Source organism: Mytilus trossulus, chromosome 14, assembly GCF_036588685.1.
Source record: "Mytilus trossulus isolate FHL-02 chromosome 14, PNRI_Mtr1.1.1.hap1, whole genome shotgun sequence".
In the NCBI taxonomy this organism is placed as follows: Eukaryota; Metazoa; Mollusca; class Bivalvia; order Mytilida; family Mytilidae; genus Mytilus; species Mytilus trossulus.
Genome location: NC_086386.1, coordinates 71,560,930 through 71,633,018, shown reverse-complemented (window position 1 = coordinate 71,633,018; position 72,089 = coordinate 71,560,930). Strand labels below are relative to the sequence as shown.

The 72,089-nt window shown below is 31.8% G+C and overlaps 3 protein-coding genes across 4 annotated transcripts; 1 reads left to right on the top strand and 2 right to left on the bottom strand.

Annotated features, from left to right (window-relative positions):
- Window positions 1-17,169: 17,169 nt before the first annotated feature.
- LOC134696601 (protein mono-ADP-ribosyltransferase PARP15-like) lies at window positions 17,170-29,415 on the top strand. The gene is made up of 10 exons (XM_063558463.1): window positions 17,170-17,269; window positions 18,144-18,217; window positions 19,094-19,321; window positions 20,284-20,505; window positions 20,972-21,017; window positions 21,245-21,327; window positions 25,788-26,024; window positions 26,467-26,691; window positions 27,144-27,804; window positions 28,412-29,415. Exons 1-10 carry the CDS (start codon window positions 17,173-17,175, stop codon window positions 28,672-28,674), a joined length of 2,136 nt encoding a protein of 711 aa, XP_063414533.1. The 5' UTR covers window positions 17,170-17,172; the 3' UTR covers window positions 28,675-29,415.
- A 14,979-nt stretch (window positions 29,416-44,394) lies between these two features.
- LOC134696598 (uncharacterized) lies at window positions 44,395-54,609 on the bottom strand. The gene is made up of 5 exons (XM_063558460.1): window positions 54,496-54,609; window positions 52,471-52,633; window positions 51,501-51,593; window positions 47,919-48,145; window positions 44,395-45,084 (listed from the first exon to the last, which is right to left on the bottom strand). Exons 1-5 carry the CDS (start codon window positions 54,551-54,553, stop codon window positions 44,567-44,569), a joined length of 1,059 nt encoding a protein of 352 aa, XP_063414530.1. The 5' UTR covers window positions 54,554-54,609; the 3' UTR covers window positions 44,395-44,566.
- A 3,190-nt stretch (window positions 54,610-57,799) lies between these two features.
- On the bottom strand, window positions 57,800-67,519 carry LOC134696773 (uncharacterized). Of its 2 annotated transcripts, none has more exons than XM_063558722.1 (5): window positions 67,375-67,519; window positions 63,294-63,450; window positions 62,094-62,189; window positions 61,110-61,300; window positions 57,800-58,243 (listed from the first exon to the last, which is right to left on the bottom strand). In XM_063558722.1, the coding sequence occupies exons 1-5, from the start codon at window positions 67,439-67,441 to the stop codon at window positions 58,059-58,061; spliced, it is 696 nt and encodes a 231-aa protein (XP_063414792.1). In that variant the 5' UTR covers window positions 67,442-67,519; the 3' UTR covers window positions 57,800-58,058. The 2 variants fall into 2 exon arrangements, with proteins under 2 accessions (XP_063414792.1, XP_063414791.1); XM_063558721.1 differs by having other exon boundaries at window positions 57,802-58,246.
- Window positions 67,520-72,089: the final 4,570 nt, after the last annotated feature.

Below are 72,089 nucleotides of genomic sequence, written 5' to 3'. Positions count from 1 at the left end.
GGTGCTTTTTAGGAGGACCGGTTTTGTGTTACCCTTTATATCTTCCGCACTTTTTGTTCTCATGTCATCGACAAGCAGGTGCTGATTTGTACGATGGCAGAATGCGGCCATGAAAAAAATATATGATGTTACCTCAAGATACATGTTGTTCCTCATATTAATATAATTTTATTGCTATGTTGAGGGAACGATATAACTATCTTGAGGGAACGACATGATTTCTTGAGGGAACGACATATCATCTTGAGGGAATGCTATTGGTTTAAAATATTTAACATATTTAAAACATATATTTTGAAGGCACATTATGTTGGATTTTACTTTTAAGTAGAAAGAAATAGAATTGTTTGAAGAATATTTGCAGATAATTGAGTCATCTAATGTTTTTACTTTTCTCCAGAAACATGTACCCTGTAAACGTTATAAAAACATGTGCACGTGGGTGCTTCGAAATTTTGTGTGCTCTTTTATAAGTTTGTTTTGTTTAGCTGATGACACTTTTTATAAAATTCAAATTCATTCAGTGATTATATAGTACATGCATGGAAACAGAAACACCGACAACCACTACAGAAGATAATTTGAATAGTTGATCCAGGGCAATTTAAAGTTTCTGACTGATGTTTTTTTTATAGTTAGTATAAACAAAAAATACAACTTCCCTAAACAAAACAACAATGCGACATCATTTTATTTTCCGAATATAAAGAATTTCAAACAAGTATATACCAAGCTATCAGATGCCCTCGCTTGCTCACGTTGAATAAACTGAGAAATTCTTTTTAAATTTTTTTTTTATGACTTCAAAGAAGGAACATCTTCTTTTTTCGTTAGATTATTTCTTATAGTGCGGATAAAATAGTTTTGATGATGAACATAATTAACATTTGTAAAAATCCAGTTGTATCTGGCTTTCTAATTGTTCCCCGTTGGGTAACGTTAAACTCTGGTTCTTCATCTTCTTCTGACAGGCAAAACCCGAATCCACGGCGTTGACGCCGTCCATTTTCCAAATCGAGCACTCTGGCACTATGACGTAATGCTTATTATTACGTAACATCAAAATTCCGTTGGCCTTTGGGCCTCAGCGTGGCACTCAACGGTAGTGTTTTTGAATAGGCCGGATAGGCCCTATGGCAGAGAAAAGGTTAAGCTGCTTAACTATTAAACTTGATCACTGTTGCTTATTCCTTTACAAAAAATTATCTCGATATGACAGAACTGAGAAAGGTCATGCCTGCCTATAATAGGTACAACTTGTATACACACATGAATATACAAATATATATTGTTTTCTATTGATGAGTGTAATTGTTTACTAAACAAATATAAGTCTTGTAAGTAATCAAAGACATCATAATATGCATACATATGTTAAATTGACAATGGCAACTAGAAGATGTGTCGTATATTATGTTTACTTGTATTTGACTCGTAAAGAACGAAGACCTCCGGAGTCCACTCGCTGAAGTGCCATCATGAGTCTATGAATTGTTGGTCTTATACGTGTTTGCTGCTTCCATTTCTTCAGTATGTCATAAATCTGACCATACATATCTTTTGGAAATCTGAACATGCTCTCTTCAATACTAAAGTTAATTCCTAATTCAGTACCAAGCTTAATCACACAGTTACCAAGGCGACGAGATAATTCGTTTTAAACTTCGTCTGTCGTTGATTTTTCTGCAATACCGTAAATTGTACAATTTTTTTTGATTGTATTATTGTATTGTTATCGTATCAAATACACCACAATTCATTTTTTCAAAACCATAATTGTAAAATGAGATTTGAGACCAAAATGATATCTTGTACTTTCGCCTGAAAATATACTAGTTAATATCTCAAATAATCATGTTATCCTTGATTTGGTTAATTACTTACATCAAACCATGCAAAAGATTGGATATGTTATAAATATTTATAGAATAGTGTTAGTACAACAGTATAAATATTCTTTTTCTGAACTTCCGATTTCGTCATACTAAATAAAAGGCGTTAGAATAAAACGAAAACTTCGGATATTGAACAGTATAGTGTTGACATAATTTCATAGAAATTTCATAGAAATGTATGATATATACCATTACACTTGGATATACCAACTAGTCTGACATTGACTTTTTTTTTACTTTTAAAAAACTAATTAGGTCTTTCCACTTTTCTGTGGAAAGACCTATTGTTTTTCTTCTGAATATTTTTTTTTCTGCCGCCTAATTTTGTTCTTGCGATAAATATTTGTTTTGCAATATGTCGGTTAGATATTTGGAATATAATATCTAACAGTTTGTGTGCTTTTGAAATTTATCCTGCGTAACCGAATACTTTCCTTTGTAGGAGTTATCACCCCGAACAGTGTTTTTCTTGTGTTCACGACTCCTTAGCAACCATACAAGATTACGACAAATTCATTTTACAAAATTGCTTGTTACATACTACGCACAATTTGTCCTTTTTTGACCGATGCGATATGAACACTCCATATGGGAGTTATTTCCCCTTATGAATTTCATATAAGTTATATTCATTTTTATCTTGTAAACCATAAGTGATAGAGACCAAAGATCATTTGATTTGAGGTCATTGGTCCAAAAAAATTAACATAAGGTCAAGGTCAAAGGTCAAGGTCATATTTTAATTTTTGAATTTGGCTTATTATCACTGATTTCCAGAAACCGTATAAGATATCGACAAATTATTTTTTCTAAATTGTTAGTTGCGACATGTCGTAACACGTAAATTTTGATTGCAAGGATGCGTTGAACGTAAATGTGAGTTTTCTCCCCTCTTGTATTTTAAAATACGTGTATGGTGATATAACTGATAAACCAAATACAATTAAGATGGTCTTTTGATTTGAGATCCTTGGTTTATGACTTTGAAATTCATCTCAAGGTCATAGCTTAATTTGACGTTCTAGATTTTGACCTTTTCTTTTATCTCACATGTAAATGTGATAATGCCATGAGACTTTTTGTTAAAGGTATCAAACCATTTAACCTTGAAAAAAAACAACTAGAAGTGACCTTGTGTAAACTGGAAGTAGCTATTGTTGGTACTTTATTAATATAAAAGTATACAGAACCAGATATTTTTGGAATCTGTGTCAACTAAATATTTAAATAATATCGGAAGTAACATTTTTCAAACCGGAAGTAACAAATCATCTCCCTATTTAAATAAAAGAAGTAAAGAAACCATATTTATTTCGAATCAGCGTACAATAAGCTATCATTAAATGATTGAAATGACATTTTAAATAAAATTGAGAATGAAAATGGGGAATGTGTCAAAGAGACAACAACCCGACCAAATAAAAAAATACAACAGCAGAAGGTCACCAACAGGTCTTCAATGTAGCGAGAAATTCCCGCACCCGGAGGCGTCCTTCAGCTGTCCCCTAAAAAAATATATACTAGTTCAGTGATAATGAACGCCATACTAATTTCTAAATTGTACACAAGAAACTAAAATTAAAATAAAACAAGACTAACAAAGGCCAGAGGCTCCTGACTTGGGACAGGCGCAAAAATGCGGCAGGGTTAAACATGTTTGTGAGATCTCAACCCTCCCCCTATACCTCTAACCAATGTAGAAAAGTATACGCATAACAATAAGCACATTAAAATTCAGTTCAAGAGAAGTCCGAGTCTGATGTCAGAAGATGTAACCAAAGAAAATAAACAAAATGACAATAATACATAAATAACAACAGACTACTAGCAGTTAACTGACATGCCAGCTCCAGACTTCAATTTAACTGTCTGAAAGATTATGATTTCATCATATGAACATCAGGCACAATCCTTCCCGTTAGGGATTTAGTATCATACCATCATAAAATATATGAGAAGAACATAAGCCGTGTCATGCCAACAACTGTTTTTAGAATACATGTGTTTAGTTCCGACGCAAAGACCTTATCAGTGACTCAATATTTACGCCAAAATATGCAATCTTTAATGACTTGACAACAGTTTCTTAATTATATCCCTTCTCAATAAGTCTATTCAAAGGTTTTGTAAGTTTCTGAGGTGAATACTGACACCTTTGTGCTTTATAAAGAATATTTCCATAAAAAAATGGATGTGAAATACCTGAACGTATAAGAAGTCTGCATGTTGAGCTATATTTACGAATGATGTCTTTATACCGATGATAAAATTTAGTAAACTTAATTTTACAACTCTCATATCAAAACACATTTTTTTTTGGTGGAAAGAACTTCAATTGTTCTCTTAACAATTGGTTTTTAATTGTAATCGTATTCTTTTTACGATATCGATTATATAATTCGTATTGATATTGCTACGTATTCCTGTATTTCTGTATTTCTGGATTTTCATCATGCATATTGTCTGAATATTATTCATTCGGAACTCATATCTATATACTGCACGGTTATAAAGTATATGATTCCAGTGATTCAGGTAATCGGACAATGACACCCGAAGGCGGTATATTTGATAGTTGTATTCGATGGGTATGCTATACATATCTAAAACACCACGTTTTTATTTGATTGGAAAAAAGTATTGTCTTAAAGCAATGTTTTTAACACCAGTTTGTTTCTATAATATTTGGATTTTATTGTCAGGAATTGCATTTGATTAACTCATTATATAAATTCATATCCTCTCTCACTATCTTAAAACATATCAATGTTAAATTTGAAAGATGTTTCCATTATATAGATGATGCTCTCTCACTAAATAATTCAAAATTTAGTGACTATGTGGAACGCAGCTATCCCATCGAATTAGAGGTAAAGGATACTTTGGCCTCATATCTTGACTTACATCTAGAAATTGACAATGAGGGTCGGTTTAAAACAAAACTTTACGACGAAAGAATTGATTTCAGCTTTCCAATTGTGAACGTTCAATTTCTAAGTAGCAACATTCCAGTAGCACCTGCATTCGGGGTATATATCTCCAAATTGATACGATATTCCCGTACATGATTTTCTTGTTAGGGTTGCTGCTCATTAGGAAGCTATTAAACTAAGAATTCCAAATGGTGATGTTGAAATCATCCTTTTGTAAATTTAACGGACGCCATCATGAGTTGATTGACCGTTATGGAATATCTGTTTCACAAGAAATATCGGATATGTTCCTTATGTCGTAACTACAATTCCCTTCCCTTTCATGAATTTGACCAACCGAATTAGACTATTTACCGGATTTTTTTAATGGCATAAGCAACACAACGGGTGCCACATGTGGAGCAGGATCTGATTACCCTTCCGAAGCACCTGAGATCAACCCTAGTTTTTTGTGAGTTTCGTGTTATTTAATTTCTATGTTGTGTCATGTGTACTATTGTTTGTCTGTTTGTCTTTTTCATTTTAGCCATGGCGTTGTCAGTTTATTTTAGATTTATGAGTTTGACTGTCCCTTTGGTATCTTTTGTCCCATTTATAAAGAATATGTACGCGTAATGAGGAAAGAATGATTTATTGTTTGACAATTGAAAGTTTAAAAATAACTATATAGTTTTAATGGATGAAAAGTTATTATTAATTATGAGACGACTGTGTAATTAACCCCAGTTACTGTTTCTTATGATTCAACAGGTCACAACGCTTGGTGGCACATGTGAGGCAGTATCTTCTTACTTTCCAGAGTAACTGAGATCACCTCAAAGTTTTAGCGGGGTTAGTACAAAAATGATAGAATTTGTTCATATTTTGCCAAAATGTAGTATCTGTTGATATATGTTGAAAAATATAATAAAAATGATAGGTCACCGCGCATTTTCTCAAGCTACAGGGCGTGACAAAATGTCACATTTTGTATTGATTATACAGGAAAAAAAACATTTTGTAATTAGAAAGTAAACAAAATGATAGAGTTGTTAAATACTTAAGGAAAAGATAGCTTTCAGACAATGATTTGAGAATATCAAAAGAAAAGATAGGGTCACCGTACGTTTTTTCTTGCTAAAATACAAAATGGGAAAATTCCATGTATATTCCTTCAGAAAATGCACTGATTTAGAGTTACCTCTCCTTAAAATTTATTTATTTTTTAAAAACAGCCAAAAATAATCAACATTTGCAAATATACTAACATTGATAAGTTATATTCTTAAAATTGGTTCTTTTAAATGAAAATTCACATTAAATTTCTCATTCCTGTTTTAAATTTTGTTAACTCGATAGAAAATCTATCTGGACCATTGATTCTCTGTTTTTACAATCCAAGATGGAGGAAGACACCCATACCACCTTAAGAATACAACTAATGTAGCCTAAATTTTCGTATTCGTGAATGACGCAGGACTGGCGAACATGTTTGAAATTTCTATAACGCGGATTCATTATTTTTCGTTGAATACTCATTTTCTATAGACTTGTATGCAGACTTAAGCAAACCCATGGAATTAGATATTCAAAAAAGTGAAAGTTTTCGGCAATCATCATTAATTGGTTCCCAAGAAAATAAATGAGTCCACCTTAAATTTTCATGATGCTTTGAAAATATAAAGATCTTTCTTAAAAAATCATATCAGTTGAATATTTTTAATCATTTTAAACAAATAAACATATTATCATATCAAAATGATCATGGCATTTTCTTACAGACCAAAATCAGAAGGCAACCTTGATTTTTAAAATTAGACAAGGGGACGTTTCCTCATCCGACAAAGATAATGGAGTCTCTCTATTCCATTAAGAGCATTCAATAGTTCTTGTGGTTTAACTGCTTCATTCTTCTTCTTCCACTCAAACAAGGCCAGCAACTGCATGCCAATCAATCAATTCAGTCTATACTGATTCTCTATTTCTTCCCATTCGTAACGTGCCATACCAAAATAAATGAGGAATTGACCAAACATGCTGATTTCAATTTGTTTTGCTAGACGCACTAGATGCTGATCATTTGGACAAAGCTTCTCTTTCAAGACCTATGCAAAATGACAAAATAGTGTTTTATTTGTATGTTTGCATATCATTTTTACGACTTTAACAAATGTTTAAAGCAACTAAAATGGTTAAAACAAAATGCAAATTGCAATTAAATATTAAAAATGACAATGCTTCAATGTTGTTTTATAAAGATACCCACATTGAAAGGCACTACAGACATGACAGACGGTTTCGCTTTTATATCAAACGCAAGATAAATAGAAAAAAAAGTCTTCGTATATTATAAACTTTATACTATACCAATAGACACTAGTAAATAAATATAGTCTTAAAGGGCCATTTTGATCTTAACATCACATAGAAAATCTACACCTTAATACATTTTGTCTTTTTAAGAGTTTGAGATGAATATGTAATATTCGTGTTGTGCAGGTCGGCACTGTGTAATCAATTCAATACTTCTCAGCACCTTTATCCAATAATTAAATATGCTGTTGTTTTCAAAACAACAACTTCTGCAAAAACTTATCAGAAGCTAGTCAGATATATTTGTACAACTGGACAGATGGCTTAACAATACTTAAGTACAGCTCTTTATAGGAAACAGACAGAGTGCGATATATGAAGGTTTCTATATTTTATCTATAATTGGCCTAGTAAAAGCAGTAAATAAATACAGCTCCAAAAATAATTTTGAGAGGGAAAATATGAGTAGTTGCCATGGTAACGGACACTCTATTGTTTGGTTGTTTAGCGTATAAAATCTTAAAAAATCAGCTATATCACTACAATTCAGAGCCTGATTATGAATAGAATCATGCATTTTTCATTTATGTTCCTACGTAACATTGATACAAATTGGTTTACACAGCTACTTTTGCATAGGTACTATACATGCTTTATCTGCACTAAAAATGTGAAGTACTGGAAATTTACTTTTAATATTTAGTACTATTTCTTTACTTTAAATTTATGATAATATTTAGGTACTTGTACGTAACTGTATTTGGTTTGTACTAACTATTTTGGTACAGAAATAATACAATATTCCATTTTTGAAAATCATAATTTTAAGAGATTTGAAAAAGAAAAACTTCAAAATGCTGAAAAAGTAACGATAGTAACCAAAAAGTAAATAAATTATTATGAGTTACAATTTATGACAATAATAAGCAAAGACCCATCAAAACAACATCTGATAAACAAATTTAATAATACTTTTAGATATTTGGATAATATATTGGCTCTCAATAATGACGACTTCAGTATGTATATTAATGAAATTTATCCTGCTGAACTTACTTTAAATAAAGCTAATACTAACAATGACCACTGCCCTTTCCTCGATCTTGATATCTATATCACTAACGGAAAGCTGAATACTAAAATTTATGATAAAAGGGATGATTTTTCGTTTCCTATCGTTAATTATCCGTTTTTAGATGGTGACGTTCCCTTGACACCATCTTATGGTGTTTATATATCTCAACTTGTACGTTTCGCTCGTGTATGTAACGATGTTTTAGATTTTAACGAGAGAAATTTATGTATTACTGAAAAATTCTAACACCAGGATTTTTGATATCACAAACTAGTCAAAACATTTACTAAATGTTATCATCGGTATAAAGACATCATTCGTAAATATAGCTCAACATGCAGACTTCTTATACGTTCAGGTATTTCACATCCAATTTTTTATGGAAATATTCTTTATAAAGCACAAAGGTGTCCACCTCAGAAACTTACATAACCTTTGAATAGACTTATTAAGAAGGGATATAATTACGATGCTGTTGTCAAGTCATTAAAGATTGCATATTTTGGCGTTAATATTGAGTCACTGATAAGGTCTTGCGTCGGAACTAAACACATTTATTCTAAAAGCAGTTGTTGGCATGACACGGATTATGTTCTTCTCATATATGTTATGATGATATGATAATAAACCCCTAACGGGAAGGATTGTGCCTGCTGTTCATATGATGAAATCATAATCTTTCAGTCAGTTTAATTGAAGTCTGGAGCTGGCATGTCAGTTAACTGCTAGTACTCTGTTGTTATTTATGTATTATTGTCATTTTGTTTATTTTCTTTGGTTACATCTTCTGACATCAGACTCGGACCTTTCTTGAACTGAATTGTAATGTGCGTACTGTTATGCGTTTACTTTTCTACATTGGTTAGAGGTATAGGGGGAGGGTTGAGATCTCACAAAAATGATTAACCCCACCGCATTTTTGCGCTTGTCCCAAGTCAGGAGCCTCTGGCCTTTGTAAGTCTTGTATTATTTTAATTTTAGTTTCTTGTGTACAATTTGGAAATTAGTATGGCGATCATTATCACTGAACTAGTATATATTTGTTTAGGGGCCAGCTGAAGGACGCCTACGGGTGCGGGAATTTCTCGCTACATTGAAGACCTGTTGGTGACCTTCTTCTGTTGTTTTTTTATTTGGTCGGGTTGTTGTCTCTTTGACACATTCCCCATTTCCATTCTCAATTTTGTTATTCAAGTTCAAATAAAGTACTGTAAAATACAGGTACATAAATATTACATTACACAGATTTTTAGTACAAAAATAGTACTTTTGCAAAAGTAGCTGTGTAAGATTCATTGTAGTGAAGATTGCATGTTAGCAAATTTTTGAAATTTTTGAAAAATTTGGCCAAAAAATGCATATTTTCAACTTTTCTGAAATTGTTTTTATTGCGAAATCATCAAATATTCTCTGGTGTTTTTCAGAAAAGTCCAAATGTGTACGGAATAGTTAGCACTTTAGTTATGAAGTTTGAATAATTTGTTACGTATTAAGTGTTATAAAACCTAAATTGCCGGATTATGGGTTAATCGACAACCAGTTTAAAGCTAGTGTTAAAGAATACTCAATTAAACAATGTCTTTTACAAGCACTTGTGAAAATGTAGGTACTTGTGTGTGTTGAGGAGTCCTATTTCATATAAGAATTAGTTTGAAACTGATTTAGTGAAATATTGGGTGGGAGAGTGTTTTATGAATTTTTATTTAAGGAAGCATCATCTAGACATTGTAAATATCTCTATCAGAGTCATTTCAATGATTTATATCAAAAGTGAACATGTATAGGATAAAAGTATAAAAATGTGACGTCACTTTGGGCATTGCATTGACTATGGCTAACAGGGCTGAGTTTTTGTACTGTATTCGTTTTTATTTTATAGCTAGTCACCACTTCAGTTTAATCATGTATATCTATTATATAGTCATTTTATAAAATTTACTGTTTGCAAAACTATATATTATACTTGATAATAATGATGTTTTTGTCCCAGGCGAATAACCCTGGCCTAACAACTTTTTGACAACAATAAAGTTGTCACAAAGTAATGACTACACGATAGTTAGTTTATATAAAATTTTCATTTGAATTTTGCAATTAATCTCATTATCATCTAATTATCAATTTGGATGATGGAGTAAAAAATTAGAGACACACAATCTAACCATAAATTTCACAACTCAATATAAATAAATGAATAAAAGCGAACATTGAGTGCTTGAATTTTCTAAACTAAAACACAGTAAATAAATGGTCCCACAATAAAGCTGGTTCAATCAAAAACCTGATAATATTAATTAATTGGTCAAAATAAGGCCTTTTAAAATAGTGGAATTTAATACTTTTGGAGTGTCAAAAACTCGTTGGAGTTCTTGATGAATTGCATGCTTATATTGGCTTTTTTTAATCTGTTCAAAGTTCTGATTTTTCTACCCTATATACCACATTGCCTCACATTCTCATTAAAGCCTCGGTCACACCTTACCGGATAGCTCGAACGGACGCCTAACGGATAACTTTTTTGCAATCCGTTGATGTCCGTTAGACGTCCGTTCTTATCCGTTAGACGTCCGTCCATATCCGTTGCGTGTCCGTTAAGCGTCCGTTCTGTCCGGTGGAAAATTTTGAGCATGTTCAAAACTTTGAACAGACGTCCAACGGATAAAATGTCCGTTGAACGTCCGTTTGGCGTCCGTTAGGCGTCCGTTTTGTACGGTACTCGTCCGTTTTGTATCCGTTACGTGTCCGTTATGCATCCGTTGGAGATCCGGTAGACCAATTCACCAACGAACGTCTACCGGACGCCTAACGGACGCCTAACGGACGCCTAACGGATAAAACGGATGTGAAACGGACATTAACGGAAGGATAACGGATAAAACGGATGCCTACTGATAGTTTATTCTCATAAAACCATGCAAGTACAAAGGTTACAGAAAAGTTGAAAAATAATAAACATGAAAAACAAAATATGCATTAGAAATGCATAAAATTCAAAAATACTAGATGTAAAACGGACAAATGCCAATTGAAATTTCGCGTCAGAAATGCCAATATATGGTATGTTAGATTTTTTTGAGTGTCATGACTATTTATTATTCGTGATGGATCTTGGAGTAAGAGCACGTCTTCGCTACCAAGCTGCTCTTATTCAGGCCAGATTCAACTTAAATGTAGCAAATATAAACCTTATAGCTGTCGAAAGGAGAAGAAGGAGAAGACAAAGGAGATGGTGGACACGGCCATGGCTACGTCCTGAAAGACGACGCAGTTTTGGTCTATATGACCAACTCATGACCGAACTTAGGCGGGAGGATCGGCATTCCTTTGTACACTTCCTTCGAATGCCCACAGATATGTTCGACGAGATATTGCAGCGGGTTGGGCCTCGCAAAGCCAAGCAGAATACCTTTTACAGAATTCCGCTGGAACCAGGACTCAAGTTAGCAATTACACTTAGACATCTTGCTTCTGGAGCAAAATATCGTAGCATGCAGTACGGATGGAGAGTTCCGCATAACACCACATCCGTTTTCATACCAGAGGTACATAATATAAACAAATTCAGAAAATCAACTTAAACTCTATAAGACTGAATTACCACACTGCTTCTACCTTGATTTTTTTTAATCAGAGGAGCTCTATATTTAGATATAGGAAGATGTGGTGTGAGTGCCAATGAGACAACTCTCCATCCAAATAACAATTTAAAAATTAAACCATTATAGGTTAAAGTACGGCCTTCAACACGGAGCCTTGGCCTTGCACACATATCATGCTAAACAAGACAATACAAAATAAAATCAACTAAACCAGTTAACTCCAAAAGTGACCCTCGTGTGAAGAAACGTAAAAAGAAATCGGATAAATTGTTCAATTTGTTTGGTACGTGTGACCTTGATATCTGTCCTACTGACCAGACTTTCCCAGAAGCAAATATTATAACATATATACTAGATACCATGTCCATCTGACGCGCCTTTAATTTTCAGATGGTTTATTTCTTTTTAATTTTCAGATGGTTTATTGCCTTTAATTTTTAGATGGTTTATTGCCTTTAATTTTCAGATTATTTTGTTCATCCGTTTTATCCGTTACGCTTCCGTTAGGTGTCCGTTTTATCCGGTACTCGTCCGTTGGATGTACGTTCGACGTCCGTTCTGTCCGGTATGTATCCGTTTCACGTACGTTCAATGTCCGTTGTGTGTCCGTTAGGCATTCGTTACATGTCCGTTAGTACACCAACGGACTCCCAACGGATAAACATTTTGTCAACGGATAACTTTTTTTTATCCGTTATGCGTCCGTTCGAGCTATCCGGTAAGGTATGACCGAGGCTTAAGGAAAAATTCACACACCTAATTAAATTGGCATTTGAAATGTTAGAAAAAGTTAGAATGTGAATACTGTGGATTCATTTATTTTCGTGGGTACCAATTTGGTGGTTTTGCCAAAATATGCATTTATTCCTTTAGAAAATTTGTTAAACGTTGAAAATTTTAATTCGTGGTTCTCCTGTACCCACGAAATCCACAAAAAATGGTATCCAACGAATATTAATGATTCCACAGTATGTTCAGACTCTATTCGGTTATTTTGTAGTAACAATAAATAAAAGAACTATGTCAATTGGACATGCTTTGATACTATATCTGCCCTTGAATTTTTACTAGATAACATTTTTGTTCGCTTTGGAGATTCCATTTATAGTCGGAATTCCAATGGGGACTTACTGTGCACCACTTATTGTGGACCTGTTTTTGTATTGCTATGAGTATCAATTTATGACAAAAATCAGCAAAGACCCATCGAAACAACATCTAATACACATATTTAATAATACTTTTAGATATGTGGATGATATATTGGCTCTCAATAATGACGACTTCAGTATGTATACTAAAGAAATTTATCCTGTTGAACTTACTTTCAATAAAACTAATACTAACAATGACCACTGCCCTTTCATCGATCTTGATATCTATATCAGTAACGGAAAGCTTAATACTAAAACTTATGATAAAAGAGATGATTTTTCATTTCCTATCATTAATAATCCATTTTTAGATGGTGACGTTCCCTTTTCATCATCTAACGGTGTTTATATATCTCAACTTGTACGATTCGATCATGAATGTAACAACGTTTTTGATTTTAACGAGAGAAATTTATGTATTACTGAAAAATTATTGCACCAGGGGTTTCGATATCACAAACTAGCCAAAACATTAATGTTATCATCAGTACAAAGACATCATTCGTAAATATAGCTCAACATGTAGACTTTTTATATGTTCAGGTATTTCACATCCAATCTTTTATAAAAATATTCTTTATAAAGCACAAAAAATGTCAGTACTCATCTCAGAAGTCAAGCTGACAAAACCTTTAAATAGACTTATTAAGAAGGGATATAGTAACGATATGTTGTCAGGTCATTAAAGATTGCATATTTCGGCTTTAATAGTGATTCCCTTATATGGTCTTTGCATCGGAACTTAGCACATTTATTAAAAAAAACAGTTGTTGGCATGATACGGGTTATGTTCTTCTCATATATGTTATGATGGTATGATACTTAACCCATAACGGGAGGGGTTGTGTCTGATATTCATATGATGAAGACATAATCTTTCAATCAGTTTAATTGAAGTCTGGAGCTGGCATGTTAGATAACTGCTAGTAGTCTGTTGTTATTTATGTATTATTGTCATTTTGTTTATTTTCGTTGGTTACATCTTCTGACATCACACTTCTTTTGAACTGAATTTGAATGCGCGAATTGTTATACGTTTACTTTTCTACATTGGCGAGAGGTATAGGGGGAGGGTTGAGATCTCATAAACATGTTTAACCCTGTCGCATGTTTGCGCCTGTCCCAAGTCAGGAGCCTCTGGCCTTTGTTATTCTTGTGTTATTTTAGTTTCTTGTGTATAATTTGGAGTTTAGTATGGCGTTCATTATCACTGAACTAATTTACATTTTGTTTAGGGGACAGCTGAATGACGTCTCCGAGTGAGGAGTTTCTCGCTGCATTGAAGACCTATTGGTGACCTTCTGCTATTGTCTGTTCTATGGTCGGATTGTTGTCTCTTTGTCTCATTCCCCATTTCCATTCTCGATTTCCCACTGGAAAGTTGCTGCCTATAAATGAGCCAAACAATCATTTTTTTAACATTTATTTTAAATTTTATTTTGCAAAATTAATTTGATTTAAAAAAAATCTGTTAAAGTATGTTTAATTTGTAAATGTTTCCTGTTCTTGTATTCTTCATATAGAATACAAAAAAAAACTGAACAAAAAAAAAACATTTGCACAAATGAAACAAAAGTATATGGTTTCAAACAAACAAAAGGGTGTCCCCCTCCCCTCGAACCGCCACTGTAATGCTTATATCACTATAATGGTTAAGATTGTATGTTGCCTTCAAGAATTCTTTTAACTGTTTTTGTAGTATTGTCATGAACCCTTTAATTAATGACACATGAGGAGTGAAACAAATGTCCGTATCATCGTATTACTGGAAGGATTGTTTTGGTTAGCATGATCGAAGGCAAGTTACTTCTTTATATGCGGAAAGGTCACACTAAACGCTAAGAGCTTCTCCCCTAGTCAGATAGACTATAAAAAATCTTTGAAAGTCAAAATTGTCTTTATTTTGTGCAAGGATTATTCACTTCAATTTTTATCCCATTCAAATAAGATGGATCTGTAAATATAATTATAATAGTCCCAAAAATAAGTCAACCATATGAGACATACAAAAAAAAAACCCTATAAAGATTAAAACCGAAATAAGTAAAACGAAAATGTCTGCTTTCAACATGATTCATACCCTCTTTAAAATTTGGATTTACATATATTTGTTTGAAAAGAAAATATATAAACATCCTCGGATCTGAGCTTTCTTAACCAAAATATCATTATCATAGAAGGTGGTCACTAGCTGTCAAATCCCTGTTCACCGATATTTGATTTTATGTATAATTATGTAAAACATTTATCAAAATTGTGAAAAAGTATTAACTAAACCATTAACAGGGCATGGGCTCGATAATATGTAAATTCGTTTCATGTGTATGGGGGAATTGTAATTGTAATCGTTAATCAGCTGTAATTGATTACATTTTTTTAAAGTATACATTGTAATCATTAATCAGCCAAAAATCTGATTACATGTAATTTATTTTAATCAAAATGCCCTGTTATCCTGATTTCTTTTTGATTACATTCTGATTACAATGAAAACATTTTGAGCTGTGTTTATGGTCATTTAATGTTTTTTTTTGTTAATCTTATTTAATAAATATCTAACAAGTTAAGATAGTTTGGTTTACTTTATAAAGCATGTAAATTGATCTGTATACTTTAACTGTTACAGTATTGAAAAGTCATCATTTATAGCATAAGAAGTGACATATATACGAGCTTTACAATTTTATGTCTCTGGCCTTAGTAAAATATATTGTACATATAAAAATTATTCACAATTTTAAATTGTACATTTACATATTTGACAAAAAAAATATGTTGTAATTAAGTAATATTATTATTTTCTTTTACCCTGAATTATAATCTTTTGTTAACATTGTGATTTTTATCAAATTTATATTGAGGTAGGAAACCAATTAAGATTTGTTGTTATTGCAACCTCCCATCCAGTATAGCTGTAGGACAATATATTATGATAAAAGATTAATCAGACATGTGAACATTTATCTAGTAAGCACAAACTAAATTAAAAGTTTGCCAAAATATCTTGCTCAAAATAAGCAAATTTTTGTATGTACTTGGACTTGACATGTAAAATGCATTGAATTATAGCACTAGTATTTTGTTAGCAATTTGTTTAAACAGTTCTATTTAAATTTTACATAGTTTTATCTTGTAATTTTACATTTTATTTTTTTAATGAGGCACGAGAGCGGTGCTGAATACTATTTTTCTCACAATCATTTTCCCGCTAAATTTCAATTTATTTATAGCACAGAAAGGGAAGTTTTAAATGACGATCATTACATGGATCCAAATTTATGCTTATCAAGATTGAATAAGTTGGTAAGCAAACAAAATCAAACATACAAAAAAAGTCATTTACATTTGGTAACATGTGATAAAGGTAACACCGGTTCACTAAAGATCCACAAATTTAAATAAAAGGATTTCTGTTTCAACTTTCACTTTCAAGTTGGAACAAAACATACATTTGTACATAACACATTTTTTGTGGGTTTTAATTTCATATACAGGTGAATAACTCTGACCAGTGATTTTAAAATACCTTCAAAATATAATATAAACTCTACGACAGACTTAACACAAAGTGGTATGACTTACACCACATTATGAATCTGTGTGCACCCATAAAACAAATATGATAAAAATGAGTTAATTGCCGAGTCACAAAGTTATGGAGGTTTGAAAGAGTTCAGCTGGAGTTTGGGCCCCATTACTGGAAAAAAATTGAAAAAAGTAGGGGTATATTGTTTTACCTCGATCTGTTTGTCCGTCCATTCATCATTTGCCATCAGTCATCAGTCCAATATGCAATTTCAGAAATAAAAATATATTTCGTCGCATCTTTCTCAGGAACTACATCAGCAGAATTTCTGAAATTCGGTTCGTGATTTATTCAAATCAGCTATAGCGAGTCTCAGATGCGTTTTTAGATTCATCGCTTAATAACTTCCTGTTTACCGAACACTTACATTTTGGGGGGTGTACAAACAGTGAGCAGAAGTTAGCAGTTTCATTTGTTTAACAAATGATTGAGATACACATAGACCAAGGTTAGGGACACAAGCTTTTTAGAGCCTCTAGTTATAAATTGTGACTTGAATGAAGAGGTGACTAACTGGAACTCATACATACCACATATCTTCTTATTTTATTTTAATTGTTATAATAATTTTGATTTTGATCTTCACATGATTTCTTTTCATTTTTGTTTACAATTGGCTGTATTTTTTCAGAGGTAAAATGTCTGACAGTGATGATAGTTCACTGGACATTTCCTTCACTTTGGATTCCAGTGAAGATGAAGATCCAGAAAGGGATACCAGTACATTCTTTTCAGGTAACCAGTTTTTAATAAATAGAAAGAAATAGAAAATGTGGCAACATTGATATTGCCAATGGAACACTTATCAACTTTAGATTCTATAAGAGAATAAGTGTTTAAACTAAACAGCCATATATTTTATATAGATTAGACCGTTGGTTTTCCCGTTTGAATGGTTTTACCACTTGGTTTTACACTAGTAATTTTGGGGTTCTTTATAGTTTGTTGTTCGGTGTGAGCCAAGGCTCTGTGTTGAAGACCCTGCATTGACCTATAATGATTTACTTTTTTAAAATTGTTATTTGGATGGAGAGTTGTCTCATTGGCACTCACACCACATCTTCCTATATCTAAAAACAATAAAACATTCAGATTTACTCAGCTACTTTTGCATCTAGGTACTATTTCTGTACTAAAAATATGCAGTACTGAAAATTTACTTTTAATATTTAGTACTATTTCTTTACTTTAAAATTATGGTAAAATTTGGGTACTTGTTTACAGTACTTGATTTGCACTAAATATTTTTGTACAGAAAAAATACAATAATCCATGTTTGAAAATCCTAACTTTGAGAGATTTGAAATAGAAAAATCTAACAAAATGCTGAAAAATGTGACGATAGTAACCAAAAATCTGTAGTACCTAAATTTTAAGTACAAATACAGTACTGTAAAATACAGGTACCTAAATATTACCATAATTATGTAGTAACAAAATAGTACTTCATGAATATTAAAAGTAAATTTCCAGGACTGCAAAATTTTAGTACAGAAAAAATATCTATGCTAAAGTAGCTGAAGTGTGTAGTACCTGGAATGAGTAATTTAAATTAACATTGAAATGTTAATTGTTACAATATTTAACAAGGATTTTATTCTTTTTAAAGGTACAGTCAAAGTATCAATAACAGTTGGCAGAACTACAATATCAGTTGTAGAGGGTGACATCTCTAACCAACAGGTGAGAATAAGTTCAAAACACATTATAGATGTTCCCTCCTCAGTTTATAAATAGCAATGTAATAGTTTAAAACTAGTACTGTAAATTCACAAATTATTGTCATTTTAGACTAAACTGCGATTTTAATTTTTGCAATATTGAGAAAAATCCTGTTTAATTCATATAACAAAATTCAAAATGCAAGTTTCAATTGTTGTGAATGTAACCCTGTCACTTTTTTCGCATTAATAAAAACATCGAAATAATTTCTGAATTTGCAGTACTTATGGGCCGGTACTTATTAGGTAATAAGTTTTATGACTTGTTACAATTTTGACACAGATAACAGGGTTTCCTAGTGGTGCAGGAACTAATTACCCTTCACAAAAAATGAATTCACCTTCCCAGTCACAGCTAGGTATAAATATCTAGACTTTGTGCAATTTATAATGAGCCTTTGGCATATATTGTAAGAAACTAAAGGTCTCTATTGTTGAATACTCTATGTCATGTATGTTGGACACTAGATGACATTTCATACTATTTGTGTCAATGGATGGAGCGTGTTTTATATATATATATATATATATATAGTTGTATACCCAACAACTGTTTTAATTCGTGTTTACTAAATCAGTTCAAGATTTATAGATGCAATGCAAGTACATTCATACTGTAAATTTAGAAATAATCGCATGCATTTCTTATCGTGATTTTTAAAGAATGAAAAAATTGATTAATTATTTCAATTTCAGGAAAATAGTCATATAGATTATTGTATCAAATATCAGTGTGCAAGTTTTAATTTTTGTGAGACTTGACCAGTTGCATTATTAGCATTAATTATAATAATTTCTGAAAATACAGTATAGTAACCTTGACCATGTTGAATTTCAGGTTGATGTCATTCTAAACAGCACATCAAAGAAGTTAGACCTAAATGCTGGTAAAGCATCTAAAGCTCTACTAACAGTTGCTGGTAACAGTTTACAGACAGAGTGTAAAGAGAAATATCCAACTGGGATACAGGCTGGTGAAGTAGCAATAACAGGGGGAGGTAACCTAAAATGTCAGCATGTCTTCCATACATCTTTATTGAAATGGAGTGAAACAAATTCCAAACAGGTATGTGCATGGATAAGGGAAAATGGAGAGTATACTCCAATGAGACAGCAAACAAACAATAGAAAAAATACAGACAAACTTCATGCTGAAGTCTAAACAGACAGTTAATTTTAAGCTACAGGTTTTTCTGCAGATTTTTTACAATTTTTCTAGTTTTAAAATGTCCAAACTCTCTAAAAAAAGTTCTAAGAAAATTTTACAGAACAAAAAATGTAATAAAAGATAAAAACTTCTTTGAAATTTGCACTCTTTTAAAGAAAAATTCTTCCATCCAAATTCAAATGTTTTCATTAACATTTTTTTGAGAAATGGCAATACATTGATCTAAACAGCATGAACAGAAATATGGAAAGACTCCTATCATATTCAAGCATCAAGATTTTTTGCCAATCAGAAAAATAATTTTTCAGCTCACCAAACTGATAATGAAAGGGTATCCACAGTGATATATCTTAATAAGCAGTGCTATTACAATTGGATAAGTCTAAATGGCTGTTTTGTTATATTTTGTATTCAAAATATATATAATTTTATTGTTCTTTTTTGACAAAATACACATACAGTTGAATTCCTTTTGGACAGGTCAGTTATAATAACTACGCAATAACTTAATGGGACAAGCACAATAAGAAATGATTGACAAGGCCTGTAAAGGGAGATAATTTTATAAAGCAACTTTCTTTATAATCATTTATATTCAATTTGGTGATCAGAGATTTTGAAGAGGAAAACTAAATTGTATTTATATTTTCTTCTGCAAGGAGATGGACATAATAGCAAATGGGACAATTTTGTGTTAAAGACAAAAAGTGACGATTTGCAGTATATCTTTAAAATACTATGAGCAGTAAAAGTCTTATGATTTTTCTCACATATCTATTTGATGCAAAAATAGAAGTTTCAGTTATTCCCCTTGCATTGTTACATGTAACATATATATCACACATATTTAACATTTTCAGGTCCACAAATCATTCATAGAGAAAAGCCTAACAGAAATGGACAAAAGAGGTTTGGCATCAATGGCTATTCCTGGACTGACCACTGGATACCTCAGGTTCCCTAAGAGAGCAGCTGCTAAATCTAAATGTATCTACATCCAAGAATACTTGCAGCACCACACTGATACTTCTATAACTGACATCAGATTTGTCATACACTCTTCTGACCAAAGGACATTAAATGTAAGTTTGATTTTAACTTTAAGCTCACAGGTCCACATAAGCAAATCTTTATCAATGCTTGATTACTTTTACTTTTAAAAAGCATTCTTAGTATATTAAGTTTTGGGTATTTTCTTCGAAACAATAGTTATAATTGTATAAATCATTTTATTAGTCTTTAATGGTTTTTGTATTGAAAAAGATGATGTGGATCAATGAGACAACTCTCCACATAAGACCAAATGACATAGAAATTAACAGCTATTGGTCACTATACACTGCTATATGGCCTAAACACAGCAATAATTATAGGTCCTGACATGAATGCTTAATAGAGACCTCATACCAATATATTGACCATGTTGACTTATGGATATTATTTCAAATTCAAGATATTCAAATATTCTATACAAGTCTGTTAATACAAATGCACCTTGTGGGGTAACATATTATTGTACTGGTTTACAGATATTTTGGTACATTTCAGGCTTTTGTTGCTGAAGTAAAGAGATGGAGATCTTTTAATAATCAATGTAAGTCAATTATACAATTACAATAAAATTATAAGGAAACTTATCAAATATTGGTATTCTACAACACTCTACCTCAGATTTAATAACACATTTCAAATTATGCTTGAAAATGACATTTATCTTCAACTATAAATAGTTTTTTTCATTTGAGTATTCCCCATATCTCTTTTATTTATATTGAAAATTAAAATTTCCTGTAAACAGTTTTTCTTTTTTTCTGATTTTAGCTGTCCATTGCAGAGATGTATTAAGTACTCAGATAGGAAACACTAAAGTTCAGGTCAAAATAGACAAAATACAAGACCAAGATGTGAGTATAAATGAGGAAAATATGACCAGCCAAAAAGAAAAATGAGTCAACTTGTGATTAGTCTGACAAATAAAATTTATCAACAAGCTAAAGATAAGTAGTCAAAAAGAATTTAAAAAAACTGAGTCATCACAAATAAAATAAATGAACATTATAATGAGGGCTGTTCCAGTAAATACTATGTCCTCTCAGAGACTGCACCTTTTGTTTAATGTAATCCATCATCCAAAGAAATAAACATAAATAAAAATAACACTCCCTTTGCATACACTTGCAACAACCCATATAAATTGACAAAAAAATTGTCTTCCCTGTGGGGTGGGGACATAGTATTTCCCAGAAAAAACTTGAGGACCATTTATTTCTTTTGTGACTATTTTATCATTTCTCTTTTATTTAAAACAGAAGACTTTTTAAGATTTAGAATCCATTTTCTTATAGCTTTGATATGCATTAATGCTCTGATTAAGACAGAAAGATTCACATCTCATAACCACAAAATTTTTAAACTACAATAGACATTAAAGGGAAACTTCGCAAAAAAATCAAAAATTCATATTATGTCCATTCTGTATAAAAATGCTCAAATTTATAAATATTAAAGTTTTATTCCGCTAGATAAGAGATCACCATCGATTTTAAATTTTGAGTATCAGTTCTTTGCGTTCCGCCATTTTGTTATCTTGTCCAAATAAAAATCACGATATGTCTATAAACCATAAAGAAACAAAACTACAGTAACCGATGTTGTCGTAATTACGTGTCGATATCTTGTCAATCGTACGGTTGTTTTATCTGACTAACTAACTTGATTCGGAAAATGTTCTTATATTTTTAATAACCATATAGTCTGTTATTTTTAAACTGTTAATATTGGAATTAGTTAAAAAGTCAAAGTTCAAATCATAAATAAGAGTTCCGTGAAAATTGTTTTCGAAAATCTAATTCGTTCATAATTCTTTAAAGTAATATACTTTATTCAAATAAATTAGGATCTTCGCTCCACTGATCACCCGCATGGCTTAAGGTATTACTCCCAAAGGTATTGTGAGGGGTGTAAGGTGACACGACCAGGTAATCAAGCGATTTCCTGTCGGGCCTGCAAGTTCATAAATAAAAAAAAAATATGATACCAAAAAAAAAATTAAAAAAAATTGAAGATATACAAATATACGTATTTTTCCAAGGGTTAATTTGGGGAAAATCAGAGACATATAATTGTATTATATGTCTCTAATCAGAGACATATAATTGTATTATATGTCTCTGGGACAATGTAATATTTACTCGTTGTCAATAGTAAAGGACATAGTTGGATCATTCCAGAAATGTTGATTAAAAAAATGTGCACACTTGTCGACGATTCGTTTATACGCCCGGATAGAAAGTTACGGTACTACAGCGCAATTTAAAATATATACATGTATACATTGAACATAAGAAAGAAACATACATTTTGTGCAAATTGGGGTAAAAGTTTTGTAAATAGACTAGTCCACGTATACCAACAGTATGTAATCATCCAATTCGATAGACTATTGTATACCAAAAGAAGAAGAAGAAGAAGAGGACCAATTTGATTTAAATACAGGTCGATCTATAACTTGCTTTGGTTCATCGAAGTTATGAACATAGTAAAATCATAGATTTATATATCAATTAGATTGTTCTCGAATAAAGAAAGAAATTCGTCATCACCACAACTGTTCCGACATATGCAACTGGACGTACACTAATAATCCCCGAGGGATGTGAATATTTTCTAGGAAAGCTATTGAGTATTAAAGTTTCAAATCATTTTCGGGATTTTTTTTCTTTCTTGATATTCAATGACAGCAAATTTAAAGAATAAACTGCTTGTCAGATATTTGTCCGCTTTAGGGGTATTCTTGCCAGTTGAACAGACTTATAATTACATTCAAAAATAGGGAAAGATGACATTAAATTTGTTGTCTTTTGTTTTTAAACATCTTTGGTCAAATAGTTATTAAGTATTATACGTTGTGAGACGAAGACTACTTTAATAAGGATGTCCCAGATTATGATTAAATTTGGTTGATGTTTTTCACACTTGATAAAGAATATATATTCGTAATTTTTCGATTCCATTCCAAGAAGACCTTAAATTTGCTGTCAATGTTTTAAGACTTCTCAAGTACAAAAGTATTTTTTTCTTTATTCGTTCATATTATATTCCGCTTCGGTAGAGTTATCTTCAGTGAGTTCCAGTTATTAATTTGTACGTGGCTTTTAAAAAGTCTAAATCTAAGTGTTCTCATTCATTTATTTGCCTAATAAAGACAAATAAAAATACTTTGGTAAAGCTATTTATAATTTCTAAGTTCTCCTTTTTATTAGACATCAATCAAGGACAAAAGGTGTAAATCATTTCAATCGGACATATGAATTAAGTTTCCCGTCTTTAACCAAAAATTGTGTATTTCTTAGTAAATTAACTTATTTGAATTCAAATAAATAATAGCACCAAACATAATTAAATAATTCCACGGCGATCAATTTTTATTTGTCACCAACTTGAATATATATTTTAAATATGTGTATTGGATGCTCCCCTTGTCTTATAATTCACTGATCCGAATAGACAGTCACACCTGGCAAGGTGTGCCAGAGAGGCGTGGTTAAATACCGAAGTGCAAATAACAATTTACAAGCCATCTACGAGTATTGCTACAGAACCGTGAATACACACATCGTATCAACCAAGTCATAGCAGAGATAGTAAAAGGTCAATAAGAGTACACCAACATATTGTCTTTACAGATTATTGTACTTTACTTTGTTCACCTTATCAGTCTGAAAATACATTAATTAAAAATCAATTTATAACTTTTTCAGTTGTCTACAAAAATAATTCGAATATATACGTTTAACATAGAAAATTTATCTCATGAATATGTACAATTGAACGTATGTGCGTTTTATCTTCTTATTATCGGATGGTTATTAGATAAAGCATAAGTCATCGGCGCGCTTACGATTACGTTAAAATATGATTAAAAACCAAGACTTTTAATGATTGTTTTTTAAATCCCGGCATGCAAAAACCAGGAGAAAACGTCACGACCTACAGGAAGTAGTTAATATTTTTTCATTAAATATTGAATTTCTCCTTTATTACTGCACATATAGCGATAAAACTTTGTGAATATATATATTATGTAATAATGAACATATTTAAACCATAAGTAAAAAATCGTGAATTTTCCCTTTAATAAGACATGATAAATTAAGCTGATATTGAAATAAAGAAATAATTTATAGATTGAGTGTTGTTGTTTTAAATCCATGCAGTTTCATACTTTTGAAATATGTATTTTAACAATAAAAACCTAATGCAAATACACATCAATTCATCTGTTCATCTTTTTATACACCCATCTTTTAGACGGGACGTATTATGGTATACCGTGTGTTCGTCCGTCTGTCCGTCCGTCCGTCTTCCACACTCCAGACAATAACTCAAAAACACTTTCACCAATTTCTATGAAACTTAGGTGAATTGTTTATATCTATTGACGTAAGCTCCCCTTTTTTTTTTAATTTCAGATTTTAAGTTTTGGATTTATGGGGCTTTATTCATAAAAAAGGGGGGATTTCAACACTTTGGACAATAACTCAAAAAGGCTTTCACCAATGTCCATGAAACTTTGGTGAATTGTTTATATCTACTGATGTAAGCTCCCTTTTAATTTTTATAAATTTCAGATTTTAAGTTTTGGATTTATGGGGCTTTATTCATAAAAAAGAGGGATTTTTAACACTTCGAACAATAACTCGAAAAGGCTTTCACCAATGTCCATGCAACTTTGGTGAATTATTTATATCTATTGATGTAAGCTCCCTTTCAATTTTTATAAAATTTTTATATAAATTTCAGATTTTTCATTTCTGAGTTATGAATTTTTATGCTTAAAAAAGGGGGGATTTTCTAATTTTGGGACAATAACTTACACACCAGTCTTTTAGAGCAACAGGTGTATCATGCGCTAAAGTGCAGCCCTTTATTTGAGGTTGAACTGATCTTTATCCAAAGTCTGTAACTGTTTGAAAATTGAGTTGTAACAAAATTTGTCTTTTGTTGCAAATATTAATATTCAAAAATCAATATAAGTCTTTTACATACACATTGAAACCTGACTTAATCGAATCCTGCATTAACCGAAAACCTGTCTTAACCAAACATGTCCTTAAGCACTGTCATATCAAATTATATGCACTGTGAACCTGATAATGCCGAACATTGGCCAAAACCGAACACAATCTTAAGTCCTGAAGAGGTTCGGTTTATACGGGTTTCACTGTACATGTTAATGTGCACTTGCATATGGCCAATTTCTAGCTGATTTAAAGATGTGAATTGATATATTAATATATTAAATTGCATGATCAAAGGGGAATAACTCTAAATATTTTCCCAAATATTTATATTTGTTTTACAGGTTGATGTTATTGTCAACAGTGTTAATTCTCAGCTAAAGTTAGATAAAGGTTCCCTGTCTCACACACTAGTATCTGTTGGTGGCAACTCCTTACAGACAGAATGCACAAACAAATATCCCAATGGTTTACAAGTTGGACAAGTTGCAGTGACATCTGGTGGCAATTTAAAGTGTAAACAAGTCTACCATAGCTGTATAGGGGACTTTAAAAATCAGGACAAGTCTGAATCGAAAAAGGTAAAAACATTGAAATTTTCGGAAGATGTAAAATGTTTTTTTAAATCCAGGATTTTGTAAAGTGGATGGGTAGGCATGAGATGTCCTTAATCTTCCTCAATATGCTTCTGATATGAGGAACAGATATAAAACAAAACAAAAATAACTTGTCAATATAAAATATTTTATACAATAATCAGGATAATCAATCAGGATAAATTATAAGCAATCCATCCAGATATATTTTACTCTCCCTGTCTGACAATCTATCCCTCTGTATTTATCTGTTTGTCTGCCTGTCTAACCTACCATCCATCTGTCTGTCATCACTTCCATCATGGAAAACATATAATATATAGTAAATGTGGGGTATTCATCTAACACAAAATCAGAACATTCACAGCATGAAAAAAATTTGTAAATTTTTTTGGTTTTGTTTTAATAAAAGTTAATTTATTTTTAGTCTATTCAAGAAATGGTGAAGACCTGTTTAGACACAGCACATACTAGCAACATGACTTCCATTGCGTTTCCATGCCTAGGTACACGATACAGACATTACCCAGCCAAGCTGTCTGCCCAGGCAATGTTTGATGGTATACGTGACTTCACAGCTGACAATGTATCATCATCCGTGTCATCTGTTATCATTGTAGTGTATGGTTCTAACTGTGAAAAAATTGCAAAGGTATTCTTCCTTCATTTCAACTTTATTAGGGAATGTTTATATACCAGCCGGTTTTAATTGCTTAAACAAATATAGAAAAACATCCACCAGTAACTGAACAACACATGTATTGATGAAAATGCATGTAGTTTTAAAATTATCAGTTTTGTTGATTTTTCAGTCAAGTTGAAGTACTTTGTGATATTTAAATTCTTTGATTAGTTATTCTTTTTATTACATTGACAATGAGCTTTTTAATTGAAAAACATGTAGAATAAAAACATACATGTCACTTCCTCTTTGGTATTTATAATTTGTTTTGATGTAGCTTCATTGACAACGTCTTACCAACAACTATTGTTGTATGACATCAGAGGAGTGAAATTATAGAGTTTGTTGCGCATGTGAAATTATTTGTTTTTTTACTGGGAAATTGCATTGCATGAAATGTAACAGAATTGTAACTTTTGTAGGCTTTTGAAGCAGAAGGAAGTAGTTCCGATGCTACAGGAGGCCAATCAACTGTTAGGGGAACAAAGGAGTTCTGTTCTATGATGTATCAAACAGAATTATCTCCCCCTAAATCTTGGACCCATTACAGTTCAATAAAATCGGTCAAACAGTGGAAAAGTAGTAAACCTGAAGATGGAAAATATTTTAAACTTATTGAAATCCAATCAACTGACAATGTTTACCAAGCCATTGAAAGTTTAGTTCAGGACACATGGGAGAGTGGTAAAGTAGGTCATGGTCGTGATGCAGCAGGCCTTGGAAGTCACACTACACTTGCCGTGAAAAAGATAGAAAGACTTGAAAATATTGATTTATGGGAATCATATGGCCATCTTAGGTCACAACTCTTTCACAAGGCATCTGATATTGACATATTTGATCCACTAGAAAACTTGCCAAATTCAAAAGGACCAATTAAAACATCAGAAAATATTCAGTCCTTCCTAGAAAATGAAATTTACCCAGAAGTCAATGAAGTTTACCTGTTTCATGGAACAAAAGCTGACAAGTTTGATGCAGTTATGTCCAAAGGATTAGACTTCCGTATGGCAGGAGATAAAGCAATGTTTGGCACTGGAACTTATATGGCTGAAAGCTCTACAAAAGCTGACCAGTACACAGGTAATATGTAATCTTACTAATCAAACCTTAGAAATTAAAAATCTATTTTTTTAGATAATTTGAATGATAAAAGTCAAATTCATTTGTCAATTTCAGCAATAAAAAAACCCCAAATTAGTGCAACCCAATTACATGGATATGTTGTAATCCATGTCACTTTCAATTGGGTAATTTATCTTAATTGATAATTTATTGTGGAATTATTTATCTATTAAAGCACCCAAAATAATTGATCTTTATCAGAACCCTTTAATATCTGTTTCAATCCTCGAGTTTTGTAAATCTAGTTCATATATTTTTTTCCCAACAAGTATACGATTTGGAGATGTGAAGTTCCAACTTTTTAAGTTAGATCCAACTCATTGAGGCTAAGGCATCAACTACTTGATTGCTTCATGGTAGCATTGAAAAGAATTTTCTGGTGTAAATCCAGATATATCAAGAAGCTTGATGGTGAAAAACTCATTTTGACGTATAAAAAAAGTAGTGATTGATGTTGCAAAGTCAAAATTATTTCAATCAATTAAATAAAAAATTTAGGATAAAACCCCAAAATTGTAAACTCTTATCTGGAGCTTTGTATCACAGTTACTATCTTGTATTACAGATCCAAGGACCAAGAGATCAGCAGATGATAAGAAGATGATTTTAGCTAGAGTATGTTTGGGGAAGATCTGCCTTTTACAGAAAGCCATGGGCAACCTAAAGAAACCCCCATGTTCATCTTGTCAGCAGGTGGCTTGTGAGCATGGCAGTGGGCATGCATGTGATAGTGTTGTTGGAGATGGGGGATGGATCTTCAGAGAGTTTATTGTTTACAATCAATTTCAAGCATACCCAGAATATGTTATTACTTATATACGACAGTAGAGCTATTTACCAATAATTTAATTCTGGATGTTACCTGTCTTCTGATTGGCTGAATCTTTGTTGTTTATTAGCTCATTGACAAAATTTTGTCACAAGACTATGACTTCACTAAAAGTAATCAGTGATTACTCCTTTAAAAAATGAGAATTTATAATTAATTCATGAGGAATGTCTGTTATATTTTTTCTGTCTGTGAAATAATAACTTAATAAATGGGGTGCACACTTTATAAAAAAAAACCCACCTAACTACTGAGATTATTCAGTGTGAATAAAATACTTGATGTTATTTCTTCATAAACAGATTTTTTTTTACAGTCATCCCTTAATTATTAAAAATTTATATTAGATTTATATTTATATCTTTTATGATACATTTTTATACAATTCCTTTAGTGACAAGTTTTTTGTCTTTGAAACTGATGAAGGCTAAGTGGCCAGATTATGTTATTTGTAATTCATAAGTTATAATAGATATACAAAATGTATTTTTTGAAATTGTTTATGTATTTGATTATGTCTTGTAGTTAATGATTTATTCAGTTTCAAGCACGAATTTGACATATTTTTATACGACTGCAAATTTCATAATGCATCATTTAATGCTATCATGTTGTCTGTGTTGTCGTCTGTGTCATTGCAGACACATTACTTTACACATGTCTTTGTTATATTAATCTTTAGATCTGTATACTTTGATGATGATTCAAAATTTCATTTTTGAGGGATTGAGTATTTTGTAAAAAAGGGGGAAGGTTTTTTTACATGTTGTGCTGTATCTCTATAACAATTTATGATTACTGCTTAAAACTTTACACACTTCTTTGTTATATTGATCTAAAGATCTGTTTACCTTTTTGGTGATGATTCAAAATTTTATTTTTGAGTTATTGAGTATTTTGTAAAAAAAAAAACAGGGTGGGGGGTTTCTCGCCATGTCTCAAAAACTATATATGTTTATTGCTTAAAACTTTCTCAGAAACTATTTATGATTATTGCATATAACTTTCACATAAGACGTTGGGCGTATTATGCGCTCATGGCGCAGCTGTTTATTGTCTTCTGTTATCATGTTTATCTTATAGAATAACAAGGCCTTTACAATAACGCTTGTCCGATTGTCTGGTACCAGAGGAAAAATAGGTTGGACAAGTAAAAGCTATATCAAGCTTGTCCGACGGGACAAGTAAATCTATTCTGTAGAAAATAAATTTAATCCAACTTTAATGAATATAGAAATTATAAACAACAAACAAGAAAACAAGTATTAATTTGACATGTTTCTGTATTGTGTTTATTCAAATGCAAAACTGTTTTCTTCAACATGTTTACTTGCTATCGATCATTTTAAATTGATTCCTTGTCAGGTAATTTTTAACAGGTAAAAGGTATACTGTTCTCTGAAACCAGTCTTATTGATCCGAATCAGTGATAGATAAGGTAACTTTACAAGTCCAATTTATAGACAGTTTTGCACCTTAGGAGACATATTTAGTAGACATGATTAATAGACAGTTTGGCACCATAGGAGACATATTTAGTAGACATGATTAATAGACAGTTTGGCACCATAGGAGACATATTTAGTAGACATGATTAATAGACAGTTTGGCACCATAGGAGACATATTTAGTAAACATGATTAATAGACAGTTTGGCAACACAGGAGAACGAATTTCCTGACCAAGACAAATCAGTACCTCCCTTTTCTACCTTATTCTGTTCCTCATAATAAATACCATACTGGCAGAGACATATATACATAGGTGTATATATGTCTCTGATACTGGTAATTTGTCTAATAAAGATATTTTTCAAATAAAAATGAAGACACTATTTACCATAAAATTCACAAAATCATATTTGATCATAAGTAAAAAAACAATACTTGCAATACGGTGACCTATGGTTATTAATTTGTCATTTGGTCTTTTGCAGAAAGTTATCACATTTGCAATCATACCTCATCTTCTTTTTTTATTGATTGAACTTAAAAATGTTAAATAAACTTTTTTTTGGACAAGTAACAATTTCATTCGTGCAAGTAATTTTCGTTATGTACTTGTCCTACTGGACAAGTTGAAAAAAAAGTTATTATAGAGGCCTGAAAACTATTATAGAAACTTTTAAAAGGGAAATTAGCATAATAGGATCGTACAAATATGTAAACATGAAAGAAATTGTCAGTTAACTCTTATTAGAGTTATTTTCCTTTAATGATGTTTTCTACTGAAAGGTTATTGAAGATACAGGCGAGAGACACAGGCGAGAGACACAGGCTCTTTAGAATCTCCAAATATACTTTTTAGTATATAGTATATAGTATTTATAGTTTGAAGTTTATTCCTTTGATATGTTGTTGTTCATTCAGATTATCTATTCTTTATATTTGAGCACCTCAGTGTTTTTTAACTGATATATATGGTTTGTTCGAATGTTATGCTGTTGTCCCAATGTCCAATGAATTGGGAGGGTTGGCCACCTATAAAAACGTTTTGTACATGTGCTTGTTCCAAATTGAGAGCCTGTGATTTGTTGCTGTATATCATTTATGTTATTCGTTAATTGTTTTGAACATAAATCTAAATGTTTTTATTAATTGATTTGTACATTTTTACATTTTTACATTTGCAATGTATAGGCCTTTCTGTATACATAGCTTACTATGCAATATCTGTTTTGCTCATTGTTGAAGGCCATTCAGTAACCTATTATAGTTTCTATTATGAAATCACAATATCATACAATTTGGTCAATAGTGAAAAGATGTCTCAATGGCAATCATACTACATTTTCATGTTTTTGGATTTTGCGCAACACATTGCAAGGGGACATAAAAATACTGGACATTGGTCTGTCTGTAAGTCTCTCGAGTCTTGCAAGTGTTTTCATATTTAAAATATGTGCAGATTTTTATGAACTTATATTATAGGTTTATATAAGCAATGTCATGTACGAGTTTGTAAATCAGTGCTGATCAATTATTTAAAAAGAGTTTTGGCCCTTGGACAATGTTGGGAAATTACATCGTCAGTGCTCTCATGTGTACAACTCTTGACAGATTTTTATGAAACGTATATCATTGTTTTATATTAGCAATATCTTGTGTGAAATAGAAAAATCTTAGCTGATCAACTATTTTAAAATCATTAACGGTCCTTGGAATTTTTAATTATACAGAAAATTGCCTTGTGACCTCTCCTATGTGTAAAATTCTTGACAGTATTTATGGAATTCAAAACTTTATAATATATTGTAAATATACATTACAAGTAAAATAATTTTATTTTGTAAGTGCTTTGATGTTGACAAATCTTGCCAGAATAATATGAAATTTATAACATAGGTTTATATTTAAGTTATTTGATTTAAGGATAAATGGAGATGGGGTCTTGGAAAATATTTCCAGAAAAGGGTGTCTTTTTAGTTATGTTTATGAGTAATGAGCTTGTAATTTTTATATCTAGAGCTTTTTGAAATGCTCTAAAAAGATTTATCTTTTAATATTTGTAATGTTATTATTTCTAAAATATACTAGATCAGGATCAGTAATTGCGGTTCATTTGAGCCTGTTTATGTTTGTGTGTTTAATTTACTAGTTTTTTTGTGTATAATTCAAGGGGTACAATCAAAATCATGTGATGGATATACACACACCGGAAGTAACAGTCGAGCAGACCGCTTGAAAGGAAAGTAGTCGTATTTACTTGTTTATATCAATAAAATTTAATAAATAAGGTAGTGCATCAAATGTCGGATACTATCTAGTTTTGAAATACACAATTATCCTTGCTGGAAAGCGTGCAGTTAATGCTAACACTTCAACACAGTTCGAAAATTTCACCAGATAACTGTGTCGAAGTGTTTGCAATAACTGCACGCTTTCTAGCAAAAACAATTGTGTATTTTAAAACTACATACTATCCGACATTCGGAGTACCAACTCATTAATCAAAATTTAATCGATATAAACAAGAAAATGCAACTACTGACCTTTCAAGCGGCGAGTTCGACTGTAACTTCCGGTGTGTGTATATCCATCACATGATTTTGATTGTACCCCTTGTAATTGGTTGTTGCCATATTTTTTAATGATTTATATGTTTTTATGATTAAATGTTTATCATGTTTATATTTTGTGATTAAGATTTTTTTTATATATTTTTTAAATTTTAACCTTGTTCTGTGATAATTTAAAATATCAAGAAAATAATGAATACTTAATATTGTGTATTTATTTGTTTCTTTGAACTTAACTTAAAAATGTACACCTCCACACGTAAACCACCCCATGGAACTTGAATATTAAGAAATTTTAATTATGACTTTGAATATAATTTTTTTTATTGAAATTTGCTATTTTTGACATTTTTTCCTATCATATAAGATTGAGAATGAAAATGGGGAATGTGTAAAAGAGACAACAACCCGACTATAGAGCAGATAACAACAGAAGGTCACCAACAGGTCTTCAATGCAGACAGAAATTCCCTCACCCGGAGGTGTCCTTCAGCTGGCCCCATAACAAATATATATACTAGTTCAGTTAAGTTTTGTTCACACATTGTTTTTAACACGTACAGTGACATTGTATGTGGCTGTCATAGAAATTGGATGTTTAACTAGCTATAAACCAAGGTTTAAATCACCATTTTCTACATGAGGAAATACACGTAACAGGTCCTGATTATGACAGTTGTTTCCCTTCGTTTGATGCGTTTGGACTTTTAAATTTGCCATTTGATAAGAAATGTTGTGATTTGGACTTTTCTTGAAGTTCGCCTTTTTTTTGTTATTTTACTGACTGCACATTTCTGTTGTTACTTAATTTTTGACAAGTTAAACACTATTTCCAGAAAAATCTCTGCATCCTTATCAAGGGATTTAGTTTAGTTTGGTTGTCTTTGGTTGTATCTTTAAAGTTAGAATGAATAGAAAGGGGAATGTGTCAAAAAGACAACAAAACAACATAAGAGCCGGAAAACGCAGTGACAAAATCCTGCATCTTGAGACGGGCTTCCTTTTGCTAATAAGCAAATGTGTTTACTAATTCAGCAAAATGAAAGCTACATTAACCTCCAGAACTTATACATGGTATAAGTTAACCTCAAATTATAAAAAAGCAAACAAGACTTGAAAGGGCCAGGCCATCCTGACTTGGGACAGTAAGTACAATTTGGCCGACTAAAACATTTTTTGTGAAATTAATTCCAACTCCCCCTAACACCTAAATCCAATATTAAATAAATAAACAAACAGCTATATGTATATCGTATGTCTTATATCCTTATTATATTAAGTAATTTTGAATCCGACAGTTTACTAAAAATATTCACTTTCTCATCCTGCCTTTTCACATATGTTTCTATCAACGTATTATCAACTGATTTATAAATGCTATGAACAGTTTTTAGGCAGTAAAGCTGCCGTATGCATGTTATGCGAGCTCCCTAGATATGTGTGCTACACAATAAATGGTGAAATATGTGTCATTGTTATTATCTAGCTGGATGTTATGTTATTTATAACTAATTGGACAGTTTTTTCATACTTTTAGTTCTTGATTACAAAAAATATGACCAGAAAAAAACTTAAGGTTCATCATAACAAATGGACAAATATGGACGTATTTTCACCTCAAAAACTACTCTGTGTATACTTACCTGTGCTGTTTGGAAAGTTTTAATGCCTAGTATCCACAAGATATATAAAAGCTAAATGCATTTCGTGTTTAAGATTAATCTTTCTTGGTTTTTGATGGGCATTTATTTCCTTTCTTCAGAAGGTGCAAAAATAAACAAACACCTGAATTACTTTGATACTGTCCACTCACTGACTCAGATAATCTCTTTAACTCACCTATAGATGTAAAGATACCTGGTGTCCATGTCAATTAAGTACAATGAAAACAACACAAAACGGTTTTTGGAAAATGACGCAGTCATTGTTCCATTACTGGCGACCTGAACTTCATTACATTTCTCTGCCTACCGCGCTTGTTTTCATATTTACTATTTTCCATACAAACTTTAATGTGCTTGTGTTATCATTATGCATGATCATGGTGTAGTTATCAGCCAGGAACCAGTTTACACTCTATCTGGTTTCTGCTTGTATTCCACTACACCCGAACAAAGTGTTTGACGGGAACCAGTTTAGAATTTGTAAACTACAAAACGTAATCGGTTATTGTTCATTCCGTTTTGGTGTTTCATACCGACTTATATGATTTGAATAAGCTTAAGACCCTTCAAACATTAATGTGATAGGTATATTAAAGACTGTTCTACAAAAGGATGGAACTGTTTTACTATCAAAGTTGTACTATAGTGATATCTGTCATGTACGGATTTCCACTTTCAACGGTTAATTTCTTCTTTTACACGTGCTTTTGAAACTTCCTGTTTAAACATCGCAAGTTTCAAAATAGTTGTTTGAGTGAATTAAACTTATTTTAACAATCATGAAGCGTTCCAGAATCATTTTCAAGCAGTTTCTTCTTCTCTTTGATAATGGAAAATAGGTTTCCTCAAGAAAATACCGCAAACGATCGCAGAGGAATTGAAACGTACAAGTCAAGTCGGCACCTGGTTAAATTGGCATCTGGTCAAATCGGCACCTATTTGACGTCAATTCGGCATCCAATAATAGTTGTTATAATATTTTCTATTCAATTAATTAATAACCGTTACCAAATACATAGTGAATATGTTGTTGAGTATTTATGTAAACAACGAAACCAAAGTGAATATGTTGTTGTGTATAAAGGTTAACAACAAAGCCCTTACCCAACTGTTGTTTTAACAATTAGACAATTATTAAAATAAAATGGAAAACTATGAGTCCCTTTCAATAAATCAAACTTTCATGCCAAATAATTATCAAACTCAAGGTGTTTTTTTCAGTAAAGTTTAAACAGCATTAAACCAACAATCCTATAAAATGCTCAATTGGTTAAACTAATGCATAAAAATATCCAATATCTCATGTATTAGTCAAAATAATTATGACGCCTGGCAAGTATATTTTTTTTTCTTTCTGGGTAGCCTTCCTACGAAGTTCGTAGGAAGGCTTCGGAATGAAGGCGTCCCAGAAAAAAATTAACATAGTCTTGCGGTCGTCCCAGAATAAAATTAAAAAAGCCTTGCCAGACATAATAATTATTTGGACTACTCATATATATATCATTAAAAATACACCAAAAAAGTCATTTAGATGAGAAAAATAAATATATACAAGATGTACATGATCACCTAGTCCAAATAATTATGACGTCTTGAAAGGCTATTATATTTTTTTCTTTGACGCCTTACATCGACGTAAGGCGTCAAAGAAAAAAAAATATAATAGCCTTTCAAGACGTTATAATTATTTGGACTACATGAACACCCAAAAATGTGAAAGTTAGTATTTAACTCTTTTTGCTTAAATACTGAAAAAAATTCTGGCAAACCCTTTCTTATTTTTACTCTTTTTGCTGATTTGCCAATTTAACCAGGTGCCGGTTTGACTAGAATTCTTTGACAAATGTTTGAAATTACCTCAGTTTCATTAGACCTTTGATAACAGTAACAAAAAGATTATTTACTTAATGTCTTGTGGGAGAAGGGGTTCAGACTATGTGGTATCAGGTCTGTTCGCGCCTAATACACGTTCGCACCCTACACGTTCGCACCTTGCACCTCGCACGTTCGCACCGAAGGTCCGTTCGCACTCTACTCATTCGCGCCCAATTTTAATTCAAATTCAAGTTGAATAATTGGAAAATCATGATTGTTTTAAATTGCTTTGGTGTGAATACTGAATGTATTTATAGCTTGGTATGAGTAAAACATTGAAGATTTTAAAGGAAAAACACAAAAGATAATTGTTTTTAACAGCTTGGTCCCTTTGATCTGAAACAACGAAGCAATAAAATATAGGAACCAAAATATAGCAATCCAATATTATAACCATGATAAAATTTATTCAACACACAGAAAAGAACATAGTCAGAATCTCACTTCATTTTGAAACAAGTCAATGAAACAAAGTTATAGCAATACACTTACCAAAACGTGATTAAGAGTTATTCAACACAAAATAAAACGTTGACAAAATACCACTTTATTTAGAAAGGATTATTATTATTTTAAACAATACCCTATCCAAATAAAATTGAGAATGGAAATGGGGAATGTGTCAAAGAGACAACAACCCGACCAAATAAAAAAACAACAGCAGAAGGTCACCAACAGGTCTTCAATGTAGCGAGAAATTCCCGCACCCGGAGGCGTCCTTCAGCTGGCCCCTAAACAATATATACTAGTTCAGTGATAATGAACGCCATACAAATTTCCAAATTGTATACAAGAAACTAGAATTAAAATAATACAAGACTAACAAAGGCCAGAGACTCCTGACTTGGGACAGGCGCAAAAATGCGGCGGGGTTAAACATGTTTGTGAGATCTCTACCCTCCCCCTATACCTCTAACCAATGTAGAAAAGTAAAGGCATAACAATACGCACATTAAAATTCAGTTAAAGAGAAGTCCAAGTCGGATAATAGAAGATGTAACCAAATAAAATAAACAAAATGACAATAATACATAAATAACAACACAGACTGCTAGCAGTTAACCGACATGCCAGCTCCAGACTTTAATTAAACTGACTGAAAAATTATGATTTCATCATATGAACATCAGGCACAATCCTTCCCGTTAGGGGTTTAGTATCATACCATCATAACATATATGAGAAGAACATTTAACCCGTGTCATGCCAACAACTGTTTTTAGAATAAATGTGTTTAGTTCCGATGCAAACATGATTAAGATTTATTCAACACAAAAAAAAAAAACTGTCTCACTTTATTTTGAGACAATGACAACTATAATACTTATAAGAAAACACTTGCTTACAGAGTTATTTAACACAAAACCAATTAAGATTGGGTGCGACTATGTAGGGTGTGAAAGTGAAAGGGGGAGAACAAGAGTGGGCGAAAATGTGAATAGGCGCGAACGGACCAGGATTCAAACTATGTACCAGTGAGATATATATACAAGCCTTTCCACGGTATTTATTTGTACAATTCAGGTAGTCTTGACCTATTTATTTGTCTTAAAAAAACCAGCCAGTTGTCACCTTCACTTCACACACACACATATACAAATATCAATTATATGCTTACGAGACATGTTGCATTGTTAAGCAAATACGGTATGTGAAAATCAAGACTTGCATAAAGACTATCCCAATATATAGACAGTGGCGTCATTTTTCCTCAGAGCTTTCAGCTCTTTGATTAACCTGAGGGAGCATCTCATAGTTGTACCACAACTTAGTCAATTTTCACACCTTTTGCATGAAAGAAAATAAATGCCTATCAAAATCCAAAAGATATTTTATCTTTCTGAAACACAAAATGCATTTAACTTTATTATATCTAGTGGATGCTAGGCATTAAAACTTTTCCAACTTTACAGGTAAGTCTGTACTCAGAGTAATTTTTGGCATGTAAATACAGCCATATTGGTCCGTTTGTTATGATGAACCTTAAATGATCGTCGATTTATCCAAAAGTTTTAAAGTTGCACATAGGAAGTAGGGCACACTATGAATCTTTATGTAGTTTAATATCCTCTGAGATTTTGGCTAAGCTGTCAAAGAACAAATATATGAAAGGTTTTATTGCCGAAGACAAGCAGTTTATATTTCCCAAATGGCAAAAGTCGTAGGAATATTGTTTGTCTTTAATACGTAGTCAACTACGTCTGTTGTCTAAAAATAAGTTCTACTGTTCATGCTGTTGGCGGCAATTTTAATTATAAGACAAAACTTTTGTATCTTTTCAATTAAGCGGTTGTCCGCGGTCTGCGATCTCCCACTTTTGCAGTCGGAATTCGACTTAGTTACCAGCTACTCTTGACATGCCCGACCTAAAAGGAATTAAAAAATAACTTTGCAAACATTTTTACCAAAGTATCCTAATAAACGATTTCAAAACTTGTTTTTAGCATTAATATTCATGACAGCGATGTTTATTTTGTTCAACGGCTAGCTTTATACAGAAAGTCGCCAATGAAGAATGTGTAAATTCGAGTAAAATCGTATCTGACAAAAACAACATTGAAAACAAAACGGCTGACGTGAGCAGAAATTACAATATCGAATATGATTCCGGAAGCGGGTTTTGGCTATCATTTAAAAAAAAAATCAGACAGATGACAAAATACATCTTTGCATTGTAAATAAATATAAACATTAGAATTGAAAACCAAAGATATGTGTAAACAAATTTTGATATGATCCCTGTAGTAGTAAACATTTGTCTGATTTGTGTCTCATAACTTTTGTACTGTAGAACTCAAACTCAAGCAAGTCCATTCATACTTGAACAAGCTCGTACTAAAGTCAACTTGAACTACAAACGGTCAATTAATACGAACAATTACGATCAACTAGAAGAACTGCAATAATTGCGAATATAGACCACTGCTGACTCAAGACTCATGACCCCGAAAAAAATATACTTGATATATGCGTTGTTATTGAAAACCTTGATAAAATATGAATTATTTGACTTAATGATTAATTCATTAAATGAACATAAATGTACAATTATATATGAATGTTTAATGTTTGTTCTTTTAAATCTTTAAAAAAATAAATTGAACCAACATTGCCAGTTTTCATAATTATGTTTGCCTTGGTTTTTGGTTTACTGCCTACAGTGCTTACAGCGCTTTGATTTTTTCAATTTTTTCAATTTTATTGATAATCACATGTTACCCTAACTCTAAGTTGCCCAGGGGAGCAAATAAGGGAGACCGATTTTACATATATATATATATCAGTCATCAAATTGCAAAATATGACAGTACAAGGGTATATGATGTCATTTTCCTAAAACTTTCCATATGTTTAACATTGAATCAACACAAGGTTACATAATCCTAAAGGATATTTGGAAATTTGGTGGCTGATAGATATAGGATTATTGCATGCAGTGCTAGAATTGATTCTTTGATACAAGTTTATTAATGTAGTTATTGGTTAAGGTTTATGTACCCTTCTGTAGCCATTTTTGTACGATTTTTTTAACATCAATTGTATCAAAACTACAGATATAATGAATAATAGAGACGAGACAGGCCATTTTGAACATATACTAGGGAGAAACTTGATGCAAAGCACTATTATTTATTGTTGCATTGGATCGAATAGAAAAAGAGTACTTTGTGGCAAATAAAGCAAGATTTTATAGAAAATCCACAGCCTTTAATAAAGAGATATTTGTTATAAGATTTGAAACATAGATTACTCACTTGCTTTTCTATGATGTGCTTATGTTTATTTTTCACAAAAAGTTCTAACCAAACTGTAAATTCAAAAATACCTCGTGCAGAGTAACTAAAGTCGAGCGCACCCTAAAAGGTGTACTTGATTTGGTCCATATTTTAATTTGTTTCTAACCAATAACTACATTTAATTTAATAAACTTGTTTTAAGGAAATCAATGCTAGCACTGCATGCAATAATCCTATATCTATCGGTCATCCTATTGCCAAATATGAGAGAACAAGGATAAAGGCTGTGGATTTCCTATAAAACTTCCATATGTTTAGCATTGAAGCAACAGAAGGGTACATACTCCTTGAAACAAATATCAATTGACCAGATCAAGTACACCTTTTAGGGTGCACTCGACTTTAGTGACTCAGCACGAGGTGTTTTGAAATTTAAAGGTTGCTTAGAACTTTTTGTGAAAAATAAACGCTATCACATCATTGAAAAGCAAGTGAGTTGTCTATTTTCCATTTTTTTTTCAAATTAACAAAAATCTCTTTGTTTAAGGCTGTAGATTTTCTCTTGTGTATATTTGCTACAAAGTCCTCTGTTTCTAATAAATGCATTGAAAGTGACTTGAAATTTTGATGTTGTGGCCAAACCGGTTTTTTGGTAAACACTAAATTTTCCAAAAACTCTGGAGGCCTGTGAGATGACTTAATTTGTTAGAAGTTGGTATAGACAAATATTGTTACATGTCATGCAGTACAAGCTAATGTTTATCTGTAAATAAATATGTTCCAATGACATTTTTGTCCAATTTCTGTATTGCACCTGTTATAGTCGTTCACTTAGATTCATGAAATTAATCTACTAAATTACATAACTTTTCAATTACTGTCAATTATATGCTTCAAAATTTAACGTTTGTATTCAGTCACTATAGTGGAAATTTAGAACTTAAATCAAAAACAGCATTTAAAGCATTGTTTTGAAATAAAAACTTGACAGTAGTGTCCTAGATGGAATCTCTTACTGAGAATCAGAAATATTAAAACAATCTTATAATTTTGAAATTCAACACGAATGAGAGATGACATCGCATTGCATCAATTCCTTATTCATAAGGTTAAAAAAGAATGCTTATATATAAACTGACTTTAGTTAGCTTGTTATTTGTTTTCATAATAAACAGGTACATTTTAACATATTTAATTACAATAATAGAAGTTTTCTCTGAAAACAAAATATAAAAAGTAGAATAATAAATCAATTCGGGTAATTGTAAAGATCAAAATTCATAATTAAATAACATGCATAATTTAGTCCTTTTGTTTGTATATAAAACCACCCTAATTATAGGTTATAAAAATAATCGAAATGTAAAAGAAGTAATCGATGATTACATCCCAACTTTTGCCACTATCGATTAAATTACGATTACATATACATAAAACATGTCAGCGATTACAAATTACTGTGGATTAAAGTATTCAATAACAATCGATACGATGACAGGTTATGATAACTCCATCTCTGACAACGGCATGTTCGCCCCTTTGCCATTAACAACATTGCCCAGTACCGTATTCTTTCCTTTTCATAATTTGATCTCATATAGCATGTATAGTGTCATAAAAAGCCATCAGAAGGCAACCATGGTCAAAAGTATGAAAAATCTAGAGAGACTTTTTTCCTGCTAAATATTCGAAGGCTTATATGTTCAATATTAGCATACGGACCCCTCATTTTTTCTTGTTTGTTTTTTTTTTTTTTTATAATTTATATACTGTTATTTTTTAACAGTCTCCTGAAAAGCTTTTTAATTTTAGATAGAGTAGCGAACATCTTTAACATCTGTTATAATACGATGACCCATGTATTAAATATATATATGCTTCTGTGTAATGACTTAATTTCCATATTCATCCATGTAAAAACACGCATTATTCAGTGCGCACCACATTTTTTTTAATGTAATTTCTATATTGACAGAAAAAATATTACAGTCGTTCCTTAAAAAAAAAACTATTGCAAAACTAAATTAAAAAAACACCCATATTTTTTTGTGATATAGTTTGTTTAAATATAACTAGTTAAACATTATTTAAATCTCATCTGAGTTTAATCAATACATATCGACTCGACAATTTCTTATCTGCTACTGTGCCCGTAAACAATAAAACAGATGTTTTAATCCTCATTGCTTTCAGCACTTATAATAGACAAGTTTGTAAAGTTTGGTGATTTACACCTTGTTATTGGCCTTCCACTGCTGCAATATGGCAGATTATCAGCACGAGAGAAGCAGGTATGTCGCTGTAACAATTGCACCTATTGTTGGTCATCACAATTTCACTATAAGTCGTTTTGAGAACAAAAAACAGGCAACAAACGACGTCAAAGACCTTCCGAGATAAAGAAGACCACCTATAACATCTGCTTAGGAAAATCAAGCATAATGAAGATTGGTCAGAAGGAAACCCATTGCAAACAAAACAATCCTAAATAGAGAGTTGCCATACAGGAGACTTAAACAAGAACTGTTTGAGATTGACTCATCGCTACTGATTATCGTGCGATAAGACAACTTCAGAAACCTTTGTTTATGAACAGACAAACCGTGTTTTGTATCCGCCGTTGTGCAGAGCCCGCCAAAGTTGGAAATTAACATCGTGGAGGAAGATCCATTGTTCAAATGGAATTCTGATTATATTCCTTGGCTCGATCGTACCCCGGATTTGAACCATCTAGAGCATATATTGGACCTAATTGGGCGTGAAGTGCGCGAAAGGCCTAGACACCCAAGTTTAACCACGTCATGAAATAAACCCTGCCCTTCATCAGAAATGGTTGCCCCTACTTAAGAAACAAATTATTCGACTTATGGCAGGAATCAGAAGACGTTAAGAGGCGCTTATCCGTTTGAATGGAGGCTGCGCGAAAAGTACTAATTCTTTGGCGTATAACGGTCAACCATGATGTGAACAATGATATAAACATTAATTTTGAAATGTCTGACCATGTGAAGTATGACTACTGTAAAACTTGTAAAATGCATTTTTGTTATAAAAATTCTGGTTAGATAAAAGCATTTTTTTTCATACATTTTTTGTTCATTTTAAAACTAATGTTGCCCAATGTTGAAGGCCGTACGGTGACCTATAGTTGTTAATGTTTGCGTCATTTTGGTCTTTTGTAAATAGTTGTCTCATTGGCAATCATATCACATCTTTTTTTTTATATTATCATACATGGTATGTTTCAATATTATTTTACAAATATTGTATCCTATCCGAAATAAGAGGCTGATTTGTCAAGTTTTAAACAATCAAGGTGTTGTAATCCTTTTTTCCATGTATATATATAGATATTATGCTGGTGAAAACTTAAACTGGATCCGCATTATTTTGGTAATTACATAAATGCGTCAAAGAGGGACGAAAGATACCAGAGGGACCGTCAAACTCACAAAAGAAAAATAAACTGACAACGACATGGCTAAACATGAAAAAGACAAACGAAAAAACAACATAGAAAACTAAAGAATAAGCAACACGAACCCCCACCAAAAAAATTCGGTAGATTACATTCATGAAAGGGAAGAAGATCGCAGTTACGACGTAAGGAACATATCCGATATCATCTGTGAAACGGTTATTCCATAACGGTCAGCCAACTGGTGATGGCGTCCGTAAACTGTACTAAGGGATTATTTCAACTTCACCATTTGGAACTCTCGGTTAAAAAGCTTTCGTGTGAGCAGCAACGCTCTATCAAGAAAATCATGATAGGAAATACAAGCACGGGAATATCGTATCAATTGGGAGATATGTACCTCGTATGCAGGTGCTGATTGAATGTTGCTACTTAGAAAAGAAAAGTTCACCATTGGAAACCTAAGATCATCTCTTTTGTCGTAAAGTTTAGTTTTCAATCGACCCTCATTGTCAACATCTAGATGTAAGTAAATTTATGAGGCAGATTTAGCTGTATATGTTGTAGCCTTTATCTCTAGTTCGATGGGACAGTTGCGTTTAACATAGTAACCAAATTTTGAATTGTTTAGTGACAGAACATCATCAATATAACAAAAAGGAGATGTTAAAGGATGTTGCTAATCTCTTGTCTTTTTTCCTAAGAAGTTCCTGTAGGAAGGCAAGTTGCTTTTGAATAGTGTCTCTTTTTAGGATTTGTTTTTGTTTATTTTTGAAAATGTATAATTAGCAGTTTAACTAAGACAAAGAACGAAAACTACAGTTAAGCAAGAAGTCGTCCGTAAAAAAGGAAACATAGAAATGTCATGGCTGCTAGGAAAAACCTTGCCCATAGCAACAACAAAGAATTTACGATATAATCAACATTTCTTGTTCATTGCTAGTCATAACACAACTAGCTTGTAAAAAAACCACCCAACAAGTAGACAGCTGTTGGTTGAACCTGATCATGCTTATAGAGAACTGATTTTATAAAAAATATGCTTTGAACTTCCTTACTGTGTTTATGAGAACATTGCTGTTCATTGCCATAGCTTTACCATAATTTTCCTGACTTAATTGATTTGAAAAAAAACTCTGAAAAACAGTGGTTGTGCATAATTTTGTATATTATCATTGGTCACATGTTGGTCACATTTATGGTGCAACTATAACGGCCAATGGAATAAAAAGGTGGTGGGTCATTCTGTTCATCTCCATTGGTCACATTTTGGGCGCAATTATAACTGCCATGTGTATTAACAGGTGGTGGGTCATTCTGTAGATCACCATTGGTCACATTTTGGGCGCACCTATTACGGTCAATGGAATAAACAGGTGGTGGGTCATTCTGTTCATCTCCATTGGTCACATTTTGGGCGCAATTATAACTGCCATGTGTATAAACAGGTGGTGGGTCATTCTGTAGACCATCATTGGTCACATTTTGGGCGCAATTATAACTGCCATGTGTATAAACAGGTGGTGGGTCATTCTGTAGATCACCATTGGTCACATTTTGGGCACAATTACAACTGCAAATTGAATAAACAGGTGGTGGGTCATTCTGTAGATCACCATTGGTCACATTTTGGGCACAATTATAACTGCAAACTGAATAAACAGGTGGTATGTCAGCAGGTATTGTTGTCTCCTCGTCTGTTGAAAAAAAAAACATTAATTCATAATTTGAAAGTGAATCGTCCTCTGATAGCATGAACAACAATACTTCTTAATTACTAATATGACTGTTTTCTGTTTTATAAAACTGAATTCCTTTTCAATCTTTGGTTTTGAGAAGTTAGCGTCCATGTTGACAGATATTCATAAGCCTGGTTGTGTTTATTTAGATAACTAAAGGAGGTGCAGATATGCAAGGCCGATCATTTCAAATATATGTTATGATAACTTGTTGGCAATTTTTACATTATTTTACTTACTGTCAAGACGCACATCTAGGTTAAAAAAAATTGCAATCATCGTATCTATGATGAGTTTATATATATATATATATATTAATGGTTATGTAAAGGACTTGAATACCAAAAATATAGGCAATGGCATTACGTATCAGTGCAGCAACGTCGCGTGTTTGTTTCTATCTGTACGTACTTTTATTTGGGAAGTACTTATTTTTGCGGTTTTGAAGGATGGTTTTATCCACGAATTTAATTGTCCGTCGAAAAAAAACCTCTTCTGTCCAAATCAAAGTCTGGAAAAATTCCTTATCAGGTTTAAATGGAAAGATACGGGCATAATAATTAGTTTATAAATACATCAAACCCATTTTTTTTATCTGAATATACATTGTCAAACAAGATTTTAGCCTTTTAATAAAAAAATACAGTTTTTGACATCAAACTTTTTAGTACTCATAAAAAATAGTTTTAATAGATGAAAGTCAGACTTCCAGTGATGAAATTCGATGAAGAAATATTCATTTTAACTCCTTTTATCAAACAGATTAAAAATCATTGTTTCATATGAACTGGCTACTTCAATTCAAAGTATACTTACAGATAGGAATCTGATGTACAGTAGTTGTCGTGTGTCTTTGTAATTTATACGTGTTTCTTGTTTTTCGTTTTTTTTTTATATAAAACCGCTGGGTTTCCAGTTTAAATGGTTTTACACTCATAATTGTGGGGCCCTTTATAGCTTGTTGTTTGGTGTGAGCCAAGGCTCTGTGCTGAAGGTTGTAAATTGACCTATAATGGTATACTCTTTTTTCAAAATTGTTATTTGGATGGAGAGTTGTCTCATTGGAACTCACACCGCATCTTCCGATATCTATTATATATTTAGGCGGTATACCTGGTGTATTTGAAACAACTGTTTTACGAGTATTGAAAGTCATTTGTGCGTTTTAACATAGCAGTAAATTAAACACTGATCAGGTATTTATGTTGTTTACATTTTGCTGTGAGAATGTTGCAAAAAGATTCAGTAAACTGTACATGTTTGACACCAACAAGCATTAAACTGAGGAACATCTTTTCTTAAATAATGTAGATGAAAAGGTAGAAAATTACCTTTCACATGAGATGCTACAACAAACCAGCAATGGGCTGAGTCTGAGTAGTTCTAACTATACTGAATATAGTGTCTTGTGGCATTATTTAGAAAAAAACATCTTGCAAGGTTTGTGAAAAACGGTTTGAACAAATGAAATAAATAAGGAAGTTCTATAGATTCAGTGCTAAGTTACTGATACATAATTTGTACTTATCTGATTGTCTTTGGGTTTGAAATATAAATATAAAAAAGAAGATGTGGTATGATTGCCAATGAGACATAGGCCATCGTACGGCCTTAAACAATGAGCAAAGCCCATACCGCATAAAGTCAGCTATAAAAGGCCCCGATAAGACAATGTAAAACAATTCAAACGAGAAAACTAACGGTCATATTTATGTAGAAAAAAAGTTCACTATTCTAGATGATACGATCTGAACATTAATTCAAGTAAAAGCGTATGCTGATAGATAATCAACACTAACGCAAAGCTAGTACGTAGATAGTGACAGACTGTATAAACAATGGATTCTGATAGCGTCTGCTATTGATGACAGTGACATTTTGTAGTCTTTGTAATGAAATCAATACATAATTGTGATTTGTCGATTACAATTACTATTTGGACAGTACATTTTTTACTATTGCACAAAAAAAAAAATGCAAAGACAGTCTGTAGAAGGGTTTGTGTGGGGGAAATGATTTTTTTCACAAAATTTTCAAACTTTTTCTTGTAAGCTTACTTGTTGAAAGATTTTGAAAATTTCAAACGATCAAATTTGATAAAACTTTGCGATTTTTGAGATTTATAACCAATAAATGATTGAGCAATTTATGACAGGAATTAAACGACAAATATTTTTTTCCGTCTAAGTTTGAAAAAATGTGTTATCTGAGCTGGTCAGCGGTTTTCACTTTATCAATACTTTAAAACCATTTTTTTTTCATTCAGGCTATTAGTATTACCATGATATTTCAGATTTCCTTAAAAAAATCTTTTATGCATTTTAACAGTCATGGATATTTCTAATATCAACACATTCAACACAGAATGCTATATGCCTACTAGTGTTTTTGACCGTTTTTAAGAGTACCCCAAAACTGGTCATTTCAATATATCATATACATAAAATGAAACTGTATTGCATGAAGACTTTGGCAGATGATTCATGGACCCCTACCTTTTTAATGATGTAAATATAAGAAAAATTAAACGAAAGGAAAATTCTAGTGGTACTCAGGCTTTCCCTCTTAATAATGTTTTTCTTTAAGTTATATGTTGATGCATATGACAGTTGCTATTCATTCGTTTGATGCTTTTGAACTTTTGATTTTTCAATTTAAATAGGGACTTTCCTTTTTAAATTTTCCTTGGTTAATCAGAGTTTGACATAACATACATTCTGTCAATTATAATAAAACATTGTATAAATTTTTTAATATTGCTAGTATGCATCCTTTTTTAAAACAACAAATACCTCCTATAGCAATTATCGGATTAAAGTGTACCCGTCTATCATTCCTGCTTGACTGTATATTTGCAGAGGTGTATGTGACATTCCTTCTTTCATGTCTTAGCTGCTCCCTTATTCTTTTTTTTCTTAATTGTTTTCTTATCCATCGCCCACTACAAACCACTAACACTATACTTGGCACAATGACAGATATTGTATAAATCGTAACCATAATGTAAGGAGTAACACCTCTGTAATCAGAATAAAAACAAACATCACATTAGTTTTTGCAATGAAGTATGCCTTTGTTTTGTATATAGAAATGCGAAGAGAACCTATTGGCTATGGAGTTTGTCAGTTAATAAATCATTGAATTATCATATTCGTGGAATGTAACTGGGCAAATATATATTAATGTAAATATATAGAGCATTGAACTTGAGACATTCTTGTGTATCATACATACAACCATGTCATTTTGTGAAGTCTTTTTGAATGGTTATGTATAAAAATATGAACATGATGAATACTATATGATTGACTATGCGATACTTTTTCAGAAGAGGTCAAATGACGTAATAGTGAGTAGTTGTAGGTCAAAGTGTTTACTTATCTTCGTTTTGTGTTTTTTTGATAACATGTATTTAAATATATTTACTCTGCATTCATTATTTTTCGTTGGATACCAATTTTCGTGGATTCCCTTGTTACATATTAACCACGAATTAAAATTTTCAAAGAGTAACAATTCAGTATGGACTTTTTATGAAAGATAAGCAAACATGCAGACTTCTCTTGAACTGAATTATAATGTGCATATATTCGTTTACTATTATACATTAGCATGAGGTATAGAGGAAAAATTAAGATCTCATAAATGTGTTTAAGCCCCCTCATTTTTGCGCCTGTCCATAGTCAGGAGCCTCTGGCCTATGTTAGTCTTGTAATATTTTTAATTTTAGTTTATTGTGCACAATTTGGAGTTCAGTATGGCATTCATTATCATTGAACTAGTAAATATATTTATTTAGGGGCCAGCTGAGGACGCGTCCGGTTGCGGGAATTTCTTGCTGCATTGAAGTCCTGTTAAGTAATTTCTGCTGTTGTTTGTTCTATGTTCGGGTTGATGTCTTTTTGACACATTCCCCATTTCCATTCTCAATTTAAAGTTTTTCTCTATCCACGAAAATTGATATCCACGAAAATAAATGAATCCACAGAATATCTAAGAGATGTAAAACGTAAGCTTTAAAAATAATGAATTAACTTTAAAACAATTTTTGTTTAAAGTGGTGCATAACATGACGAGTAGATATCACTATAAGAATCAGCAGAACATTTCTATTATGTTCTATTGTCAATGACATATTATGCTTTTCAAACATCAAAACAACTGCTTGCAATACCGCTATATATCAAGTGATTTTTTTTCCAATAAATTATGTACAAGTTTTATGAAAATTAAACGAGCCAAATTAATTTCTAGTCCATATGTTTGGTACCACCGTTAAGGAGATTATCTGTCTTGTAGTTAAGTATAACATTTCTATATAAATATTCAATATCAGGTCATTGTCCGAAAAAAATATACATTTTTCTTTGCGTGAGGCTGAGAAACTTTTTTTATTTGCATTTCGGAATTATTGCAACAAAAAAATTCAAATAAAAATCAAATAATCTAAAAAAAAAAGAAGTTAAAATGGTATTTCTGGGGTCAGCCCATCCCTTTTCCCAAAACATACTTAAAATTATATCAAAATCAAGATGCAAAAGTATTTTTTTTTAGAAATACACTTACTTCGTTAGTTTTGTTTGAGCTCAAAAATTAAAAGAATATGGGTATTTTTTTAATTTTTTTTAACACCAGTGATGTTCAGATAAAAAAATACCGAGCCAAAACAGTTTAGCAACACATTTTATTTTCAATTTTTATTGTCGTTTCTGTAAATTGTTTGTTCAAACATAATTTATTTTAGGTGCACCTGTAATTTTAAACAGTCGTACTTTTATCCGGGTGATTGATTACGCGCACTTCCTTCGCCTTACGACAACGCATCAAAGTGTATTTCGGTCTCAAGAGTAGAGTATAGACGAAGGACAGCTACTGGAGTGCTTGTTAATCCGTCAACGTTTCACGTGAAGCATGCTATTGATTTTAAATAACTCTACACTCATTTTTGCATTTTGACCCTACTGCGCTCCACACAAAGAACATTCCTAGTGAATGTGATTGAAAAACATTCACGTTGCCTCTGACTTGGCATGATTCCATTTTGTTATTATTAATTGATATGTCGTTACGATATTGTAATATATTGTAAAATAGAATAAAATTTTATATTTTTGTTGCAAAACTTTTTTGGGTCAGTATAATCATAAAGCCGATCGAGTTCAAAGTTGAGCGCATTGGGAACAGAACATTCTAAAAAGCATTGTGCCAAATACGGCTAAGATAATCTTTGGATGGGATTAGAACATCCTTAGTTTTTCGAAAATCATAGTTCTGTAAACAGAAAGTTTACAAATATTACCATATGATTAATATTCATGTCTACACTGACTATTGGGCTGGTGATACCCTAGGAGATGAGACATCCATCAGCAGTGGCATCGACCCAGTGGTGTAAATAGTTATCAAAGGTACCATTTTGTCTACATAAGACTCATCAGTGACGCTCAGATCAAAAATATTATAAAGCCAAACAAGTACAAAGTAGAAGAACATTAAGGACAAAAAAAACATCAAAAAGCTGTGTCAAATACGGCTAAGGTAAATTGTCCCTGGGATGAGAAACTCCTTTGTTTTATGTATAAATACGTATTGAAACAAACGCGCGTTATGTATATAGATATGCGAGCTCACTGATGAGTCTTACTTAGACCTCACTGATGAGTTTTAGGTCTGTTTAAAAATTTAGATGTTTTCAAAAAAGTAAGGATTTTCTTATCCCAGGCATAGATTACCTTAGACGTATTTGGGAAAACTTTTTGGAATTTTGGATCCTCAATGCTGTTCAACTTTGTACTTGTTTGGATTTACAAATACTTTGATATGAGCGTCACTGATAAGTCTTATGTAGACGAAACGCGCGTATGGCGTACTAAATTATAATCCTGGTACCTTTGATAACCATTTTCACCACTGGTTCGATGCCACTGCTGGTGGACGTTTCGTCCCCGAGGATATAACCAGCCCAGTAGTCAACACTGGGGTGTTGACATGAATATCAATAATGTGGTCATTTTTTTTTTTTTATAAATTTCCTGTTGATAAAATTTTGAATTTTTTGAAAAACTTATGATTTTATTATCCCAGGCATAGATTACCTGAGATATATATTGGACAACTTTTTTTAAAATTCAGATCCTCAATGGTCTTCAACTTTGTATTTTATAAATATGTTGATATGAGCGTCACTGATGAGTCTTATTTAAACGACACGCGCGTCTGACGTATTCCAGTATAATCCTGCTACCTTTTATATAACTATTTGAAAAAATCAGACCTATTTTTGGAAAATTATCTGACGAATAATCAATTTGATTTTATTTCATAAGATTTCAACAAGGTTTTTCATCATTATATTGAAGTAACACCATACTTACAATGAACGTTTACTGCTGCTGTTCGATGAATACTGGTCCGTTTTGTTTAATGGTGTTTGTTCTGTATATGGTCTATCTGAAATCGTGGATGCTCTAGAAATAGATTTAATAAATAGATTCTCAACACAGAAACATGCGAAGACATGACTCGGCATTCCATATAAAAAATAAGATCAGGTATAATGGCAGAATAAAACAACTCTAAAAAAAAACAAATGACATAGAAATAAACATTTATGGGGCATCGTACGGTCTTGAACAACAACGAAAGCCCATACTTCATAGTCAGCTATAAGATGCTCCATTTCTTCTATCAAAATATGCCTTTCTATTAGGTGATTTCACAATTAGTCCTGTTGTCGATTGATTGTATATTGATGTTTGACACCAAGTGTTAGTTGATTAATTATATCTGAACGGTTATCTTTTAAGGGGTTGGAATTAAAACTTTGTTTTGTACCTTCTGACTGAGTGCGTAATCTGACGGAAGATGACGCAAATATATAAAAGAAATGTTTTTTATCGACAAAGCAGATTTTGCTACTTTTTTTTTTTTAGATCATTTGCTTGACGCAGGGGTTGAAGGCATAACACTTTTCTCAGTGCTCGGTACACAAAAAAATCATGCTCGAAACATGAAATCCAGCATTTTGATTGGTTTGAATTTGAAGTATGAGTACAAAAAACTAACTCGAAAGTTTTATGACTTCAAGGCCAGGTTTTGTTTTCAAATTTATTTTGTATCGTGTTAAACGGTTTTTGAGGTGTTTGCTTATTTAGAATTTAGTATAAGCATGCAAAGTATATGTACTTGTGAAGTCGCCCCGAAATAATCCAGATCATTTTCGAGTATTTGTTTTGATACGGCATTCATTATGCTTTAATTATTTTTGCTTGTTATTGGAACAAGTTAAAAAAAAATATGATAACATGATAAAATAAAAAAAACCGTCAACAAATATTTACATACGGTTCACATCTGTGATAATGTTCAGCAACAACACAAAACCTATTGCCATTCTTTTTACAACATTCAGAGCAGACTATACTAAAATAACTTTTTTCACTGGAACAACAAGAACATGGTTTGCTGTAACATTCTCGTTTCAACCACCAGATTTCACATCTTTCAGCTAAAAAAAGCAGCTTTTTAACAAAAGGAGACAAATGTAATCAAATTTATTATTGACAAAACATATGCAAAATGAGATTTGATTTCTTCTTCTTTTAACATGTACAAAATATCATTTTGTCAATCAAACACACATAGCTTTTTCATTGACGTCAAATCTAAGATTACAAAAGAAAATAGAAAAATTTATTAAAATATCTAAGAAAATAACGATTTACTCCTTTTGAAAAAAAAAATACACTATCAAAATACAAAATGTGTTTATCTTTAAATGTTATATTGGTCAATTTTATTTTGTTATTAAAGATCAAGATAATTTTGTTACTGGCCATATATAAATGAGGTTGGTACTGTTCAAGGGAAGAACAGTTGAAAATGAAGAACTTTTTCATACTGAAACATTGGGACATGTAAGCATTCATTTGTCTTTAAATTTTCTTTACGGCAAATTCATTGTTTCAGAATTTGATATATTTAATTAATTCAATAAATGAAATGACTAATGTTCTTTGAGGGGTAGGGGAACTGGGGTTTATTGAAGGTTATGAAAAAATTGAATGATAATGAATTTGTACAAAATGTCCGATGGCAAATATCACATGGTTAAATATAAATGTGATATGATCCAAGTTAGACCACACGATAAACTCAATTACTTATGTTCTAGTTCACATCTTGAAAAGAAGAATCCACATGCAACCTTATTCTTGTTGAACTTTTCTAGTTCCTTTGTTTCAAAAAGTTGTTATTTTGAGACAAAAAAACGAACATCCTTATCGACTTTGTAATCAAGGCAGCAAAAGTAAACAGATGTTCGAACGACATCAATCGATTGCTAGAAAACAAATCCAGGATACCCACTTTAACCGATGGCAACACATCACCTATTTATATGTGGTAAACAAAGAAACATCAAAAACAATAAAGTGCAACAAAAACTCATTGTTCACTCCTGACAGCGTCTAGCAACAGTTAGAAGTGAATCATATGCTATATGAATGAATTGTGTGTTTATTTCTTTTGTAATGAGACATATCAACTCTCTCTCTCTCTCTCTCTCTCTCTCTCTCTCTCTCTCTCTCTCTCTCTCAATGATATATGATAAGTGTTTGCCTTATGTTCAGCGTTAAATATTTTTAAATATGTTTCTTTAATCAATAAAACAAGATTCGCATAAAAAAAGGAAAATCATAAAAAAAACTCCGTTGAAAATTCTAAACGAAAAGGCTTTCATCAAATAACAAAATCAAATAATACAAACGTGTAGAATTGGATAATATTTTTGATTTAAACCTGATTGATAATTATCTGTCAATATTCCACTGCAGTCATTTATAAATATTTTATATACAAATGACAAACGTGATATAAAGAAAACATTCAACTGTGAGATGTAACTTTAAATTCTTTACCCAGTATTAGTGTTCGCTCAAGTGGAAATTTATAATAAACAATGGACTTAAAAACTCATAAAATTGTTAACCATGCAAACAGGAAGCTTGGTTCTAAATTTCTTAATTTGTTTACTCGACTTATTTTCATAAATGGCCTTTATATGTTAGATAATTAAGTAGCTGTATGCTCATTTCTATATCATTTTATTCAGGTATCACCGATGTTGATCTCAGGTATTAAAAAAATCATATCAATTTACATTACATTGTGTTGTACATTTATTTAGGAATCATGAAATATGAATATGATCAGGAACTTGTTAACGCCAGAGAGAATTCAGTTTGTCATTTATAATTCTAATTAATTGTCACAAGTTGATAAAGATTATGTTGATAAGCGACACATCATTTACTTTTCTTTGACTAATTTAACTAATTTAATCAAATACAAAAACAATAATTCACTTACCTTGAATATTGTAAAAAAATACAATTGAAATAGCTATGTCGATGTAAATGTATTTCATCTTTAAGCCCAAGTATTAAATCGCATTCGTTTTTGTGCTAAATCAATATATATAGGTCAACTACCTGTATTTATTTTTGTAAAGTTATTAAAATTTTTTAAAACATTTAAGTAAGGGTATACAGTGTGTTTTTACTTTGAAATATCGTTATTCAAATTACAATGATACCTGGAAAAACTGTTCCTATTTTGAAGGATTATATTGTTTTAGAACAAAACACAAATAAATAATTCCGGTCAAGTCCGAAAGCAAGAACTTTTTTTTACCATGGTATCCATTTAACAGGTCTTAGATGCAAGATTATTTTTGTTAGTTGTTATCAACTTTGAACTAGCTGTCAGTAACTGCCAGTAAATTTGTAATTTCAGATCTGTATTTGAGTATATTTTTTTTATTGTTGGGGTTATTTATAAAAACCCGTCCACGTCCGCACTAAGTTTTTGTTTGTGTTTGATGTATTTCTAGGTGTAATCTTCAGATGGGTTAACCCTCTGACAACAGATTTTGACAGTTTGAACCTATGTGGTACTGTTACACATCTTCATTGATAGGGGAAGGGTTTGCTCCTTTCATAAAGTTTTACCCCGTCATCTCCTGTGTGTGCATGTTTTAAGTCAGGAGCCTGTTATTCAGTGGTTTGCGTGTTTTGCTAAGTAACATTTTTTGTTCATTATTATGTACATTAATTAGGCCATTAGTTTTCTCGTTTAAGTTGTTTTACATTTGTTATTAGTTCCCGTTTCCAGCTGACTATGCGGCACGATTTTTGATCATTGATGAAGGCCTTATGGTAACTGTTTGAGAAATAAACAAATTGATGGAAAACAAAAACACAAAAAAAACCAAACCAAAAAACTTATGTTTTCATGTTTTTCACATCAATGTAAAAATTTAAATTAATTGACCTTGACCTCTTTCAAAAACAATTCATCTTTGTTATATTTAAAATATTCATCTTTGAGTTACTACTACTCTTTTGAACACATGATATCATTATTTAACACATTAAGTAACAAACAAAAACAATAAACCTGAATTATTTTTTCAATAAAATTATGAGTGATCAAAAAGTTATCTGACTTGTCGATGGTTCAAGATATCTTGGTTCCAGTAATGAAAAGATAACAAGTATTCTTAATCTTTAGAATGCTAGCACATCTATGTACAAGTTGAAAAGTTACAATAAACAAAACTCATACAAACACTTCGATGTAATGGATAACAACTGTCCTATTCCTGTTTGTTAAAAGTATTTTATCAGGTCGACGATGTTGGATTAAACCTGGTTTTATATCTAAATAAAGCAAGCATTTGTATGACAGTGGTATGCAAGTCCTTTATTTTAACAATGATGTGTGAACATAACAAACAGACATTATAGGTAAAATGTAAAAAAGTGTAGTTGAGTAGTCAACATTGTGTTATACCCTCGAATGTTGGCCAGCAGTTTGAAATAAAAAAAAAATTCAAAACGAAATTCAAACTCATAAGTCGAACATACACTGACAACACCAAGTTGAACATGAAAGAAAAATACAAATAGTAACATAAATAACTAAAGCCTCAGCCACACGAATCATAACAACAAATTAGGAGTATCTCAAGTGCGCCGGAAGGGTTGCCAGATTTCAGTTCAACACGTGGCAACCATCATGGTGCTCATGTAAGTGCCTACCAATGATTCGAACAATTCTGTTGGTAATACTGGATCCCAAATGAAAGGGATTGTATATCCGACAATTGAAACATATACATCTTAGACTGTGTAACAGATATTCAATAATAGTAAGCCAACTCGTGATGGCATCCAAAAAAAAATTACTAAAATATGATTGCAACATCACCACTTAGAATTCTTGATTTAAGAGTCTTCTTCTGAGCAGCAACTTCCTCTATTTAGAATGTCATAAAGAGAAGTAAAATCCCTGTAATATCGTATTGAATTTAAATGAATGAATAATGATTCGGCTGTTTCAGATCAAAATGACTGTTTCAGATCATCAACAAATGTATATCTTCAGTTTAATTTTCGTTGGGCTTTTAATTTCGTGGATTATTCTTATCCTCGAAATAAACGAAATTAAAATCCCTAACGAAAAATTATGTTGTACAGTATGAAGGTCTGATAAAGAACAGAAATTCTGGTTCTTTGTTAAATTACGTATTCTTCCGTAAAAGCACACCAACTCAGAACAGGATATTACATATATAGTGCACGTCATGCATTTTTAATGTTTATGAAGACATTCTCAGCAACTGTCAATAAATTCATCATAGATAACAGGACTAAATTTAGTATATACGCCAGACGCGCGTTTCGCGACAAAAGACTCACCAGTAACGCTCGAATCCAATTAAGTTAAAAAGGCAAAATAAAGTACGAAGTTGAAGAGCATCTGAGAACCAAAATTCCTAAAAGTTTTGCCTGAGGTAGAAAAGCCTTAGTATTTTAAAAAATGTTACGTCATTCGTGCAAATATAAATGTTATGCTGTCGAAGACTAAAACAGAATCAGATTAATTTTGGTTTTCACGTGTATGTTTCAAGTTGTTTTTAGATAGTTATCATCATCTCTTTTACCAATTTTTCCCTGTTCCTTTTGAGAAATCATAAATTAGTTTTCAAAATAAGAGCAAAAATGAAAACAACCTATCTCATATAGACCGTTTCGTGAGACTTCGTTCAAATTTAAAATAAGCAACAGTATTTTAAAATTTTCATTTTTGTGTGAAAATGTTACGCTTATCGTGAAATTTTCTTTCTCTATTAATATAATAATGCGGAGCAGGATCTGCTTATTCTTCCGGAGCACCGGATACACCCCAAGTTTTTAGTGGGGTTCGTGTTGCTTAGTCTTTAATTTTTTATGTTGTGTCTTGTGTACTATCATTTGTCTGTTTTTCTTTTTCTGTTTTAGCCATGGCGTTGTCAGTTATTTTCTATCTATGCGTTTGCAGGTGCCTGTGATATCTTTAGTCCATCTTTTATCAGCAAATGTCTTTCTCTACTAGCTTACAAGATAATCTACGTACTCAATTAATCTCTTTTAGCTAAATGGTCATTGAATATCATATGCAGTCTATGTACTTTTTTAGGCTTATATATTCCGTCAATAGTCACAAGAAGACTTACCACTTCCATTTGAAAAATTATGATTTATTTGCACTTTTTTGTGTTGCTTTTGTTTTTAACTTTATTTTAAATTCGCTAATCCGACAAAAGCGACTTTTCAAAGTCGTTCATGTTAACCCTTAATTCCTATATTATAAGTTTTTTAAGTCCTCACTGCTCATCTTTATATTAAAAAACCCACAAAAATCAGTTTAGTTGACATTATTATATTTATTGATTTTCTTTTATGAGTATACGAATTTGTGCACAACTTGATTTAACATTTCATTAATACATATACACCCAATCCATTTCGTCGAGAAGTTGAAAACCTGGAGAATGTACTGTAGATTCAGATGGTTCTGTAGATTCAGATGGTGCTGATTGATCATGATTAAATATACTCTGAGTAAGGTGGTCCTGACAAAACTGTGTTCGGTCGATCATGATTAATACACTCTGAGTAAGGTGGTGGTGAGTCATTTTGTAGTTTATCATTGGTCACATTTTGAGTGCATAGTAAACATGCAATTGTAGAAACAGGTGGTTGGTAAGCTGGTATGGTTCTTCCGCCGTCTGCTGCTAAACATAAATAAATAAGTTGCAAGCATTTTGTTCGCTGTAAGCCAGATTATAAATAATTATATAACACAATTTGCGCTGTTTTGTAAAACGGAATTTATTCCTGTAAATCTTTGACGAATTGTACAAACCATCCATGTTGTCAAATAGTCTTGATTCTGGTCATCTTCATTTTAATATTTGTGTAAAAAAAAATAAAGAATATGCAGAAAACAGAAATGTATTGACATACAAGGGAGAGGGCTGGTCATTTGAATTGTATTATATTATACAAATACAGCCTTTGTATGAGGTCGATGCACGGATATATTGACCTGAAAGAAGTATATTGACTGAGGACGAAGTTAGAGGTCGATATACTTCTTTGGGTCGATATATCCTGTATTGACCTCATACAAAGGCTATATTTGTTATATTATTAATTTCCGACCATATTTGTATCAAAATCGTCATTTAGGATTATTGGAATTTTATAGATATTACATTGTCTCATTGACAGTAACAACATATTAGTTGTTATTTCATTTCCTTTTTTTTTTTTTTTTTTACATCTTATGTATTTTAAGATTTTTTGTCAAATAATCGATGACAGATATCATGTGTTATAAAACGTTAAACAATATCTTGAAATTCAGTACATGACGTCACAAAGTATATCGGGTTTTAGATATTCTAAAAATAACCGTGCGATATGCTTTTTGCCGGTCAATATGCTTTTTGCTATCAGCCGTTTTTTCTCTACCTTCGAAAATATAGTTTAACATGTGACTATCTCTAAACGAATCAAATTTGTTAAAATATACGAATTAATAATATAATGATATATGGAAATTACATACCATAATTATATTACAGCATGTTTTAATTTGTAAGTAAGAGTTAATCATTCTGATGAGTTAAGCCTTTTTCAACTGATTTTTATAGTTCCTTCTTATGTTGTATTGTTTCACCACTGTCCCAGGTAAGGGGAAGGGTTGGGATCCAAATGACATGTTCAACCTCGCTACATTCTGTATGTATGTGCCTGTCTCAAGTCGGGAGCCTGTAATTCAGTGGTTATTGTTTTTTTATATGTTACATTTTTTCGTTCATTTTTTGTATATAAATTAGGCAGTTAGTTTTTCTCGATTGAAATGTTTTCATTTTCATTTTGGGGCTTTTTATAGCTACCTATGTGGTATGGGATTTGCTCATTGTTGAAGGCCGTACGGTGACCTATAGTTGTTATCATTTGGTCACTTGTTGAGAGTTGTCTCATTTGAAACCATACCACATCTTTTTTTTTATATTTAGTCATCGGTAAAAATTTGTGCACATCCTGCTACAAGCATAAAACTTGGCACAAAGCTTCCTCTTGTATAACTATTTTATTTAAGATAGGGAGGCAATCTGAATCAATGAACAACTTCCGGTAAAATTCAATATGGAGCACATTATACTTAAATCAGCCACAAATATCGTAGGCTGGTATGAGAAAAGATAGTATAATCATGCTCCTCTCATTATAATCTGCACAAACCGACATTCTACTATAAAAAGCGTATTTTTAGGGAGGGTAATGAAAACATGTTTAAGATATATTGCTACTATCATTATATTGTGCAGGAACCTTTCTTTGGTGCATCTCATGCATACAATACATAGAACATATGTCTTTAAAACCCCTACTCACTGTAATAACCAATATTGGGGACATAGAAATATCAAATTTTAATATTCAACTTTTTTCAAAATGGAAACAGGTGTTTTTTTTCTGGCCGGTAACTAAACGTTTAACTTGAAGTTATCTTCAAACTATAAATCACTGTACTGTTTAAAATGTTTTAATACAAAGTTAACTCTTCCGGTAAAAAACGATATGGCGTAACTTTCAGAGATGAGTCCTCTCTCGATGCAGAGTTTTGGATAGATTGATTAAAACAAAAAAAGGTCCCTTATATACTAAAACATCTTTAGAATTACTAATTTATGGACGCTAATACATGTTTATTCACATTCACCAGCACAAGCAAACAAAGTAGTGCACCCGATTTTCTACATTTACAATGACCGCGGCATCCTTTCTTACATCCACAATGTACAAGCTGTGTTAATATTTTTTTACATTTTTTTCATAGAAAGTGTTGCAAATTTACCTACCTTAAAAAAAAACAAGTCCGGTGACCACATTTTTTCCCGTTTCTAATTTAAATAATAACTTATCATTTATACCATGATTCAATTTTGTATTTACGCCCGACGCGCGAAATACAGCTGAGGTAATCTATTCCTGAGGTAGAAAAGCCTTAGTATTTCAAAAATTCAAAAGTTTGTTATCAGTAATTTCATAAATATGACCATATCAATGAAAATTCATGTCAGCACTTCTGGTGATACCCTCGGGGAATTAGAACTCCATCAGCCATGGCATCGACCCAGTGGTTGTAAATAAACTAATCATAGAAACCAGGACGCGCGTTTTGTCTTCAAAAGACTCACCAGCGACGCTTGAATCCAAAAAAAGTTAAAAGGACAAATAAAGTACAAGGTCAAAGACCATTGACGAACACAATTACTAAAAAGTTTTGCCAAATACAGCTAAGTTATCTATTCGTAAAAGCATGTTATAAGATCTATCTTTTTACATCTTATCATAATTTATTTGGTGAATTTTTCTTAATGTAACACAAAATTGGATTTGCCAAGCATAATGTTTACAAAATCAGATAAATTTGGAACATCTTGTAGCAGAAAAAAATCATGTGACCGAGACTTTTTGTTATATTTTTAGAAAAATAAACATGATAAAAATTACATTATGACGTTTAGTGAAAAATTCTTAACATTTTAATTAAGACTTCCGCCACCCCTTAATGACACGTACCTCCTACATTATATTCCGGATAACTTCGTGACACTCCATTATTCCCGCCTTTTTGGTTATTGGCAAAAATGAACGGAATATTCCTTCTAAGTTGATTACTTTTTCGACGGCGACTCAAAAGCACAAAAATTATAATTGCAACAATGGTAAATATTGCTCCAGATGCAATTGAACCAACAACACCAATCCTTCTGTAATTATAATGAAGAAAAAATAACACATTTTTTTGTAATTCAAAGTCATATGATACCAGGGTCTGCGTACCATTCCATTACACCTGAGATCACTCCCAGTTTTTGGTGGGGTTCATGTTGCCTAGTCTTTAGTTTTCTATGTTGTGTATTGTGTTCTATTATTTGTCTGTTTGTCTTTTTCATTTTTAGCCATGATGTTGTCAGTTTATTTTCGATCTATGAGTTAAGACTATCCCTCTGGTATCTTTCGCCCCTCGTCTTAAAACTGTAATGTAAGCAAAATAGTTGAACCTTTGCATGCATATATTAAACTTGGTCTTGAATGCACGTTTTATTTTATATTTACTACAAATCTGATACGTATTATCTTCATATTATATTAAATTCAGTAGTTGTTGGGCGCACGCTTAAATAATTCCGAGTTCTGTTGCCGAAGTTTGCCGAACCGTTACATTGCTAAAAAAATGAAAAGAGAGCAAATGGAAAGCGGAGTAACCAATGCAATGAATGAGATATAAGAAATGTGCATAAAGTATCAATATAAAATTACGAATGTAGGAATCTGTTTTTATCTTATTTAATATTCCTTAGTTGAAAAACCCTTTATGCTTTTGATACAGACGTATTTAAACTCTACGGACTAACGCTTTTTAGGTGTATTAACTTCAATAAATCAGACTTATTCGTTTGCAACTGATCTCCTTGGACCGACGAATAACTGATTTGATTTGATTTGTTTTGAATTTTACTAGGTTCTTTTCACTAGTATGTACACCGTTACTTTACTCACATGGACGCTTTGTTGCTATCTGATGAATATTCTTCTGTGTTGTCATACGGGTCTTTTGGCCTATCTGTAAAATTTCTTTTAGTAATCGCGCTTCCACTAGAAAAGAATGTTGAATAGATTTTCAACAAATCAAGGTCATATATGCATACGATACATATATGTTTGAATTGTATTTATGTTATAACCCAAACACTTTTTAGCTAGTTATAAAACCCTATGTGTTTGATGTTTTGAATTTCCAATTTGATTTGGGACTTTTCGTTGTGATAACAGTTGATTTCTTTTGTTTTTGATTTATTGTTAAAACGGATGCCAGTTGTAAAATAATACTTTATCGAACAATATTAGTGTGAATTGAATTGAAGTGTTGTTTTTTAATTTCTAACAGAAAGCGGAATTACAAGGAAGCGATGCATGCATAACAAAATAAACGCTTACTTTGTCGAAAAACCAGGTTTTGCTACTTTTTGGTTCGTGGGATTGCCTCAGTTTTTTGTTGTTTAGCTTGATTTGTATCGTCTTAATCGGTTTATTGGAAATCAGTGTACTACTCTTTTAACTAGTCTATGTGTTCGACCGAAATGCTTATTAAGATTTTAAACGTATTAAGGTGCTAAGTATCTGTACTTGTGAATAAATTCAACCATATATCAGATGATTGTGTTGACTGTTTTTCTACCAGTTGTTTAAGTTGTTTCTAAACCCGCATTTGAGCTTAGAGACGACACAATTCAGTTTCTAGAATTTGCAGTGACCGGGTCAGCAATTAAAACAACAGCATCCTTCACTCAAAGCTAGCAAGCTTTGCATATAATAAATTCAAGTGTTAGAAAAAACACAAGAAAAAAACACAAAAAAACCCCAAGAGTTTAAAAGTAAAACCACAAAAATACTGAACTCCGAAGAAAACTCAAAACGGAATGTCTCTAAACAAATGGCAAAATCAAAAGCTCAAACACATCAAACGAATGGATAACAACTGTCATATGCCTGAGTTGGTACATACATTTACTTATAAAGAAAAAGGTGGATTGAACCTTGTTTTATAGCTAGCTTAACCTCTCACTTGTATGACAGTCGCATCAAATTCCATGTTATTGACAACGATGCGTGAACAAAACTGACATAATAGGTTAACATGACAAAAATAGAGCAGTCAACATTGTGTTATTATCTTAATCACTTATAATATATACCTACTGTCCAGTAGCTTTACAATTGTGATAGTATACATCATGAACACAAAACCACGTGCTGTTCATTTTACAACATTGATTGCATGTCCTATACCATATGTCACCAGGACAAGGTTGGTCATAACATTCATGTTTTATCCATGATGTTTCACAGATTTCGGCTAAAATGAAAAATAAAACATTGTTAGAAAAAATGAAATCAAAATCATTCGTGAAAAAAGTGAGATTTGTTTTCCTATTATAAATCACAAAATATTGTTTGACAAATATGCATATTAAGTTTTTTATGGCCGTTCAGTTTTTAAATTACGAGTGCAAATAAGACATCTATAGAGTACTTCAAAAACATGGACGTACGGCGGTATGGGTGTCTTTCGCCATCTTGGATTGTAAAGCAGAGAACCTAAGGTCCAGATTTCAATCAAGTTAGCAAACTTTGATGCAGGAATGCAGATAACTAATGTCAATTTGCATTGAAAGAACAAATCGATAAGATTATAAGTTATAAATATTAATATTTTTACATGTCGATATTATTTATGCTTGATTTTTAATGTTTTTAAAGTGGAATTTTAAGGGGAGGTTACTCTGAAATAGTGCATTTTCTGAAGGAATCTACTTGGAATTTTGCTATTTTTTTTATTTAAGCCAGAAAAAACGCGCGGTGACCTGATCTTTTCTTTTGATATTATCAAAGCCTTTTCTAAAAGCTATCATCTCGTATTCTACTTTTCAATTCTGTCATTTAGTTTAGCTGCTCTATATATGATGTTTTTTCCTGTATAATCCATACACAATTTTGTCACAACCTGTAGCTTGAGAATATCCGCAGTGACCTATCATTTTATTATATTTTTGAACATATGTAAATAAAAACTACGTTTTGGCAAGGTATAAACAAATTCTATCATTTTTGATTTAGATACCCATACCAACTTTTTCTATTACATTTTGACACAATCAAAATAATTGTTTTTAAATGTTATATAGTTAATGTTGCGTTGTTATCTACGATCGATATGTTTTTACTCGATCATTGTCATATAATACGATGAAAAAGATAGACTACTGGTCCAAAATAAGATAAATGAAAAGGAAGCATGTTTTATACTGGAACCTTTGGACAGATATACAGAGTAAAACAAATGAAAATGAAGTACGTTTTACACTGGAACCTTTGGACAGGTATACAGAATAAGATAAATGAAAATGAAGTATGTTTTAATATTGGAACCTTTGGACAGGTATACAGAATAAGATAAATGAAAATGAAGTATGTTTTAATATTGGAACCTTTGGACAGGTATACAGAGTAAGATAAATGAAAATGAAGTAAGTTTTATACTGGAACCTTTGGACAGGTATACAGAATAAGATAAATGAACATGAAGTATGTTTTATACTGGAACCTTTGGACGGGTATACAGAATAAGATAAATGAAAATGAAGTATGTTTTATACTGGAACCTTTGGACAGGTATACAGAATAAGATAAATGAAAATGAAGTATGTTTTAATATTGGAATCGTTGGACAGGTATACAGAATAAGATAAATGAACATGAAGTATGTTTTAATATTGGAATCGTTGGACAGGTATACAGAATAAGATAAATGAAAATGAAGTATGTTTTAATATTGGAATCGTTGGACAGATATACAGAATAAGATAAATGAAAATGAAGTATGTTTTATACTGGAACCTTTGGACAGGTATACAGAGTAAGATAAATGAAAATGAAGTATATATTATACTGGAACCTTTGGACGGGTATACAGAATAAGATAAATGAAAATGAAGTATGTTTTATACTGGAACCTTTGGACAGGTATACAGAATAAGATAAATGAAAATGAAGTAGGTTTTATACTGGAACCTTTGGACAGATATACAGAGTAAAACAAATGAAAATGAAGTACGTTTTACACTGGAACCTTTGGACAGGTATACAGAATAAGATAAATGAAAATGAAGTATGTTTTAATATTGGAACCTTTGGACAGGTATACAGAATAAGATAAATGAAAATGAAGTATGTTTTAATATTGGAACCTTTGGACAGGTATACAGAGTAAGATAAATGAAAATAAAGTAAGTTTTATACTGGAACCTTTGGACAGGTATACAGAATAAGATAAATGAACATGAAGTATGTTTTATACTGGAACCTTTGGACGGGTATACAGAATAAGATAAATGAAAATGAAGTATGTTTTATACTGGAATCTTTGGACAGGTATACAGAATAAGATAAATGAAAATGAAGTATGTTTTAATATTGGAATCGTTGGACAGGTATACAGAATAAGATAAATGAACATGAAGTATGTTTTAATATTGGAATCGTTGGACAGGTATACAGAATAAGATAAATGAAAATGAAGTATGTTTTAATATTGGAACCTTTGGACAGGTATACAGAGTAAGATAAATGAAAATGAAGTATATATTATACTGGAACCTTTGGACGGGTATACAGAATAAGATAAATGAAAATGAAGTATGTTTTATACTGGAACCTTTGGACAGGTATACAGAATAAGATAAATGAAAATGAAGTATGTTTTATACTGGAACCTTTGGACAGATATACAGAGTAAAACAAATGAAAATGAAGTACGTTTTACACTGGAACCTTTGGACAGGTATACAGAATAAGATAAATGAAAATGAAGTATGTTTTAATATTGGAACCTTTGGACAGGTATACAGAATAAGATAAATGAAAATGAAGTATGTTTTAATATTGGAACCTTTGGACAGGTATACAGAGTAAGATAAATGAAAATGAAGTAAGTTTTATACTGGAACCTTTGGACAGGTATACAGAATAAGATAAATGAACATGAAGTATGTTTTATACTGGAACCTTTGGACGGGTATACAGAATAAGATAAATGAAAATGAAGTATGTTTTATACTGGAAACTTTGGACAGGTATACAGAATAAGATAAATGAAAATAAAGAATGTTTTAATATTGGAATCGTTGGACAGGTATACAGAATAAGATAAATGAACATGAAGTATGTTTTAATATTGGAATCGTTGGACAGGTATACAGAATAAGATAAATGAAAATGAAGTATGTTTTAATATTGGAATCGTTGGACAGATATACAGAATAAGATAAATGAAAATGAAGTATGTTTTATACTGGAACCTTTGGACAGGTATACAGAGTAAGATAAATGAAAATGAAGTATATATTATACTGGAACCTTTGGACGGGTATACAGAATAAGATAAATGAAAATGAAGTATGTTTTATACTGGAACCTTTGGACAGGTATACAGAATAAGATAAATGAAAATGAAGTATGTTTTATACTGGAACCTTTTGACTAGTAAAGATTCATTTGTACTTGTCGAGAACACACGGGATACTTTACATTTAAATCATTTATTTTATTACTTGAAATAACCTGTTTCAGAATTTAATGCTTTCTGGAATTCCACCAACGATATGGCATATTTTCATCATAGGGTAATATACCTGAGTCTCAGTAAAGTTAAATGAAAATAATGATGATGGTTTTTGGTACCTTTACCCAGTTGTAAATCTCACATGAAATAGGTCACAATGTAAGAGTCTGCAGAAACACATGTAATAATACATGGATTTTGACTCCGAGACGTACAGTCTGCTATCATTTCTTTATACCGCATGCGTTTAAATACCTAATGTCTTTAGGTTGCACGACCTTTAATAGAACACATAATTTCCAACAATTAAAGCGCTTTCGCTACTATATATGGTACCACAGATGCAAGTCTTGGGAAAAGAAGAACATATTGTATTCATTTATGAGACAAATTATAAATGCACATTACGGTAATTTTGACATGCGTTTTTGAACTTAACGACTCTGTTAGGCTTTCAAAGCCAGCAAAACAAGGACCATGCACAACACCTAACTGTTTACTCATGGTGGCGTCCAGCAACAGTGATAAATGAATCATTTGCTAAATATAGAAATTAAATATTATGGTAAACATTGGTAAACAGGAAGTACCAACATGTTTTCTTTGTATACTAATTCCTATTAAATACGAGAAAAACTGACACAAAAGAGTTCAACTTACCTTGAATATTGTCAAACAATACACATGATACAGTAAAAACTACTACGTCGAAGAAACTGTGTTTCATCTTTAAGACGTCAAGTATTTTACAAGCAATCGTTTATTTTCTAAATCGATGTATCTAGTTGAGCTACCTGTATAAATTTTTTTTGTACAGTTTATTGCGTTTCTAAACAAGTACGTATATACATAAGGATAAATAGTGTTTGTATTTATAGCGTGGTAGAGTAATTTACCGTGACATTTGAACAAAAAAAACTGATACTTTTTTTAAGTTTGATTATCGGTAGATTTCACATGTTAATATATTGTTTTAGGCCCATCAAACAATCAAATAATATAGGTCGATTCCAAATGCATGATTTCAATTGACACACAGTTTATCTACATTGTACCCTTAAAACGTCCATAAAACAGGGTATTGTATATTAAAAAAACAATGAAGGGGAATAAAATAGATCATTCGTGTAAAGACAATTCGATTAATGATATAAGATAAACAGAAATAACAATGCACACAGTATTCAACATGAGATTCACAGAGTGACAATAGTCTTAACCAAAACTATTTAATTGTTGAAAAAAAATTATATAGAATACAAAAACAACGCATACAACAACAAAATTATGAACATTGATACTCCTGGTTTTATTATGTGTTTTTCTTATCAACTGTTATACATTTTATTTTTTCCTTTACTTAAATGTGAAGAATTGATGTTTATTTTTATTCAGGATTTCAAGAAATCGTTTTTGCTTTAGGAGTTGTTAATCTGCACCCTTTTCTTTAGATCTGTCAACTGGTTAGTTGAAGAATCAAGACACAAAAAAACCTCGACCAACCTTAAAATATCTCGGATTATTTAAGAGGACAACTTTCAAAGACAACATCCGCAAATTAAAAAAAAGTTCGTATTTAAGATAACTCATGATAAGCCAATTAAAAAAGGGGAAGTCTATAAAATCTTACCAAATCAAACGTTAAACACATAGTACCGGTATGTAGTTGTCTCTGCAATTGGTAAATAGTACACTAATAGATACTTTCAATAATTTGTAAACTGAGGTGTTTGCTTGTCATGCATTGGAATTCTTTTTAGATTTTTAGAATCTTCTGGTTTTATCCAAATGAATGCCTTAAAAGAATTGGCCATTTGACCCCCATTTTTCTTTCTATAAATCTTTTACATGCATTATGATGAGCCATCTGTAAAAGCCTTATAAGATTTTAAATACTTTTTTTTTTTTTTTAGTTTTTGAGAACTTAAACTTGTCAATGTTAAAGACAAGAAATCTCAGGAGAAAACACTTTCACACCAGAATGTCAATGGCTAATATCTCGAAAACAAGCACATTGACCTTTTTGCTCTTTTGATTCCTTTACTTATCCCTTTTCAGTATAAACTAGTGTTTTAAAAAGTTTACTATTTTTAATCTGTGAACGGAACTCCCTTTACACAATATTGACTGTTGTATCCCTATTTTTGACATTTTTACTCTTTGAGTATGTTTGTTTTGTTCATGCATCGTTGACAATTTAATGGAATTTGATGCGACTGTCATATAAGTGAGAGGTTTAGCTAGCTATAAAACCAGGTTCAATCCACCATTTTCTACATAAGAAAATGCCTGTACCAAGTCAGGAATATGACAGTTGTTACCCATTCGTTTGATGTGTTTGGACTTTTGATTTTGCCTTTTGATTTTTGATTTTCCTTTTTGAATTTTCCTCGGAGTTCGGTATTTTTGTGTTTTTACTTTTTACAAGGTGATTTGTTGATAATCAAATCTCAATTTTACGCTGATCAACACGGATATTTGTTAAACATTAAATATTGCATTTGTGATATCAGTAGATAATTAATTTTGAATGACACATAAAAATTATTTCGTTATGAATGATGTGTCATTTAGTTGGTTAAGATCCGGTTCTAGTTATTGCCTTTGTACACTCAGATATGAATACAAGAAAATTTAAGTAAATATTAATGTAAAATTATTTTATTAGATATTCCGACTTTTTTAATGAAACGTTCAAGTTTTCCATCGTTAAAAAAATTGCTAAAAGCTCTGGAACCACCATGCATGTTCAACATGGCGACCTTTATTTCAAAATGGCCGTCATCGAATAATCAAATTAACAAATTTTACTAGTACTAGGTTACCATATGTTTCCTTTTGTGCAAAATAGTTAAAGAGTTTGAAACATAATTCAATTATGAACAAATCAGACTTATTTTGTCATTTTAGGTATTGGTAGTCTTGTAGTTGTTTTTTTTAGCTATAAACTAGTAATGTTTTAATGTCAAAACTGTTAAAAATTGTAGATACTGAATAATCATCAACATCCGCTTTACTTTCCGACTTTGACTGGAAAGACGGTATTTTATTATTTATTCTATTTTATAATGGTTAATTTACCATTTTTAGATGGTGATGTTCCTTTGGCACCATCTTACGGTGTTTATATTTCACAACTTGTTCGTTATGCCCGTGTTTGTTGTGACGTTTTTGATTTTAACGAACGCAACCTATGTATAACTGGTAAATTATTAAACCAGGGATATCGTTAACATAATTTACTTAAAACCTTTACTAAATTTGTCCATAGATATAAAAAGATTTGGTTTTGAAGTTGAGTTGTACCTGTAGAAAACTTATTTCAAACGAGACACCACATCCTCCTTTTTAATGAAATGTTGTTAACCGTGCCCGGAAATTTAGATATGATCCATGTAAACTTGTCGCTCCTTTAAATAAACTTATTCTAAAAGGTTAACTATTCAATACTGTAATAACATCATTGAATATTGTTTTTATTGATTTAAATATTGATTTTGTTATCAGTAGATTAAAAGCTAACTAAATATTACAAGTATGTTATATACATATACATATTCATGGATCTACAATCTGTCGATACCGGTAACTTGACATTGCACAAGATCATGTTTTCTTTGGCTGTTTATGACGTCTTTACACTTAATCCATTGGATGTTGGATGTGTACGGATTGATTGTTTAGTCTTAGATGCATGATTTTTTTTTATTAGTTGTTAGTGGCGTTGAACTAGCTGTCAGATAACTGCGAGTAATCTTAGGTCTGTTCATTGAGTTTTTTTTGTGTCGGGATGTATAAGTACCCGGCCACGTCCACTTGTATTTTTTGTCTATCTGAAGAGTTAAGCCTTTTTCATCTGATTTTTATAGTTCGTTCTTATGTTGTACTGTTATACCACTGTCCCATGTTAGGGGGAGGGTTCGGATCACGCTAACATGTTTAACCCCGCCACATTATTTATGTATGTGCCTGTCCCAAGTCAGGAGCCTGTAATTTAGTGGTTGTCGTTTGTTTATCTGTTACATTTTTGTATTTCGTTATTTTTTTTACACAAATAAGGCCGTAAGTTTTCTCGTCTGAATTGTTTTACATTGTCTTATCGGATCCTTTTATAGCTGACTATGCGGTATGGGCTTTGCTCATTGTTGAAGGCTGTACGGTTACCTGTATTTGTTAATGTTTGTGTCATTTTGGTCTTTTGTGGATAGTTGTCTCATTGGCAATAATACCACATCTTCTTTTTTTATATATTATTGGCCAAAAACAGACTAAGAAAGTTTATAGTGTCAAGCTAATATCAAACGATCTGACCTATAAGTAGGAACAGTATACAAAACACTTTAAACAATTTTAGAACAATGTCAGCTAATTGAATGGTTCCTGATTCAAATTGGATTAGAAAATGTATCTGACGAAAGACGAAAATGGTTTGTCTCTAAACTTGTAGCTGCACAATGTTAAATGGCAAAACACATGGAGAAATAAATTTTCAGAATTTAACATTGAAAGGCATGAAAAGCAGGAGAAAAGAGGAGAGTGTAGTGAGCAGTTTTTGACTACAAGTAAAATAACACGTCAAAGTATTGGCTCTGCAACAATGATAATGACCGAATATCGTTTCTACTGTTGTGAGTCTTCAGGCGATCTACACAAATCATCAACGTTTGAAATAAACAACCATGTACGTAGACGTGCACTCGACTTGTAAGATATAGTACTTTTGGAAAATCTAAACGCTGGATATGATTTCCCAAGAAGCAATTTATCATGTTAAGTACCTGAACAATTTATAAATTAGAGCTAGACCACTAATAAGATTAACGGTACCAATTTTCTTGCACCAGATGCGCATTTCGACAATACATGTCTCTTCAGTGATGCTCGTTGCCAAAATATTTGAAATCCAAAGTTTATATAAAAGATGAAGAGCTATAATCCAAAAAGTCCAAAAAGTATAGCCAAATCCGTGAAAGGAATCAGAGCTTTGCACGAGGGAGATACATTCCTTAATTTATAATAATTTCTATCATTTTGTAACAGCAAATTTTAATAACACAAAAAATCCGTATTTTCATGCCAGTACCGAAGTACTGGCTACTGGGCTGGTGATACCCTCGGGGACTCATAGTCCACCAGCAGAGGCATCAACCCAGTGGTAGTAATAAGATTAACGGTACCAATTTTCTTGCACCAGATGCGCATTTCGACAATACATGTCTCTTCAGTGATGCTCGTTGCCAAAATATTTGAAATCCAAAGTTTATATAAAAGATGAAGAGCTATAATCCAAAAGGTCCAAAAAGTATAGCCAAATCCGTGAAAGGAATCAGAGCTTTGCACGAGGGAGATACATTCCTTAATTTATAATAATTTCT

Excerpts from the sequence above, each read along its gene's own strand:
- LOC134696601 (XM_063558463.1), top strand. The coding sequence starts at position 17,173 with ATGTCTGACAGTGATGATAGTTCACTGGACATTTCCTTCACTTTGGAT. Across the intron at positions 18,218-19,093 it reads GTGACATCTCTAACCAACAG|GTTGATGTCATTCTAAACAG; the intron begins GTGAGAATAAGT and ends GTTGAATTTCAG. Across the intron at positions 26,692-27,143 it reads ACTGTGAAAAAATTGCAAAG|GCTTTTGAAGCAGAAGGAAG; the intron begins GTATTCTTCCTT and ends TAACTTTTGTAG.
- LOC134696598 (XM_063558460.1), bottom strand. The coding sequence starts at position 54,553 with ATGAAATACATTTACATCGACATAGCTATTTCAATTGTATTTTTTTAC. Across the intron at positions 52,634-54,495 it reads ATTTTTTTACAATATTCAAG|CTGAAAGATGTGAAATCTGG; the intron begins GTAAGTGAATTA and ends TGCTTTTTTTAG. Across the intron at positions 51,594-52,470 it reads CATTATCACAGATGTGAACC|AGCATCCACGATTTCAGATA; the intron begins GTATGTAAATAT and ends ATCTATTTCTAG.
- LOC134696773 (XM_063558721.1), bottom strand. The coding sequence starts at position 67,441 with ATGAAACACAGTTTCTTCGACGTAGTAGTTTTTACTGTATCATGTGTA. Across the intron at positions 63,451-67,374 it reads ATTGTTTGACAATATTCAAG|CCGAAATCTGTGAAACATCA; the intron begins GTAAGTTGAACT and ends TTTTCATTTTAG. Across the intron at positions 58,247-61,109 it reads TCCGGAATATAATGTAGGAG|CAGCAGACGGCGGAAGAACC; the intron begins GTACGTGTCATT and ends ATTTATGTTTAG.